At 46.3% G+C, this 69,056-nt stretch overlaps 7 protein-coding genes across 7 annotated transcripts; 2 read left to right on the top strand and 5 right to left on the bottom strand.

Moving 5' to 3' along the window:
- Positions 1–3,954: 3,954 nt before the first annotated feature.
- Positions 3,955–12,393, bottom strand: LOC142907414 (zona pellucida sperm-binding protein 3-like). The gene is made up of 7 exons (XM_076056906.1): positions 12,260–12,393; positions 11,420–11,597; positions 10,916–11,051; positions 10,723–10,817; positions 9,912–10,006; positions 4,962–5,084; positions 3,955–4,133 (listed from the first exon to the last, which is right to left on the bottom strand). The coding sequence occupies exons 1-7, from the start codon at positions 12,297–12,299 to the stop codon at positions 4,003–4,005; spliced, it is 798 nt and encodes a 265-aa protein (XP_075913021.1). The 5' UTR covers positions 12,300–12,393; the 3' UTR covers positions 3,955–4,002.
- Positions 12,394–12,794: 401 nt separating this feature from the next.
- Positions 12,795–14,313, bottom strand: LOC142907415 (zona pellucida sperm-binding protein 3-like). The gene is made up of 3 exons (XM_076056907.1): positions 14,181–14,313; positions 13,482–13,693; positions 12,795–13,061 (listed from the first exon to the last, which is right to left on the bottom strand). Exons 1-3 carry the CDS (start codon positions 14,233–14,235, stop codon positions 12,894–12,896), a joined length of 435 nt encoding a protein of 144 aa, XP_075913022.1. The 5' UTR covers positions 14,236–14,313; the 3' UTR covers positions 12,795–12,893.
- A 1,450-nt stretch (positions 14,314–15,763) lies between these two features.
- LOC142907413 (zona pellucida sperm-binding protein 4-like) lies at positions 15,764–25,725 on the top strand. Its single transcript, XM_076056905.1, has 12 exons — positions 15,764–15,870; positions 16,726–16,815; positions 17,657–17,778; positions 19,223–19,328; positions 19,905–20,039; positions 20,190–20,368; positions 22,435–22,532; positions 22,919–23,046; positions 24,059–24,248; positions 24,737–24,872; positions 25,014–25,107; positions 25,397–25,725. The coding sequence occupies exons 4-12, from the start codon at positions 19,250–19,252 to the stop codon at positions 25,654–25,656; spliced, it is 1,299 nt and encodes a 432-aa protein (XP_075913020.1). The 5' UTR covers positions 15,764–15,870; positions 16,726–16,815; positions 17,657–17,778; positions 19,223–19,249; the 3' UTR covers positions 25,657–25,725.
- An 18,384-nt stretch (positions 25,726–44,109) lies between these two features.
- Positions 44,110–47,796, bottom strand: LOC142907411 (zona pellucida sperm-binding protein 2-like). Its single transcript, XM_076056903.1, has 6 exons — positions 47,731–47,796; positions 47,232–47,359; positions 46,058–46,247; positions 45,421–45,556; positions 44,689–44,782; positions 44,110–44,396 (listed from the first exon to the last, which is right to left on the bottom strand). The coding sequence occupies exons 2-6, from the start codon at positions 47,356–47,358 to the stop codon at positions 44,137–44,139; spliced, it is 807 nt and encodes a 268-aa protein (XP_075913018.1). The 5' UTR covers position 47,359; positions 47,731–47,796; the 3' UTR covers positions 44,110–44,136.
- A 740-nt stretch (positions 47,797–48,536) lies between these two features.
- Positions 48,537–55,084, bottom strand: LOC116937004 (zona pellucida sperm-binding protein 3-like). Its single transcript, XM_032944133.2, has 7 exons — positions 54,954–55,084; positions 54,113–54,290; positions 53,606–53,741; positions 53,413–53,507; positions 52,598–52,692; positions 49,540–49,662; positions 48,537–48,715 (listed from the first exon to the last, which is right to left on the bottom strand). Exons 1-7 carry the CDS (start codon positions 54,991–54,993, stop codon positions 48,585–48,587), a joined length of 798 nt encoding a protein of 265 aa, XP_032800024.2. The 5' UTR covers positions 54,994–55,084; the 3' UTR covers positions 48,537–48,584.
- A 398-nt stretch (positions 55,085–55,482) lies between these two features.
- LOC142907412 (zona pellucida sperm-binding protein 3-like) lies at positions 55,483–57,007 on the bottom strand. Its single transcript, XM_076056904.1, has 3 exons — positions 56,875–57,007; positions 56,176–56,387; positions 55,483–55,754 (listed from the first exon to the last, which is right to left on the bottom strand). Exons 1-3 carry the CDS (start codon positions 56,927–56,929, stop codon positions 55,587–55,589), a joined length of 435 nt encoding a protein of 144 aa, XP_075913019.1. The 5' UTR covers positions 56,930–57,007; the 3' UTR covers positions 55,483–55,586.
- A 189-nt stretch (positions 57,008–57,196) lies between these two features.
- On the top strand, positions 57,197–68,548 carry LOC116958516 (zona pellucida sperm-binding protein 4-like). The gene is made up of 13 exons (XM_076056902.1): positions 57,197–57,322; positions 58,133–58,206; positions 59,062–59,151; positions 59,991–60,112; positions 61,557–61,662; positions 62,239–62,373; positions 62,524–62,702; positions 64,769–64,866; positions 65,231–65,358; positions 66,363–66,552; positions 67,057–67,192; positions 67,830–67,923; positions 68,211–68,548. Exons 1-13 carry the CDS (start codon positions 57,285–57,287, stop codon positions 68,468–68,470), a joined length of 1,650 nt encoding a protein of 549 aa, XP_075913017.1. The 5' UTR covers positions 57,197–57,284; the 3' UTR covers positions 68,471–68,548.
- Positions 68,549–69,056: the final 508 nt, after the last annotated feature.

Here is a 69,056-nt window from a genome sequence, read left to right as displayed (position 1 = left end):
TCACCCCTCGCACTTTCCTATTTTATCGCCAGCCAGCCCAGGCCTCCCAGAATTCTCGAGCTGGCTTCTCATTATTGCTGAGGACGTCGAATTTAATCCAGGCCCCGTTTTTCCCTTGTGGCGGCTGCGGCAAGTACGTCAATGCAAATTCTATCCAATGCAACGATTGTAAAGCTTCGTACCACAAACGCTGCACTACTTTAGCCCGCATCCCCAGTTCAAATTCCGGCTTGTTCTGCAAATATTGTATATCATCCACTTCAACAACTCCACCTTGCACAACCACACTAGCACCACCACCTGAACCACAACAAAACGTCCACAACAAAAACGACCTAAAAATCCATCAACTAAACATTAACGGCATCAACAACAAATCTCTTGAAATCAGCATCTTCCTACAACAAAATTCCATTAATATAAACCTCCATCCAAGAAACAAAATTAAAATCCACTTCTTGCCCGCCCAAATTTCAAAATTTCACTTTCCTCGGTCGAGACTGACCAACAGCTGGTGGCGGTCTAGCTTTCCTCATCCATAACTGCATTCAATTTGAAGAAATTGAAATCCCAATGCCTCCTTCTGATATCACCACAGGAGTCCTAATCATCCGTATCAAATCCCATCTGGCCCACTCACTATAATCAATATCTACATCCCACCGACCAGTTCCTGTCCTCGCAACTATCAGTTCAATATAAATCGACTTTTACCAAACAACGACTCAATTGTTATTGGGGATTTCAACGCCCACAACAAACTTTGGCACTCTTCCCTTTCAGATGCACGTGGCAACCTTATTGCCGATATCTTGAACGGCTCTCTCTATGTCTATGGGGTACTCAATGAAAAGAACCAAATTAGAGTTCCATCATTAAAAAAAAAAACAAATCAGCCCGTCAAAAATCCGTCAAATCAAGGAAATACCTCTAAACGACGCCCCCCCCCCCCCCCCTACAATTTAAATTTGAAGAGGTGAAACGAGCTATCAAAAAAGCCAAATATTATTCCACATTTGGCCCCGATGGCATACCTATGCCCCACCTCAAACACCTTGGCATAAGGTTTCTCGCCTCTACCATTAACGCCTCACTCCAGTGCAACCTCATTCCAGGCCATCTAGAAATAATCGACAATCATCCCACTTCCAAAACCCGGCAAAGACCAAAATCAAGCAACATCCTACAGGCCGATTTCCCTACTTTGCCCATCAATCAAGATTTTAGAGGCCCTCATCCTTCCAGTCATCACCACCAACTTGCCTCCATCTCATCAACATGGCTTTCTCCCTGCACACTCAACAACAGCTCTTCTCAACCTCACCACTCAAATTGCAAACGGTTTCAATGAGAAAAAGCCACCATTCTGCACTATCGTCGCTTCCTTTGACCTTCCAAAGGCTTTCGACACCGTTAACCACCTCACGCTCATCAACATCATCTAGGGTTCTCTGCTACCATTAGGCCTTGCTTGCTGGCTTGCCAATTACCTAAGGGGCCACCAATCACACACTCTTGCGTGATATTTAATTATCGTCACGAAACATCCATGCAGGAGTACCACAAGGTTCCATAATATCCCTAACGCTGTTCAACACCTACCTCCACGATCCACGAACTCCTCCAAAAGGAGTACAAGTAGGCAGATATTCCGACGACACAGTTTACACTTGTAATCAAAATATACCCAAAACGGTAAACTCCATCAACTCCTATTCTTGGTACTTTCGGCAAAGTCACGTAGAAGGGAAACAATAAAAAAAAATAAACCAATACAATTCTCACGACGTTTCGACTGCAACACAAGCAATCAAGTGTGAAAACCAAAAGAAAATTTTGAAAAAGTGGCGGTTTTTTTTTACGTTAGCACAACGGATAGCGATTTGACAATTTGTTCAGATGGACGAGTCCATATATCCATATATGTTCGGAAAAGAGGGGGGGGGGGGGGAGACGAAAGCTAATGGACGTGGTCTGAAAGCCACCTTAAGCGTGATCAATCAATTAAGACCCGAAATGGTGTATCAAATCCTTCCAATGATTGCTACGCCAGAATCCATATTCTCGGTTGAAATCGTCTGTGTTTGTATATGTGGATAGCCTCATGAAATAATCTCTCATGGTAGCCAGATGGCTTGGAAAGAACCTGTCTTGGAGAAACCAATGTCACTATTTTATTGTTTCCCTTCTACGTGACTTTACCGAAAGAACCAAGAATATGAATCCCTCCGGTCACGAAAGATTTAAATCAAAATCCATTAACTCCTAGCAAAACGGCTCGGCACTTTCCTAGCCAATTAATCGCTTCAACTTTCAACATCCAAATCAAGTCACCCTTTTCACACCTGATCCTCATCAAGCCAACTTACATCCCAACGTCATTATAAACCAACACCTCCCACTATCGAAACCTCCCAAAATTCTAGGTGTAACCTTTGACACCATGTTCAGCTTTGCTCAACACGGCAGAAACGTCCATGCAAAAGTTACCAAACGAAATGACATCTTACGAGCTATAGCCAGCACATCTTGGGGTCAACAAAATGAAACGTTACTCCTAACCTACACAGCCATTGGACGTCCCATCATCAATTTTGCCAGTTCCAGTTGGTGTCCAAAACCTCTCCTCTGCAGGTTACCAAAAGCTACAAACCGCCCAAAACCCCAGGCACTTCACCTAGCCACAGGATGCCACATCATGGCGGCCATTAATTTCCACCAAGAAACCAAAGTTCTGATTCAAAAGCACTGCAAGCTTCTCACCGATCAATATCTGGATTCATATCACTCTACAACGCATCCTTGCAACCTGCTAGGAAAACGAAACGCCTTGCATTCTTTCAGCTCTGCCAAAGTGCAATCTATTTTAAACGCTCCACCACCAAATCAAATTTGAACCACTTGCACACCGCTGCCACCATGCACTGCCTAAACACCTACAAGCCCCCAATTTTGTGTGAGGGGGTTGGCCCCCCACCCATAGGAGACCACGAAAAATCCCTGACCCGGGCAACTCGCACAAAACTGGCTCGACTATGTTCAGGTTACTGCTCCATGCGCTAGCCGATCACCAAAATGGAATCGACCCAAACTGCTGCCCTTTGTGCCAAGCAACGCCAGAAAACGTCTCCAATTTTCTCAGTTGCCCAAAACGCGGACCAAAAATGTAATGGATTGACCTGTGGCTAAACCCTTTCGAAGTGGCTACGCCACCTATAAACAGAAAGTGCGAAGAAAGAAACAGCACATGCAGTCCTTGAACATTTGAGTTCTAAGCGTAAGGAAAAGGAGAGGTTCTAGGCCAGGTGGTCCCCTCTTATACAGAGCCCGATACGAGCTGGCCGGATTGGGGGAGCCAGGGACCGAAGAGGGGTCTAGCCCCTCAGTGGTAAATCAGGAGCACAAACGGAATGGTGTACGGATAGTATAATATGCCCATCAGCTACATGCTTTGATTTTAGGGGCCTCATTTGCCCACCCCCCTTCCACTCTTCCTTCTCCGCCCTCAGTCTCCCACATTCGGTTCGCTACATTTCCCCTCACACCCTCCATTTGAAATGCCCATCTACCCCCATGCCCCCCTCCTATTTTTTTGCACGGTTGTTGTACCTTACACATTGCCCGTCTTTGTAATGTACCAACAATGCCCAATTACTGCAACCGTTGTAAACTTCAGGCGCCATTTTATAGCAGAGTAAAGTGGCATAAGAATGCATTTCTTACGTGAAATTGGTCAACTGCTCCATTGTACATGGCAAAGAATGACTGCCAGTTAGGACAATTGGGAAGGTTTAAAAAAAAATTGTCCATACTTAGGTACATCCCACTAGTCCTGGCACGCATGAATTGGAGACCACCTAATCGTTTCCATACTCACCCTCATGAACTGCGGTATGGCGTAGTTACACGAAGTGCTCGCAACACCAAGCAAAGACCCCACAAGACCAGAAGCAGTAATGCACCAGAGTTTTATTATCATATGTTAAGCAAAGCAACTGAAGATTAGAAGCTCGTTTCTAATCCCTTTGAAGGAGTCGCGTGACGCCTCTTCGAAACAAACAAAGCCACCGTGGCGCTTGCCGCGACAGCCATCACCAGCGCAGCCACTCCCAGACCAAGGATGGGAGCAGCACCTGTAAAACACCAATTGAGAGAAAGGGCTGGTGGCTAACTGCGGAGCTGTTAAGCTAGGGTTTCCACATGCCGGAGGTTGTGGGGGAATTTGACCTGTCCAAGTATTTGTCAAGGTGTGAAAGGCGTGCCGTTCAAATATGTCACTCACCAAGGGTTGGCCATTTAACACTGGTGGATGGGTTGAGTTCAGCATGGTCACACATCTTAGCTCATTTAAAAAACAGCTTGCTATCTTAAATATGTTTACAGCTGACGTCCAAAGGACATTTAAGGAGGATCATGGCAATATCTGTTAGGCACTGCCGTAATATCCGTGTTTTGTACCTCGAAAAACAAAATTGCTTCCTCCCCAAATTGCATAAAGTTCCGTATAGAGATTAAGTATTACAGACTGCTAATCCAAGAGGTCAACCAGAGAGTCATTGAATCATGGACGTCCTGGTATAGCCTTAATTGAATCAGCTGGTATGTAAAAAAGGTTTTATCCTTTCTGGCAATAAAACAGGTGGTCATATATTTACACCAAATAGATACCTTTTACAAGGAATTAAGTCTGGATTAACCACACGTACTTTTGGTGAACAGTCTTTTTACATAAAGGTATCATCTTTGAAACGAATTGGTCTACAGAGACAACCTTCATGGCCTAGTCCGAGTCAAACCAGAAAACCGCAAAAGGCGAACAGTACAAAGACAATCCATGCATCAGAGCATTTAGATCTCTGGGTGAGCAGATACATCACCTTCATGCCAGCATCAAAGTATGAAAACTAATCGCTTTTACCCTGAGACTAGAAAAGTGCCATGAAAAAATCTGGTAGCTTTACCTTTGGATGCAGAAACCCGTGGCTGCTGCTGTTTTGCAGGGCTGCTTGGCTCAGCATTATCTGAGAAGGGCTTGGCAATCACGATGGGGCCCAGCATCACATCTTCAACCGCATACGACGGTCCTGAGTAAGAGAACCACATTGGTCATGTGGCGAATGCCCAGGCTTTAGAGCTTGGTTTTTTGTAGTCCATATTACCAGTGATTTTGCCCATTTCTTTTTCTCATGCTTTAATCGGCTTGTAGCACTGGGGCACAAATGGTCAGTCACATGCCCCCCCCCCCCCAGACTAATTGCTGCTGAAAGTTGTGAAACTAGAATTACTTTGGGGCAATTTAAAGCATACGTTTCCACAGATGGCTGGAGGAAGGGGGGAAAGAGGTGCCAGGCCTTGATGCGATTTAGGAAATTACTTGAAAAATAAATTCGAAGGCACACCGAACAAACGGTCAGAAAGGCTGGCCGAAAAATCAAAGGAATTCCAGTCCATGAGAAGACGAGCCGAGGTGGGAGAAATTCGGATATAATTAAGCCAAATAAGAAAATCAGTCTTGCAACGGCAAGCTCCCGTGTATGGTCCGCGAAATCAACCATGGATGTGGAGTCTCGCAGAAGAGGGGCGACGTGTTGCCAAGTGCGGCTCTGACAGAGTATCGCTGAAAGTCTTATTTTACTTTCGTCGTGATGTTGAGTTGAGGACTGCCACCAGTTGTATTGCACCAAGTTCAAAGAGTTGCGAGAAGCTAAGATGGCGTGCAAATACATGTTTAGAAGTCTGCAAATTCAGCGAGGACCTGTGAATAGCAGCCGACAGCGGCAGGAACCCTCCTGAAGGAAGGGTAGTCGCGCTAGCCAGCTGCTACTTCGGAGGACCAGCAACGCAGCAGCTAATGATTAACCACGCGCGTGCGGACTCGCAAACCCGAGCAAACTCCAGCAAAGGTCGCGTCTACAAGGATCAACAGGGTCTGGTGCCAAGGAGGGGGGGGGGGTGAAGCTTTGCAGCCATTGGATGAGCTGCGAGTGCCGACGTCATCATCACGCACATTGACGCAGCCCGAGGCAGACCCCCATCATCCCTGCCAGCACGGGCACCGATGACAGCATGAGCATCGTGGCGACTCAACCACCGAGCGGTTGAGAGACTGACAAACAGCAGGCGAGGGCGCCGTGTGTGACACGCCGAACCGAGGCATTTTCGGTAGAAAGAACGCCACAACCTCGGAAGCCGCCAACTCAGTTGGCAAGACGCGCATAACGGGACGAAGATTTTGATTTAAAGCTTTCGTGACTGCAGTAATTTATATTCTTAGTTTTTTCGGTAAAATCACGTTGAAGAGAAACAAAAGAATAAAATATATACAACAATAAAAAATTCTCACGACGTTTCTACCATAACTCAAACGGTCATCTTTTTGCGTCCTTTCACTGGAAAGACCACCTGCGGTACAAAATTCTACTCACCTGGTATCGACAATCAAGGGTATTTCCCTGTCCCCAGACGACCTGCTTGTCAGTTTTGATGTAGTTTCCTTATTCACCAAGGTTCCTGTACCTGACACCATTGCAATCATTGAAGACTTGGTTCATCAAGGACTAAACACTGAGGTACCCCCCCTGGTGAGACACTGTTTAACCAATACATACTTCACTTGGAATGGAACTTTCTACAAACAAACTGTGGGCACCCCAATGGGCTCCCCCCTTTCTCCAGTTATAGCTAACATTTTCATGGAGAAATTTGAGACTGACGCCATCCAGACTGCAACTCTGCGCCCAACCTTATGGAAGAGGTACGTGGATGACACTTGTCATCTGGCCACATGGCCGGCCTGCTCTAGACCAATTCTTCGACCACATCAATTCCATACACCCAGCCATCAGATTTACCATGGAAGTCGAAATAGATGGCAATATACCTTTTTTGGATGTCCTAATTAAAAAGAGACCTGATGGTTCAATGAGCCAATCTGTCTACAGGAAAGCTACCCATACGGATGCTTATCTGAAACCGGATTCCCACCACCATCCATCACAGAATAATTCTTTCATCAAGACTCTGTATCATAGAGCCCAATGCATATCCGACCAGGAACACATAAGCAGTGAACTCAAGCACGTACACCAAGCTCTTAGGGCTAATGGTTACTCCGACTATACAATCCGCAAAGCTATCACTCAAACCATGAAGAAGAACCCTCTTGAGGAGCCTTTCAAAACCATCACTTTACCCTACATTGCTGGGATCACAAAAAAAGATCTCCAAAATCTTGAATAAACACAAGATCCAGGTCCGTTTCAACACATTACATAAAATCCGTGATCTGGTTCCGTCTGTAAAAGATGCGATTCCGGACATACAATACCTTGGTGTCTACAAACCAAGTTGCCTCTGTGGTAGTAGTTACATTGGAGAAACCAAATGCCATGTCTCGGACCGCATTCATGAACACAAAGCAGACCTTAAACACGGTAGGACCAACACCTCGGCCGTAGCAGATCATTGTTCTAATTCAGTAGGCTCACATGCCATTGACTTTTCCAAGACAGAGGTTATTTGTAAGCCATCTGGCTTCCATGAGAGATTCGTTCATGAGGCTATCCACATATACAAGCAGAGACAATTTCAACCGAGAAGATGGATTCTATCTTAGCAATCATTGGAAAGATTTGATAAACCATTTCAGTTCTTAATTGATTGTTCACGCTTAGTGGCTTTCAGACAGCATACATTATAAAAAAATTCTCCCCCCCTCCTCTTTTCAAAATATAGATGGACTAGTCCTGGGTAAACTGCCAAATCGCTGCGCGTGACGCTAACGTTTTTTTAAATAAATAAATGCGCCGTTTAAAAATAAATTTATGCAAACCACCACATCTGAAGATGACCGTTTGAGTTGTGGTCGAAACGTCGTGAGAATTTTTTTATTGTTATATATATTTTATTATTTTGTTGTTTCTCTTCAACGTGACTTTACCGAAAAAACTAAGAATATGGGACGAAGATTGTTACAAAAAGTTCTGCGTTTCAAAGAGGGTTGCCATGCCAAGGTGGCATGTTAAGGATTTTCCGATCGTGGAGAGCATTGTTCCGTCACTTGCGTTACACGAATACGGTCGTTTAAAAGTAATTTTAGTCATTCGTTTTGTTAATTGCATAACCTTACCAATTAATTGCTGACGCTAAATATATACAAGCATCTATGTTACGAATTTACCACTCATTGGAATACTATGGCGTTGAGATTCTTCTTTTTGATGCCCCATTAGCCAATTGCTAAGTATCTGATAGCCAAACAGGCACACATCCCCTTTACCGTTTCAGGGCATTTCGTTAAGTGCACAATCTTACCAATGAATTCATTGACGTTTACTTTTGCCCTTGGGCACATGTTCTTTAGCACGTTCCGTATGAATAATCATTGTTACAGACATCTATTATCGCGCTGCTCCGAGGAGTTGGTCAATTGTTCTGTTGCTCAGTATTAACAAACGTAACCATGATGGTTAATTGTACGGATAAGTAGGCCATTTTCAGGAGTACCGTGTTGACAATTCCGATAAGGGTGTTCGCATATTAAAGTGTTCTTAGATATTACGGTTGCTTAGCACAGAAGAGTGAGTGGTTCCTAAGTGCATGCATAGTAATCTTAATTAGACCGTGGTGAGATCTGAATTCTGGGACCTCACGGAATTACTCAAACACAATCAGTTAAAGCGAGAATCATTGTACTGGCAATATTTGGTAATACAGACCATGAATTGACATAATTTCATTAATTTAGACATTTTTTTCTCAAGAATATATGCAGCAGCGTCCATTTGGAGTGTAGGAGGGGGCATTAGCACATCCTAATGCGGCTCCACGGAGGAAATGTTAAGTACTTGCAGTTTAAATTGATTTAAAGCTTTCGTGACTGCAGTAATTCATATTCTTAGTTTTTTCGGTAAAGTCACGTTGAAGAGAAACAACAAAATAATATATATTTTGTTATTTTGTTGTTTCTCTTCAACGTGACTTTACCGAAAAAACTAAGAATACTTGCAGTTTGCAAAGAATCCTACGCAGCAAAGCTTAATGTTAAAGCCTTTGTATGCAAGCTATCAAATTCAGACGCAAGAAAATTACATTAATGTCCTTTCATAAAGCATCATCGTTTTGCAAAAATAAAGTCATCCTACTAGGGAAATCCCCACAAATCATATGCCACGCAATTTGCAGTACAGGCGACCCGTAAATGCCGTAGCTTTATATAGTTTGAGCAATCATGCACAATTGCTTTGTATACCAATTTAGCCATTACGGGGGCTTGCGTCAGCCTTCCATGGGTATATTTTTCCCACATTTCCTGCATCATCAGCCAATAGAAATGCAGAGCGGACGACAGATGCGAGGCAGGCAGCGACACTTCAACCTTTGCCGTGTAAGCATCTTGCCTATTACATTGTTGGGGCAAGTGCCGTTAGACATAATTGGACTTGGCCATGTTGGTTTCACTTGGGGCGACATTTTACACATTGCACCAAGTATTCATTTAACAAGGCTTAAATAGACCTTGGGGAGGCCCAAGACCAGTTCGGAGCAGTATTACCTGGTGTTGGGGCGGGGGGAGGGAGAAGCAGAAATTGAATTCTGGTTGGAGAGTTTTTAGCATTGTACTACTACTTCATCCGCGCATACAATTGCAAGGACAGTATTTACCTGCCATTTATTGTATGGGAATGTTTTTTACAATGTCAATTTAGTTTACTTGGCACATTATAGTACTTATTTCAATGGTGATGCCTCCATTTTTAATTGCCACATACCTAACACCATTATCTAGGTAAGGTTTACATAGTGAAAGTCAGTTTGGCTTTAAATGACACTTTCCAAGAACTACACTCCCTTGATATTCAAGGGTCTCCTGTACAAGACTAAAAATGGCCGATGATGACGGCTGTACTCACCAGTCACTGCTGCCGCATCCCTGCGCCTTCTTCCACTGGGGCACGTGGACTCGCAGCAGCTGCACACCGAGTCCAAGCCATCAGCAGAGACCCACCTGCATTGCACACAAACGGCGTCTGTAGTGGCACAGGCAATGCTCACGCGTATCCGTTCACATTTGAGGAAAGTGCCAATCGAGCACCTGTTTAGGGCAAGCAACGTACAGTTGTGTACCATTTGGCCAGCACCACGCTCGACCAGACTGATGGCGACAATACCACTCGATGGGAGCAGTGGCCAGGAATCCAACTCTGGGCGTAGTTTTGTTAAACTGTATGGACAGCACCCGACCTGTAAAGTCAGAGCCTTCAAGGAAAAGGATTGCAAGTATTTGTAGCATCAAGGGGCAGCATGTGGCCAGCCCAAGTGATTAGCATGAGAAAAATCTACGAAGGCAGATCTCAGTTGATGCTCCTGATATTAGCCACGAGTGAGATTTGAACTCTGGCTACCAGGCTCCGAGATTTTTAAAAAGGAGCTCAAACGAATTACGGACACCGCATGCAGGCTTCTGCACTTGTTGCTAAACTCAAGGCAAGTGCAGGCTATGACCAATAACCACCTGAATACATCTAAACAAGAGCAGACCCGCGGGACTACACAGGAATTATGATACCAGTTGCAGCTAGAAACCCAAGTCAGGTCTAGGGGATCCTAGTTAAGCACACATGCATGCAATATGGTAGTCCACATGCAAGGCATGGATTGAGCTATTGGATGGGAGACGCTAAAAAAAAAACATTTCTGGGCAATGCAAGGAAGCAGACCAACCTGTATGCAGCCGAGGGGCTGTAGGTGCAAGCTTTATTGACAGCTGTTGGAGATGTTGCAACATCTGCAACCTTCAGCTGGCAGAAGACAAAAACCTGGACCGAGAAGAGGAAGAGAGTTTCTCACTCAACCACACTGCCTACCACGTGGTTGAAAGGTAGTTTCTGTAGAAGCCTGCATGACGGTGGATCACCTGATCGCCATTGTTGGTCAACGTCGCAAGGAAGCGGAAGGAATCTATGAAGAAGCGAAGGACGTTGTCACTTTGCCGGAGCAGGAACCCAGAAGTAAGGTGAGCATCATACGAGACTTTGCCATCCACCAGACACCTGCACAGACACCGTAGACGTATGACACGTGGCTTTACATAGGGCAGGCTAGCAGAAAGCCAGCGCTAGGAGATGTCATACTCTTCCACTGTATAATGCTGCACCGAGCCCCACCGCTTCAGGGGCTCCTCCCACCCACAAACCAAAGCAGTCAATGACGCACAATACAACATCTCTGATCAGTAGTGTATTGACCGACACCACATGACAAAAAGCATTCACCATATACCTGGGCAGGCTTAACCATCAGCAAGATTCAGCAACATTCCAAGGTCAGGCTCTGTTGTATGCTCAAGCAGTGGAATGCCACCTTTACGACAAGGAACATAAACATTCAGACAGGATTAGGAGAGAGAGAGAAATCTCACCCAGAGTTAGAAATTATTTGGTAGCTGAGGGGAGAGTTCCTGTCTGGAACCGGGGTTGCAAAGCAGCTGACCACGAAGATCCTGAGTGGAACGTGGTTCACCGTCTGCACGCTCGCCTCGACATTCAGAGTCTGGCCCAGCTGGTATACGGTGGAAGGTCGCGCCACACTCCAGTCGTCTAAATAAAAACAAACAATTAGACACTATCAAAACACAATTACCAAGGCCGAGTGCAGACTCAAAGCGCAGCTAGGAAAGTGCTTGCTCACGCCACTGCTTGTGGAAGAATCCCAGATAAATCATGGGATCTTCTGTCAGTACCAAAATGAGAATAGGTTTACCTTTTTTTGGCAACAGGTGTTAAGATGTCAAAACACCAAACTAAAACCTTTAACGAGGAATGATGTCTGCATTAACCACAAAATGTGGTCATAATGGAAATAGAATACTCTTATAATATATGCATTAACTTATAAACCGATTGCTCGAAAAAAAGCTCTGGTTTGCACCGGAGTCTCTAGGCTCAAAAGAAAGCCGTCTGGTGTGGACCAGTTTTAAAGGCAATGCATTTATTATTTGAATTCTGACCACAAGCATTGTGTTTAAATGCAGACAAGATTCCTTGCAAAAGTTTCAGTTTGGCGTTTTAACATCTTAACACCTGTTTTGTTGGCAGAAAAGAGAAACCTATTCTTAAACCTCAAAGTTTTAGGGACCTCGGTCATATATCGGACCTATTCTTTAATACAAAGCAAACATCTTGAAGGGTTTATAATCTAAACTGCCATCCTTTGTAGCAGCCATGTGCAGAATAGGCAAAGTCCTAACATCACCACTGACCGGTCATGAGCCTCAGCGTGAAGCTCAGCTGCTGCTGCATAACCTTGGCGCTGCTGAAGGGGATCCATGTGGGTTTGATGGCATTGCTGGACACGTTTCCCTTCCTGCAGCGAGGAGAAGATCAGGCATACATTCTCTACAACGAGCAGAGGTGGGTGATTCTCAATAGCACTAATTGTGACCAGATTATTGTGGCAATGCCGTTAACATCTTGCAAAAAATAGACAAGCGAAGATATACATAACCATATTTTCAGAGTATATTTACCATCGCAAAGTGCAAGAAGTATAACCGATGAGGACCAAATAAGAGCAAGTACGAGACTTGGTGCAAAGAATGCTATGCAATGGAGTAGAATTAAGGGGACCGTGGTTCACACAGTATGCAATGCATGCACCACTTCAGGCGTGGATACGTGCAAGGCAGGATGTTTTAGGCAGGGCACGACACAGGCGATTGCTGTGTACGCATCAGTAAATTTTGCACCAAAAACCATGACAGACTGCACAGGGAGACTTTCCATGCGTGGATTAAATCGCTGTAATTTTGGCTTTATTGCAATTCAGGCCTTGCAAAGCTAAACAATAAGAAAAAGGCACGGAGTTTTAACGCCAGAGGTAGAATAGCAAGAAGTTTAGCTGGAGATCAAAATTAAGCAATTTTCAACAAGAGACTGTTGGTCAACTCGCCTGGGATAGCGGCAAACGACCGGCACGGCGACGTAGTTTGTGCGGATAATGCCCGTGTTAGACGTGGGGCGGTAGTAGAGGTAGTTCTCGTAAGACAGCAGCTCTGCACTCATCTAAGAAGAGAGGAAGACGTGGGATTTATTACCCAGTGAGATACTATTGGAATAAAATAAAAGTTCAAACAACTTGAAAGACCCAATGCAGCAGTTCCTTGGTTTAAATAATTTACCTAGCTCATGTTCACCATAAAAAACACATACACACAAACCATGGCAAATGCAGATTCCTGATGTAGAATGGGAGAATAAAAACGCTCTAATGAACGACTGATCATCCAGAACAGACCTTATAATAATACAATGACCGATCTACAAATACCAAGGGGACTTCAAAGCAATACACCCCGCTGTTATTGAAGAAGTCTGGCTCGACTCGAATGCGGAATTGTAGTTCTTATGCATCTACACTCGGCCAAAAAAATAAAGCAGTTGGATTGCGAAGATTATGTTACAGCAGCATTAGCAGCCAGTTACCTGGAGGCTGCTGCCACAGCTTTCCAGTGCGTAGAGGAACGTCACCGTCCCAGCAAGGGCGTCGCTCCCAGTGACGGGGCAGGCTGGCACCCCCAGGGACAGGTCACTCGCCTGGGCCAGGTGACCCGTGCCGAACAGGTCCCTGCTCACGGTCAGCGTGAGCGTCGCCTCGTCACACACCACACTCACCGTGGCGGAGGTGGCCACTGTAGCTGGCAGTGCCACACGGGACGAGGCGCGAGAGTTACCCAAACAGTGACACAGGTGGTCAGTGAAGCCGTAGAAAGTCTCAGAAACTCGCAGTCACAATCATCCACACGGAGCTGCGAATACTAGGGTTCGAATTCCCCAGTAGCACCTCAGTAACTTAATACACGCGTTAAGACAGGTTAAGAATACGTTTTGGCAATCCACTATTGGATCAAGTCTTGCACACTGCTGTCGTCAGTTTGACCATACAGATCAGTACGGGCTGAATTAGGGCAAAGCCCAGGTCTAGACACTTGTCGCCGATGTTAACATTACCGGGACGCAAATTGGTGTTCAGGTATATGGAACAGTGAATTAACCACCACGCCACATTAGCAAACCCATTGTTAGTACGGGTATATTATGGTGTTCTTATCAGGCAACACGGTAGTTGCATAGAACGACAAAAAACAAGTTCGTAAGTGCATATTTCGACCAAACTCCACTTACCAGAGGCAAGACATAACAACCCCAAGACCGCGAACAAAGCCCTCGTAGTCTCCATCGCAAGGACAACAAAAACCGAGACTTAGCACGGCACCAGCAGAGCCAACGCAGCCACTGTCCCGACTCGTGGCTTTTATCTGCGCGCGGGCTCATTCGGTTTCAGTAATGAGCCAATTAACTCCTGCGTACGTGCTGCGTGATTGCGGTGCAGCTCTCACCCATGCACTTGTGCCGACATCGAGCAAACATCTACCGATGTGACAATGAGTGAGTGGATCTGCTCTGATAAAATCTCGCTGATGAGACAATGCGTGGGTGGATATGTTCTGATAAAATTTCGCTGATGAGACAATGCGTGGGTGGCTCTGATCTAATCTGGATCGGGATCGCTGAGGGCTCTCAATATAAAAGGGGGTGCCGTGGGCGAAGGGAGGCGACGCAGCCGATTTGTTTAACGATGGCGAACCTGCGAGTTCTTCTACTGCTCCTGACCAGGTGAGGAGGCCTGAGGAGCGTGGTGGCGGGTTTTAGTGGTGGTGGGTTTTAGTGGTGGTGGGTTTTAGTGGTGGCGGGTTTTAGTGGTGGCGGGTTTTAGTGTTGGTGGGTTTTAGTGGTGGTGGGTTTTAGTGGTGGCGGCTTTTAGTGGTGGCGGCTTTTAGTGGTGGCGGCTTTTAGTGGTGGCGGCTTTTAGTGGTGGCGGCTTTTAGTGGTGGCGGCTTTTAGTGGTGGCGGCTTTTAGTGGTGGCGGCTTTTAGTGGTGGCGGCTTTTAGTGGTGGCGGGTTTTAGTGGTGGCGGGTTTTAGTGGTGGCGGGTTTTAGTGGTGGCGGGTTTTAGTGGTGGCGGGTTTTAGTGGTGGCGGGTTTTAGTGGTGGCGGGTTTTAGTGGTGGCGGGTTTTAGTGGTGGCGGGTTTTAGTGGTGGCGGGTTTTAGTGGTGGCGGGTTTTAGTGGTGGCGGGTTTTAGTGGTGGCGGGTTTTAGTGGTGGCGGGTTTTAGTGGTGGCGGGTTTTAGTGGTGGCGGGTTTTAGTGGTGGCGGGTTTTAGTGGTGGCGGGTTTTAGTGTCTCAACAGCTCTGGTTAATCAAGGCTTGTGTACGTTTTTATAAGAGGGCCAAGGGCGTAGTTGTAATGTATATTGGGGGGGACATATCTCCCCCAATATTCAAATATGCTGAAAATGTCCCCCCGCCCCCCCCCCCCCATATATTGCTGTAAAATATATTTATGTTTATATGATTGTGGTTATGGTTGCACTTTATTAATCCCTAATCTCTGCTATTACATACACTGAAACAACAAATGGTAAAACAAAGCAAAGAGCAATACATTATTATACATTATTGTAAATAAATACAAAGTCCATTCAATGCATTGAGATAAAAATGCGGTCCTGAAATGTCTCGCGTGCACCATTTGTGGGTGGCAGGGGTTCCAAAGGTGGCTTTGCGTGGCGCTGTTCACGCCAACTCCATCGTGCACCGTGGTGGCCTTGAATAGGTGCTCCCTAAAATCGCCACTGGCCACTTCATTTTTTGGGGGGCGGTGTTTGCCTCTCTCCTTCCCCTGCGTTCTCTCGTCTTGGCGGTCACGTTTCTCGTGCCCCCACCCCCCCCACCGCAGCTTCCTCTGCCTGGGCTCCGTCCTCGCGAGGCTTCGCCAGTCGCTGGGACCGCGGACGCTGGGGGAGCCGAGTGGTAAGGGGGCGCTGCTGCTGCTGCCATAGCCACGTGACAAACCACATCGCCCATTCTCTCAATACCACCTCGTGTGTACAGACACTGCCGTGTGCAAAACTAGAATGGCGGCGTCTCGGTGACTTGGAAGACGCGACCGGTGACATGAGTAGCCCACGAGAGCGCTGCCTGGACGAAGAGGGGGGGGTGACTTTGTTGTGCGCTGCAGCAGTCACGTGACCCGACGTCACTGCTGCTGGGCACGAGACCGCCATGGGGATGATTAATAGTCCCCCAGTGCATTGGAAAGGGGTTGTTCGGGGACATTAACGCTCCCATGCACGTTCCTTTTAACGATAATAACGCTTTCGAAAAATGTGGCTTGTGACTGATTGGCACGGCTCTTCCAACTTTACTTAAAACAGTCAATTGTACGCCGTTTGACCGCACACGACCTATACGTACCACTCACGTGGCAAAATCGTCATGGCCTAGTTCCTTTCTATTGTAGTAACGGCGAACTGTGCACGCGCGTTGATAATTTGCATATATTAGGATCTACCTTGGAAACTTTCCACTACAATTTCAAGAGTCTAATGCGGGGCGTCCACGAACAAAACATCATGAGCCATGTTTCAACCTGCGGCTTCGAAGCTGCAGGTTGACGATCTCTGGTGTGAGGTTCATACTGTCGGGTCGTGCACGTGACCTTTTGGAATTTGCGCCAAATTAGAACAACGCAGCACCTTACAGACTTGTGTGCACAGACAAGTGAAGGGACTGATGTGCGCCCAGCCAGCAACCGGCACGGGCTGTTTTTTCAATTTTTCCATAAGGTGTAGTTGACCTGTCCAACTTCTGAACTGCCTCCCCCAGGTCTGCTGAAGCAATGCCTCTCCTCCACTCTGGGTTTCTCTGTGGGATGGAGCAGCTCCTCTGACAACGATTACCGTGTCTTTGTACGGAGTGAGTCCACGAGCGTTCACTTCAATCGTGATGAAATAATTAAGCATCTTGATCCATTGTATGATGACTTTACATGGAGCTTCTCAAGGATACGATCAAATTGCTTCTGGACTGAAATTCTCTGGCCACTTGTTTGGTCCCAACTGCTTTGTTTTCGATGTGCTCTTACCTCTGCAGTTTCTCTTCTATGGTGTCGCTGTTTAGGTTTCTTGGTTCATTCTGCGTTGTGAAATGTAATTCACATGAACAATGGAACATTTAAGAATCTGGGATTCGAAGCATGGTAATGATTTGGCTTCGGGGTTCATTTCAAATAGTCTAATGCAGCAGATGACGAGAATCAAATGTTATCTTATTCTTCCATAGGATAATTGCGTGTTTTTACTAGATGGGTTATTCCCTTATTCATCAATGCCACATTGTGCGTGTCTGTGCAATGGGCTCTTCGTTTCATTGGAACATTTCATGCAAGGTGACGACTTTCGTTGTAAACTGAACCTGGTGACTCCTGTCAGATTCTGGTTCTCTACTCGCATCGTCTGCATTTCCCACCTGAGTCCTCAGTTGACTACTTGGGAGATCTTGTCGCGAAATCTGACACGCAGCCTTATTTGCTAGCAACTATTAGACAAGGTCGTTGTGCAGGTTTTGAGAGTACCGTGATTCCAGCAGCGTCTTGAGGATCCTGTGTCCTAAAGACGTTCCTGGTACTGTGGAGACTTCCTATTCGAGCTGACACTGACACCATCCATTGTTCTCCTTGCAGTCACACTGCCTACATTAACTTGTGGTGTACAAGCCATCCAAACGAAGGTTTTTCTAACTTTGTTCTTGTGTCCAGCGGTGCGGAATGAGGCCGTGGATGTGGAGTCTTTGCAGGGGGCGTGCGGCTTCTCCATCGCGAGGGACGGTGCTGGGCTCCACTTCACCGCTGCTGGTGATGCCTGCCACGTGCACGTGGAGGTGAACACGAGGAGACCGTTGTGACTTGCGTCGATACTAGTACCCGCTGGGGCTGATGTGATAGTAGCGAATTTGATGTTTTGCAATCCATAACCGTTCAGCTATCACGTGCCAACGATGTTGTCTGGCCTTAATCAAATTGGATTTTGTCTACCGTGTTATTTTCCCTCCACATTTGCTTGGCTCGTGCATTTTTAAAGTTTCCAAGATTTAATCTTTGTTTTAGCTCGTACCGTCCACTCTGGCATTTGTTTTCAGATGGGTTTTATTGCCTTTTCTATTTTTTCTTAAGATGTTATGAATTCGATCATTCCTCGGTGGTAGCTACTTTGTTTCTGGTTTATACAGCAGCTCTTGCTCTTGACTGGTATTCCCGTACAATCGATGCCATGCTCATTCCATCTGTCTTGTTATCAAGATCTTGCCATCGTCTTTTTACCAGTTTACCTTGGTTTGTCTTCTTGCTCACTGTTATGCCATGTTGCTACATTACTCTGCCAACCATTAGTAAGTATCTTTTATTGCTCATGTCCTAGTTTCATTGCATTGCTTTCTTGTCTTTAGTCTCCGTCCCATCATTATTATCTCTAGCATAAGTGGTCTCCACCTGTGCGTAACGGTAAAGATTTGCCATCCAGACGACCATGTCACCAAGTGGCCATCTTGATAGAGGCAATATGTGAACGGTTAACTGTTTATATCACAATACACGAAAACAATCTTTCAGTGTATTTCACGCCTGCCAATGGATGCAGCTTTCGCAATACTATTCGATGCAAAGATTGGAATCGGAGCAGTTTGATGCTAGGTGTAGAATAAACTGCACTATGTATTACTACAAAAGGTCACTATCCAAGCTGGCCTCTAAGAGACCAACGTAGATGTAAGAAAAATATTGCACACAGGGCGAACTTGGACATGTATGGTGTATAACAGCAAAATGTAAGTTGAAGACCTAACCAACATACGAGCTTTGTGCAGAAAGATGTGCACTAATTGAGGTTGCTTGCAGAAAACATGAAAGTTAAAATAAATAATAAATGTGTAGCTCATTAGGTGTCAACTATCTGCCCAAGGATCGTGATGCCCGTGTGAAGGGTGATAATTTGTGTGCTGTGGTTTGTGGGAAGAGCAATGGAGGTTTTGTGGAAAGGTAAATATGGAAAGTGTATTACACGCGTAGAGAGCAGGGCAGCGTCCGTTTGTACAATAACAACGGTTAACCTGGGAAAGTGATTACGGACCCAGGAATGCAACCCCCACGTGCGGTCTGCCTATCTTTGTCTGGCTGGCAGGTGGTGACGGGTTTCCTATCGACAGTCTTACTTGTCATTAACCTGGCCTCGCACAAACATTTATAATGCACTAACAAATCTACTGACTTGTTTGAGCCTTCCTGGAGCGCTGGCCCCGAGTCTGATTTGAGGGCTGCTGATTTCACCAGGACGGCAGGAGGAAGGTCCAGGTGGAGATGCGGCAGGAACTAAATGGACTCGTCTGGGCTTTCACCATCGACTGCCCTGAGAACCTAAGATCGGCGAGGGCTGGAGGTGAGTACCATTGACTTTGGTAATCTGACATACAGACTGCACTACCTATGACTTGGTGCTGTAGAATGGGTCTGCTGGGTCAACAGCTGCCTTTTTGTATCAACCTACATCTCTCCTGGTGCTTTTGCATTTCCTGCCACTGCGTTTCATGCCCTTGGCTTTTACTGGACAAATTGCTGTTTGAATCATTTTCCGATGCAATTTCCCCAAATGGCTGATTGCAATAGTTGCACCATATAAACGCGTTTTCCTAATGCACTGCTGGTTGGTGCTGCACCTAGGTCTTGGGTTAATTTTACCATGCTTCTCCTCGTTGGCCAAGGTTGAGTTTCACTGACATGCAATGCAACAAACTGTGCTTCACTGCCATAGCCTTTACAGCCAATGAGCACGGTCGTTGCCTATCTTTGCTGTACACCTAACCCTGCTCCACTTCCGCAATTGGGTGCATTGCCTGGGTGATTTGTTCATGTGCCAAGTAACACTCATTAACATACTTGACACGTGGCTCAAACGATGACTTATTTAAGTACGTGGGGGTTTTTGTACGATCACCTGTTGTGCTCCTGCTGTTAGAGATCGCCACGTGCTCTGGTCAGAGCAGGAACTTCCCATGCAACGCTGTGCAGAGTGTCCCGAGCGCGGACGTCTGTGCACAGAGTGGCTGCTGCTACGACACCACTCTACGCCGCTGCTTCTACAGTGAAGCTGGTATGCAGCTCTTGCTGTGAGCTTCTATGTTGGTGCACAGTAGCATCCTGCTGTGCTGTTTTTTGAACTTGTTGCATCACCACGGGCTACATGGGGTATCTTTCGTGATTCACCAAACTCTCCCATACCCTCCCACCATGCTCCACCCAGTGTGCACCACAGATGGGCGCTTTGTGGTGCCTGTGTCTCGGAACCTAACGTCTCCACCGCTGGACTTGAACACCGTGCACTTGACTGGCGGTAGCGGTGCGCAGTGCAGCCCCGTGCTGGTGTCTGCAGACCTTGCAGTCTTTGATGTACCCATGGCAGCGTGTGGTGCCACTGTGCAGGTACTGCGCTCCTGTACTCTGCTTTGCTCTGCCCCCATCCTGATGTAGTTAAATGGGTAACTTGTGGTGCAGTGACCATGATGAAACCCAGCGACTGGTTCGGCACACTCCTGAATCTTCATAGCATTGACGTACCTTCATACCAACTGGGAAATGGGATTGAATGCACCACATGGGAACGTGGCGTGTGCCAATTTGTGCAGTCATTAAGGTTGCCCTTTAATGCAATTTATTCATGACTATGGTATCCGGAATTCGATTCTAAAACCTTCAGTGAACAATCCCAACGCCTTCACTCCTGGTCGAGTGGACTTGTGCCTGATGCAGTAATGTACTCGCTGCCATATTTTCCTTCGTCGTGGCTTGCTCATTTTGCTAATTGCATAGGATTTGACTCTCGCAAATGAGAACAATCAATTCTTGCAGACATAATTTGGTGTTCTGGTTGATGGTCATGCTTCTGGTAGCCACAGGTAACCATCGCAATAGAGCATAAATTAATCGAATTAAACTTCACTTATTAACCGAAAGGGAGTACAGAACGGCAAGCACTGGAAGGATTTGGTTGGATTTTGCAGTACCATAATGACACATACCAAAGCGCTTCGTACATTTTTCAGCGTGATAATGTTTCTACCAGATGATCTGTAAGATGCAGAAGTGCAATAGAAGTGTAAGATGGAGAAGTGCAAATGCTTTGTCGATACAATGCTATATGCCACTTGGCTGTGACGACTCAATGATGATCTAGTATGTTGTAGAGCCTGATATGAAAAATATCAGGACCTAACTATATGTTGCATAAGGTGTTAATTGAACTTTTTGGGTTGTATGGTGCCCAAGGCTCTAAAAGAGTATCAAACAGTCTTGGAGTTGGCGTCTGCCACACCTGTTCATCCCACAAATGGTTTTCCAATGTGAACCTGCAGAACCTTTGATAGTTTTCTCTTCATCTGTTTCGTGCACTGCTAGTGTATCTACGATATTCCTGAGGCTCCATATCAAAAATATTGACTTCACTGCGGTGTATCGTCGGCATATTGATGGCACTTTGTCATGCGATAATGATATTGGCAAACAAAGACCTATGCTTTAAAATGGGAAGGGCCCGAGGATTAATTCTTGTAGTCCGCCAACTAAGTGATGGCCGTCATCCAGCTTTATGAATTGATCGACCATATAGTTGAGACGATCCACCCCAGTGCCGTACTGGATAAACCGAACCTTGGCTGCCCGATTTTAGTAGCCCTCGTTCAATGGTGTCAAAATATCGTGTGATCCAGTCATATACGATCTTGGAGACCTAACTGGGGCTCTTTAGTTAAGCTACCTCCGTTCTATAGAACTTCGGGTAGATCAATACTGCAATGGGTTGAATCTGCCTGTTGCAGCACCATTGCCAAGTAACTGCTTCACATGCACTCTGACCCTCGACTTATCACCTGTGGGATGGGGCACTAGTTGGTGGGATCACTATGGCTCAAGCCAACATTTTAAAGGGGTGTTGCATTCATTATTTTACACTGGTCTGGGAAACAGCCCTCGCCGAATGCAATATTTTCCAGGTGGACAATCCGTTGCACTAGTGCGTCCACTTTCGATTTGGGAATGGACGTGTCGAGATGTTTTTTGGCAAATTTACAAAAAATATCGAAACCTCTACCACCATAACGTTGGTCTGGTTTTGCGTTGTCCAGGTTCCTCAAACTCGGATGTCGGACCAGGAAAATGTGGTCCCTTCAAGTTAAATGCGGCCATCAATCATAGCTATTTTATTGTTAAAAACTCTCGCAAGTACTTTGCATAGGTCTTGGTGAAGTGCAGCATCAGACCCTTCGCGATGATCAACTCCTTGATGTGCAGAGCACAATCATGCACGAGTTTATAAAGAACAGCATGGTCACTTTATTATTGAGTGTCAAATGAATCGAGCGCCAAAGCAGAATTTAGGAGGATCATAATATCTAATTTTGAGCCATCTCGACTCTTGGCTAGCACCAGGTATTCTTCTGCTTGATCACTCGATGGCATTATCGTGTGTGTGACCTACTTGTTGGTGTGTCCAGTGGAGTGGGCAAGAGCTCGTGTACGAGTTACTGTTGGCCTCTGAGCGGGAGCTCTGCGTCGATGGAAACGTCGCAATCACCAAGTCGTCCACATACAAGTAAGCACTGCCACCACCCCTCGGCAAGTGCTCTGCTCATGAGGGTCAAGCACGAGTCTTGCAGAGGAGACCCACCCCAATCAATGGCCACTGTCCCTGCGACATTAAATATTTGCAGCATTCGCCTGCAGAACCATAACCAACCGGCTTCCATAATCAACGATTTAATTTTCAAATTGGGACATTCAACGCACAAGGGAGACTTATCTTCGTCTCACGTGATTTTTACATATCCTGAAGTAGTATAAATATGATTTATAGCTAATGTAAACACGGTGTTAACCAAGGTGGTCCCTTGACTGGTACGTCTGCAAAACACCCTGCAATCTCTTTCTGCCGTGAGGGCATGGTGCATACCTTTATGGCAGATGTTGTCTGTTTACCAGGATGGTTCTTCAATGCCGCTTCCTTGGAAGTGGCGACCTGCAGCTTGGAGTGCAGGTGAGCACTCTGCCACCGCCACCTCCAGCCACGGCCACTGGACCCCTCTCCCTGCTGCTCCAGGTCTTCACTGGTGAGTGCTGCCCTCTCCCACAACGTGCACATCTGAGTGGCCAAATGCCACCTTAGGGGAACACAGGTTGTGGTGTCGCTCTACCCAGGGAAGACTTGGGTCTGTATTCTCCATATTTCCTCTGGCTGGATGCCAGCTGTAATTCGTGCTTATTTTATCCAGTGCTGAGATGGAGCTCAACCCTGGTTTAATTTCCACTTGTTCAGGCTGCATGAGATTTTTGGATGCATCTGCAGAATTAACCGGCATGGCTGCTCGACTTGAACTGCAAACCACTGCAACAAACGGACAACGTGCTAGGCTGTGCTGCCAGAGTATTGTGAACCTGCAAACATAGTTCTTAGTTAGCCACAAGTTAACTAGAACGACATGCACATTCTCCATGGTACGACGTGTAACTTCAAATGCTAATTTCTGCTGAGGTTTTGAATCTAGCAGCTACCAGCTGAAACCATGTTAGTGTGGGGTCAACATTGAAAGGGATGACAAGACCCTTAATTCCCATGGCTCTACCAAATGCGTCTGTTTGCACAAACTATCAACCATAACGGTCTCCTTGAGGGCATTGTTTAAAGCAAAATTGGACTGCTTTCTTGGCCTCATTTGTCCAGGTCACATTTGCATGAACGAATGGTTGCCAATAGCTTCATTGGTTACTAATTGCCTAAATGGGACTAGAACTTGGCCAACTTTTAGCACCTGATTCCCACCCCTCCGTGTGAAACCGTGCCCCTTACAACATCTACAGTCATTTAGAGATGCCGTTGTATACACCGTATTTTGCCAACCATGCTAATCGGAGGTGAGGGTGACAATTTATTTTGAAAATACAAATGAAATATCAACCATGGTTTCTATGCCAGGAAAATGTTGATCTTGTGCCCTGGTTCAATTCAAAAGTAATGCACACGTTTTGGAGGATTTGTGCTTTGCCTTATCTAATGTGCTCTCTAAACAGGACTTTTACGCCTCTAATCCAAATTCCTTGTGAACCATGTCCGCACTCTGCCAGACAACTCCTACACCACGCCGTACCAGCCCTGGCAGTACCCGCTGGTAACGCTTCTGGGAACGCCGCTCTACGTTCAGGCATCACTGCTGCACCGCTCTGACCCCACACTGGTGCTCTTCCTGAAGGACTGCTGGGCCACGCCAACGGCAGTTGACACCGACCCCACGCAGTGGAAGCTTGTGACGGATGGGTGAGGCTGGGCAGGGTAGTTCGCGCTAAACCCTCTCACTGCCACAGCAGGGCCTGCAGAGGTAACCTGGTTCGAGGCATTGGTTGTCTTTTTTTTAATCCCCCACGTAAGCAGAGTTGTGCTAATTACGTCCTTTTTTAAATGACAACGGCTTGTGTACTGGCGTCGTTTAAACACGATTGCAGTGCCATCCAAAATGTCGATGGCCACAATGCTCCTTGGGTTGATGTTCTGAATGTTAACACAGCCACCCTCTGCCTCCCAGAGCTGGTGGTTTGTACAAGGCCGGCTACATGCAGTGATGGTTGCATCGCACAGATGCACTGCAAATTGGCATTTGGGCTGCCTGGCTCATCGGGAACATGTCTTGACTGTGTAAAGCTGACCTTAATCCTCGCGTGCAGATTTCAATAAAGATACGTGCATTCAATCCAATGCATGACACTTGCGTTGGCTTAAGGGTAAACGGCACTTTTTTGCATGTGCAGCTGCCCCGTGCAGTCTCCTTGTTGCAGTGTGTTCTTCCCTGGTGTCGCTGACCTGCCACTGCCTTCTCACTACAAGCGTCTGGCACTCCAGGCCTTCGCCTTCATGAACTCTGACCGCAGCACCACCCGTGACCTCGTGAGTGCCTGATTATTTCCACTTTAAAACCAGGTTCTCATGGAGGGATAACATGTACTTTATACAACTGAAGAGGGCAGAAGGACTACCTAATACATGTCAAACTTTACTTGCTGGCGCGATGCATTCTGTCTGCCACAGGTGTACCTACACTGCTCTATCCTGGTGTGCGACAGCTCCAGCCCCAACTTCATCACCGAGTGCAATCGGCAGTGTGGACAGACCAGGCGCTACAGTGAGCACCAATGCAACCTCTATTTAATATCTTGCGCTTCTTTTCCTAGAAAAGACTCGCAGAGTAACCCTTTGCCAAGATGACAAAGGGGTTTTCATTGTTGGTGGTAATGTTGCTATGTTTTTCTTATTTAGATCACGTTCACTGACTTTGCAGACTAGTTTTTGACAAGCCGTGGCATGCCATTAATAACCTACTCGTTTGATTTTTCTGAGGAACTTCACCTGAAGCAAATGGTGTCCTTTTGTATGGGCCAGTGGTCATCAACCGATTGTTCTTGTTTCTCCAGAGCGCAACGCTGTCTCTGACGCTTCCAGCGTGGTAGGAAAGCACGTGGTGTCGCTGCAGGGCCCCGTGCTCTTTGAAGAAGCTCCTGTTAACGACGCTGCTCTGCTGCTGCTGGAGGCTCCCTCCTCATCGTGGGCCTCGGCTGGGACTCTGTCCGTTCTCCTCGTCATTGGCACAGCAGTCGTTGCGCTCCTGTCTGCTGCCATTGCCGTCAGGAGGCGCAGGAGCCGGGCTGTGGTGCTCGACGGGAGTGGCTATTGATGACGGCTGTGATTGCTGGAACTTGCATAGCTTGCTGACCATTGTCAAATAAAATTCTGACATACGCTACTGCTGTTCTGACCATTTACTAGGATTGAATGCATGCAATATGTAGGAAGTATTAGTGCTGCATTTGGCCACATTTCCTAAAATGAAAGTCCCTCAATGGCAGCAACTTGTACTAACGTTTCGGCCATTGGCTTCTTTAAACAAGAGCACCTTGCGATGCATAAATAATCTGAATCTAGATTTATTGTATTTAATATGTAATAAAAAAAAAATGCCCTTAAAACATGCAAATGTGGACATTATGTTCCAGGGACCTTTCCCATCACACTAACAAACTATATCAAAGGTCAATCAATAATGTGGGGCAAGGGGGGAGAAACGAAGTCTTAACTTTAACTAGCATCAAGGTTAGGTTGTGACATTACAAAGCATGTCCACATTGTCAAAAGGGCTCGTCTCCTGGAAAAGACGACCACCCCACCACGCTATGGACGCTTGACTAGATATTCTTTGTGGCCGTGCGCAAGCGTGCCTTGGTGCTGATGCAGTGGCGACACGTCCGTCTCTAGCTGCATTAGGGTAATTGCTGGAGAAACTCTGCCTCAACGCGGTTCCTCATGGTCAATTCCTTGGGCATGGCCACCACAAATGCTAATAGCCAGGAGTCTCCCGTCTACACCTGCCTGAACTCTGGGACCTGTGTTAATCCATCTGCCTGGAAAGCTCGGCTGTTAGGAAGACCGTTTGCATCCAAACAGCCTGGAAATCGGACCCCCTCACAGAACATGGCCTCCCTTCCTGAAAAGTAAACCTGAATAGCGTTTCTACAAAACTCCTTCGCACTGTATGAAGAACGGACAACCTGTGAAGACCATTTCTCATGGACTCAATCCTGCATAATAACAGACGTATGATGACGCATGAACCAGTACTCTATTTTGTCGGGAAGATTTGAATATTCCATCTCGGTGCATTTTTCTAGTAACAGGCATGACTAACTACTTGACCTATTCTTGGTTCCTTCGGTAAAGTCACGTTGAAGGGAAATAATAATATATATAAAATGCTCACGACGTTTCGGCTAACACACAGTTTGCTACAGTCGAAACGTCGTGATAATTTTATTGTTTCATATATTTTATTTCCCTGCAACGTGACTTTACCGAAATAACCAAGAATATTAATTACTGCAGTCACGAAAGCTTTAAATCAAAATACTTGCCCTATAGCTTGAAATATCATGGTATTCAATTACTTTATCCTGAACTGATAATATTTGTAATATTAATGCCTGGCACACATATACGCACTCCTCTGCCTGTGAACGTCATTTTGTCTGCCTTGTAACGCTTTAAAATGAAACTGGGTTTACATTGCAATAAGGTACACTAAGCCAACAAATTAAGCCCCCGAATGAACACTCGCTGTTAGTTTGTATTGGACCAAGGATATAAACAAAGTAATTCAAAATACAATGTACGCTGATCTTGATGATAACTGAGCCACGACGCATCAGCACATGCGTGGTTTCCTCGAGCAATGCAAACGGTTGTTTAGTGTTGACGGGAGGTTCTGGCGCTAAAGACTCGGTGGTCATTTTGTTAACAAAAAATGCCAAGAAAAAAACCTCGACAAACGAGTGGAAGCATTGTGACGTGCAAAACGAGGAGGAGTTGCCGCGCTCAACAGCAACCAAACAATGAAGGCATTTCGACAGCACGCGCTTTGTAAACAGCAGAGCAGCCTGCATCAAGACAAGCCAGAGACTGCACCATTAATGTTGCAAGAGCACGCGCTGAGGATAATCCTGGACGGCGTGCATGGAGACAAGCCAGACTGCACAAAATCTTCTGCAGCACAGGCTAAGAAAACACTTTAGCTCGTTGGAAGGCTTTTTGGTGCTGTGTGCATCGCCTGTCGCCCCCACTGATGTCCTCTTCCCACCCCCACTCCCCCCGTTGAAATGTGTAGTTACTGCTATCGTCGGTAGAAACTACTATAGTTACTAGACCTCTCTCTTGGCTGTCCATCGAAAAAGACGACGATTGCTCCTCTTGTGGGTGGGTTGCACTTTCGGCGTTTGTGCCACGTCATGTGGCTGTGGATGCCGATGCGACAACCGCACACTATGCTGCAGATCGGACACGTGTGTTGGATCTCGGATGGCCTTATCCCAGTTGTGCGTTGGTGTCTGGGAGTGTCTCTGGGTGCATCTCTCGCATCTCCACAGTGACATGGCATCTTCCATGTGCTGAACCCCTTTGGCACAGGTGGACCACCAGGTGAACCTGTCCAGCGCCAGAGGTTCCAGGCTGGAGGGATTGATGTTACAGCGCTTCAGCAGGTCCTTGCTGTTGTCCTCGAAGCACTTATTCTGTCCTTTAGTTGAGCGTTTGGCTGAGGTGAGTTGTCGTTAGAGAATGCGACGGGGGAGCAGGTGATCAGGCATGCGGATCACATGGTCAAGCAAGTGGAGATGTCATGTAGCCATGCTTACCTCAATGCAGGAAGACTTGGTGCACGTAGGGGAGAGGACAGAACCGAGATAGGTGAAATGGGGTAACCAATTTGAGGTGAACACCACCGATATTGAAGATAGGCAGTGAGGTGCATGTGTATGAGAGTTGAGCAATTATTTCTGTCTTCTAAGTATTGATTTGGAGGTCGACAGAGTGGTCGGAGGAGACACGGTTGAGGTCGTGTTGCATGGATTCTGGGGTATGAACCATGGGTGCACAGTCATCTGCATATTGCAGTTCAAATAACTGTTGGCGTCTGGTTTCTGTTTGGGCTTGGAGGCGTTTTAGGTTGAAGAGATTTCCATCCAGATAGTACTGTAGCTGGATTCTGTCGATTGAGTTGAGGGAGTTGTGTGCAAGGTTTGTGATGGCAGCAAGGAGCATGTTGAATATTACCGGAGCCAGAACACAGCCTTGCCTGACCCCGACCTCCACGTTGAAGGGCTCTGATTGAAGTCCATTAAGCACCACTCTGGCAGGCATTCGTTCATTGAACTGTTTTAGAATGCTTTGGCACTTGCGAAGCACCCCAAGTTTGATTAGCTGCTGCCAGGGTATCTCGCTGTTTATGGTGTCGGATGCTTTGGTGAGGTCGATGAAAGGTTTTAAGAGGTTCTTTGTCTTGATCCCGGCATTTTTCCTGCAGTTGTTGTGGCACAAAGATCTGCCTTTCCTGAAGCCCCACTGGGATTCTGGGAAGATGTTTTCGGATATCTGCTCTGAAAGCCAGTAGTGCATTATCCTGGCAAGGACCTTCCCGTCGACGGAAATAAGTGAGATACCTCTGCTGTTACCGCAAGCCTCTTTGTCAACTTCTTCTTGTAGATAACTACAATATTCACGTCCTTCCATTCCTGTGGGATGGTTTTAGACAGCCAGATGAACTTGATGAGAAGTTGCAAGCAGTGATGGAGAAGGTATCCCTCGTGCTTCGGCATCTCAGCTTGGAGGCCGTTTGGTCCAGCACTTTCATTGTTTTCCAGGCCTTTGACTGCCTGGCCGACCTTATAAAATCGCGGTGGAGTGTCAATTTCATGAATGGGCGGGATATCAGGCAGTGACTCGAAGATGAGTGGGTCTGTGGGGTTTATGTTGTTGAGGTGATTATAAAAATCCTCTGCCCATCTGTCCAAGAACTTTTGGTGGTCCTTGAAAAGTGCGTTGCCATCGGCAGACCTGACCGGTGTAATTACTTGTTTTGGTGGCCATAGAGGGCTTTGACGGCATCATAAAACCCTTGGGTGTTGTTTCCATCTGCGAGGCGGCTTTGGATCTCATCTGCTGTTTGGACGGACCAGGTGTCCTCCATGGCATGGAGAGCACACTGGCACTCTGCGTTGACCTTAGAGAGGGAGGATTGGAGAGTGGCAGAGTCTCGGTCGGAAAGGACAGCTTTGTGGGCTTGGCATTTGGTCTGTAGTGGTGTGTGGATGTTGGCAGCATTCTCCTCAAATCAGTCTATGTGATGCTTTTGATGTTCCCGGTCTGATTCGGAGGCAACCTCTAGGATGAATGAATTCAACTCAGTCCATGTGTTGTTTGAGTCGAGGGCGTTTGGGGGGAGTTTTTTTTTTTCGTGACAACTGGATGTTTGAGAGCATTGCAAGTTCAGTCTATTATTTGGGGCCTTCCGTGGATGTCTTGGACAGATCTCAACGCGGAACTTGGCTCTGATCATACGGTGATCAGTCCAATATTCCACTCCACGCATGGCTCGGGTTACTAGCACCTCCTTGTTGTCGCATTGACGGTTGATGATGTCATCTAGCAGGTGTCAGTGTTTATAGCGGGAGTGTTGCCATGAGTTATTGTGTTTGTGCTTCAATTGGAACAGGCTGTTGTTCGGACCATGGGGAGAGTAGCCGCAGCCCGCTGCTGTTCTACTTACCCAGCCCATGTCGACCTAGTACACGGTCATAGGCCTGGTGTTCCGAGCACACCCTGGCATTAAAGTCTCCAATGAGGAGTAGCTTGTCGGTACGCAGTGTGTTTTTAAAGGCAGTGACGAGAGCTTTATTGAAAGCCTCCTTGGCATCATTGTCTGCGTCCAGTGTAGGCCCATACGCACTGATGAGTGTGGCAGAACGCCCCCCGGCCAATGGAATGCGCCCTCTCCCCAGCCGCTCACTAATACCAACAGTGAATTCAGCGACGCATTGGATGATTGAGGTTTGCACAGCAAAACCCACACCTTGGAGGTGGCGAGCATCTTCTGGATCACCGTTCCAGAAGAAGGAGTAGCCCTCACAAGCCTCTGTGAGAGAGTCTTCTCCATGTAAGAGGGTTTCATTAAGCGCTACAATGTTCATGTTGTATTTTCTGAGTTCATGGGCCACGAGGGCTGTCCTTCTATGCGGTCTCTCGTTTTTTTTACGTCAGAGTCCAGGTGGGTGCTGACGTTCCATGAAGCATCTTTAAGGGGTAAACAAGTATTGAATTAACTTGAGTTTCAGACACTGAATGGGATGCCCTGGTGGTAGCGGCTAACAACCCGGAGTGAGTGGAACAGATAAATTTAGATCACCTTTTTTAGGACCTTCCCCATCAGGGATGAGCAGTGCGGGGCTGTTCAGAAACGATGGAAGCTGCCAAGGAGACATGCTGGCCCTCCCCGTATCTGTGCAAAGTTTGGAAAGATATTCCAGTCACATCCTTGACCTGCACCTTCCGCTATTTGCTGTCAAGAAGCCTGCACTAGAAGTTGATTAAGGCGAGGGGAGGGGTGCGCAGTCCCTACGCCCACCATCTTCAGTCAAGCCAAACCGATTCAGGTGGCATGAGGAACTCACGACGACCTTCATCTGGCCAGAGCTATAGGGGACAATCGGAGATTAATTTGCTAAATACCGCCGTTGCAGGTCCCAACCACAGATTTGGAGTCAGAGTTTTTTTACACTAGCCAAAGCTTACCCATAAGGCAGTGGGGCAGTGGTTCACAAGTTGTAGATGCCTCTGGGGACCACTGCAGCTCCAAGATCCCCTACTGGTTTGGCCTGGTGTTGTGGGACACCAGTTTCCATGAGCTGCCAATGGGGAGGCACAGTAGGAGTCTTGGTGATGGAAAGGCTCTGTACTGCCAAGGAAAACGTATGCACTCGGTTTCCTGTTTCACGATGATGGCTATCCATTGGCAGCATTTGACAGCACTTGTAGAAAAACACAGCAAGCAAGCGAGCATGCAAGCAACACAGCAAGCAGGCAGGCAAGCAAGCAAGTGGTCATACACCTACGCTCATCATGATTACTGCACTAGGTGCATAACTTCACCCTGGTGTTTGAGACAACCACCAACGCATAGGCAGTAGAAACGACTGTAGAGTAATTAGATACTACTGTGGAATCAGTAGATACCACTATATTCATTAGATACTACTATAGTCAACAGATACTACTGTAGAGTCAGGAAATACGATTCGAGAGTCAGTAGATACTACTATAGAGTCGGTAAACACTGCTGATCATATTGCATGTACGGTGTGTAGGTATATATGCCTACAACATTAAATAAAATTGAGTGGCTGGGAGGTAAACTTTTTGGAGGGGGGTCGACAGTTTTTGGAAACCTGTTGAAAAAAAAGTTTTTACCCCCACTTTCTATAACTTTTTCATTCAGGCCTTGTGGAAGGCTCTCATAGTTTTGTTGATGGACAAATGTCCAGACAAACTGAACACTTTTATATTAGCTTAGTGTTTGCATGCATATGTTATGTTTTTTTGAGAGAAGACAAGTTTTCAAATATATTTCTATTTTCCCAAAGCAAAGAAGGGGTACTTCCTACTAGTATAAAATAAAGATGTTTGAAACCGGCTCCTGGAAGATGGCGCCTCGCTTGCGTTTTCAGGCGAGGTCGGGCTTCCATTTGGCGTCAGGCCGCAGCTCCCGCCATGCTGCAGCCAGCCCAGCGTCGCACTCCTCGAGTGCACTGCGGTACCAGCAGCACGTGACGAGGGTGGATTGAGGTGCCTGCCTTTTGAAATTAAATTTGTGACTACCACGCGGCCGTGCCACACTGCCAGAAAACCCATCTCTATTATTCCTGTAGTCTTGTTAGAACTGCAGAAAAAGTAATAAGCTTTTGTTTGCTTATGTGTTTGAGATAACTGACCAGGAATGGGCAAAATGTAAGCCCATCGTTTGACCCAAGCAAGTTGAGACCCCAGATTGAGTGTTTCTGATGTAACATTAAACGTAACAATAATATATTTTGGAATCATAGTTAAGAGACAAACTACATATATATGAATAAAAATAATTAAACAACATGTTTTCAAACGTAAAATGCTATCAATGGTCTTTAACAGCGGGCAATCAGGCTGCTTAAAATACCACGTGCAGTGAGGAAAAGTATCGCAATTTAAAAGTAGTACTTGAACTTAATCAAGCTGGAGGAGTACAGAATGTATTTTTTGACTCATGATAATTTAGAACACATTTTTTTATCGTGTTAAATCTTGTGTGTAAACAAGATGTTTACTTTGTCTTCGATCTGTTGAGATTTTATTTATTGTGCTCTTTAAGGTGCTTTGGTGGAGTGAAGTACCTGGCATCTGAGATGAAATGGAGGCAATAAAATGTAACAACAAGACTGCAAGGTCCTCACTGCGTTGCATTGATATAATTTATTGGCATAGTCAAAGATGGGGAGTATCACTGCCTTAAATCAATTATGCATCGCTGTACGTTTTATTGCCAACTTGTGATTATATCAAATACCCAGATACTGCCTTGACTTAAGATCAATGCGTTCAATGCGGCTTAAAATGTACCTTCTCATCAATCCACAGACCAAGGAATTTAAATGCATTAACGATGTAATTCTTAAGCAAAGTTTGAACACGTTTATATTATCATGCCAATTAGAAAAAAAAATGTATACTGCTTGTATAGCGTTCTATATCAGTTTGACAATTAAACCAATCGTTAAATGAAGAAAAAATGACTGAAGGCATGCTCTACACTCGGCTTTGCAATCTGCAATGATAGCCTGATTCACGAGCCTTGAAGTCCTCAAACAAATGTCATGCCTCTTGCCTGGATCACCAGTAAACTGCATAATGAGGTGCCTGATTTTAATCGGTTATCCACTGATAAAGGGCAGTCAATATCTACCTCTGCAAAAGCGGCATACAAGTTCTAATTTGGTTTGCAAAGTGATCACCTTCCTACACTTCTTGGCGATTGAAGCGGAAGCATAACTTTTTGGTCATTTAGCACTCGTTATGATGCAGTGAAAAAATACGTTTGCAAATTTAAACAAAGACAGCATACAAAGAACATGAGGGTATTCCCCGACATACACGATCATCACACGTATTGTATTGTGCCGCTCAGCCAAGCATCTCAATAAATCGAGGACTTACCATACATTATGCTTGCATACACTGCGAACGGAAGGAGCATTGCCTCCCAACGCTCCTGCTGGCAGTGACGTTATAGCGATACCTCGCGATGTTAAATGTATGGCGACTTTGTGCATGACACTGGCATTTGATGCCCGAGGACTCTGCAGAGGTGCGTTGAATATTTCAGTTTCCACCTGGCTGAGAAGAAAGTGCCTCTGTTTGGGTTCATGTGTCGTGCTGTAAATGGGCTGTGGGCACTTACCTGCAGTGGCATAAAGGGCCCATCAGGGGCAGTACCTTGCACCGGCAGCGTGGCGAGAGACGGACACACCTGGGAGGTGTAATAAAGCCGGACCTCTCAACGGGTCCTGGCCCATTCCAAGACAGAAGCCAGAAGACCAGCTAGCCAGGACCCTGGGACCCTTAGCCCCGCTGTCTATGTAAGGAACGGGACTCTGTGGGCCAGTGGTGAGACCCTGGGAACCCCCGGACCGACGTCCTTGGAAGGGCCGTGTCCGAGTGGGCCAGTGGTCGGGACCCATACCTTGGCTGGGTCGTGTCAGAATAGCCTCACCTAGGTGACTCATAGCCGGAGGACCTGAGAGCGGTAGCCCGATTTTAATATGCGCTAGTCCGGAGGCTGTACCTCCCCAGGTAATAAATAAAAAGGGCTGTTGCCTTAGTGAAGGCTGAGACTGTTGCTGTTAAGCGTTTATTGAATAAACGCGTTGCCTCTACAAGTCGTCTCCGAGAACTCACTACACATGTACCAGGTGAACAAACGAATTCATAAATAACGATAGAAAAAAAATTACGCAAATGTTTTTTTTGCAGATGAATTTAATTAAATAAATCCAATCAGTCTCCATACCCCAGGCCACAATCCCCCGATTTTGGATAACTTTCATTGGAGGGGTGGTCGAGAGGCCAAAATGTTACAAGCCATTTGGATCATGTAAATTCTTATATTCCAGCATATGCCACGACAAATAGGACTTTTGATTTAAAGCTTTCGTGACTGCAGGGATTCATATTCTTGTTTTTTGAATGCTCGTCCAGCAATTGACTTGTTTAAGTTGTGGGGTGGACAGCAAACATAGTGAAGCAGAGTGGAGAACCCGACGTGGGGAATAAACTAAAATGCGATGTGAAAGATTGTCAGGGGCCAGCACATTAAGATTATTTAAAAACAGTAAGTGCAATCTTAAAATGTATTCTGGACTGAATAGGTAGTCAGTGGCGGGATCGTAAGATGGGTGTAATATAATGACGCATACGGGTATGAGAAAGTACTCTTACAGCTGCATTCTGCACATATATGTGTAGTGAGTTCAACTGAGTCGCAGACGTCCTCTTGGAGGCAACACATTTATTTAACACCAACACATGGTCACCAAAAAAATTCCTTCATGGAACCCAGCTTTCATGTGTGCTCCGCCAGGCCTCAACTTGGTTCAGTGAAGGTCCGAGGTGGTATCTCGGGCGACACATCTTCATCCGGGATTGCTGTTGGACGTAGCTCCTGCATAGGCGAGGTGATGCAGCTTGTAGAAGCGGCCAGAAAGATCGGTCGATTCCCGCCTGATGTGGTGCGAGCGGGAGCGGTAGCTGCATCCCCGGTGCTCTAGCTGACTGTGTATCAAGTGGCGGCAGCGGCTGTTGCTCTGGTGTCTCTGTCCACTGCGTCCGATGGAAGACAGTGGCTGCATCCTCGGAGCTCCAGCTCGCCACATGGCGGGTGCAGATGGCGGCTCTGTCTCTACGAGCTCCACTTGACGTGTGCCAAGGAGAATCGACAGCTCCGTCTCCAGGCCAACGATGTCGACTCGGTACTCCACCTGAATTTGCTGTTCTGGCTTGTCGACCTCGGCTCCTAGAACTGCGGGGATCGGCAGCTGCTCAAGTTGCACAGTATCTACTCTTTCCCCTCTCTCTCCTCGACGATCGCCGTCAGAAACCAATCAATGGTGGAGGAATGGCGGTCCAGTCTCTTTACTATGTTCTGCCATTATTTTTGTCTTGGCGATACTGCTTCACTGGTCCGTGGCGGGGCCTCCACCTCTTTCGGGAATTTAGCTATGAGTGGGTTCCGGTTCCTGATGGATTCCAGTTGTCGGGGACCCGGGGCACTTAGGGATGACACCGCTTCCTCTAAGGGAGCTCACCTCCGGGTCTTCTTTTTGGATACCCTAGACTGAATCCCACCACTGCCACAAGTGTAAAGAAGCTCTTTGCAGACATCCATTTTTTTAAGTAGAACCTATATTTCTATTGAAACGTATTTAGTGCCGAGTGTAATAACCGCCACACTCTTAATTATTATGACTATCTTCAGCCCCGGTGGTTTCCAACAAATTGTTTCATGAACAGTCAGTCCCAATGATTTCCATTAAATTGTTTCTATAAGTCAGTCCCGACGGTTCGATTTAGTTGTTCTCGAACAGCCGGCCCCAATGTCGTCCACCTTGGCCATCGATTAGTCCCTGAACAAGTGCCCCGTCAGCAGGCCTCGCTCCTCCTCATATACTTGCTTAGCCCCGCCCCTATCGGACAATGGCCTCTCCACTCGACAAAGGTAACCGCCCACTATGGTTTGATCCTTTGATTACAAAGCTAATGAAAACTAGGGACAAGGCTTGGGCATGTGCTCAGAAAAGTAATTTGGTCAATGACTGGCTAGAATGCAGGATTTTAAGGAATAGATGCGTCAGAAAAATACGGCATGCAAAAAATGCCTACTTTTCCTCCACTCTCCTGGAATAACATCGAAATGCCAGGATTTTCTGGAAAACAATCAAATGTATCGAATAGGCATCTAAAACAGACAATCTGCCCGTTGAGCTTAACCAAAATGGGGAAATATTTTTCAGATCCCAAAAAAATATTTGCCAATTTTAACCTTCATTTTTCTGAAGCTGGTAATCTTTTTGATAATGCATTGGGAGTCACCCTTGCTCATGCAAATTCCGACACCCCTGTCCAAACATTAAACGAATTTAGTTTCCAGCCAATCCAAGAAAGTAATGTTCTGAAACAACTGTCCTATCTCAAAGGGTGGTCCTCTACTGGAGCAGATAGTATTCCCGTCTTTGCTCTACTAACTGTTGATCACCTAATATACAAAACTATAGCCCATATTCTCAACCTGCCCATCAAAGAAGCATCAGTTCCTCTAGAATGGAAACATTCCTATGTCCGTCCACTTCACAAAGGGGGCCCTAAAGATGATCCAAATAACTACCGACCTATCTCAATTTTGTCCCCATTGATGAAATTTTTGAAAAATTATTGAACTACCAAATTAGCAGTTTCCTGTTCACCAACAATATACTTCATCTATTACAATCTGAGTTCTGAAAATAATACAGCACCACATCTGCTGCATTATACTCTCTGAATCACATTTTCAGTAGCCTTGATAATAAGTAGTAAAGTGCCTGTCTTTTTCTTGACCTGTCCAAAGCTTTTGATACAGTAGACCACAACACCCTGCTTAGTATACTGAATTGCCTCGGTTTTTCCGAAAACGCAGTAAAATGGTTACAAAATTAATTCTTTTCTCGCACCCAAACTGTATTCACAGATGGTTGGAGGTCAAACAGTGTTAAGATAACAAAAGGGGTTCCACAGGGTTCCATCCTCGGCCCCCTTTTGTTCTCTCTTTATGTCAATGACTTGGGCACTGACCTGGATCATTCCAGGGTAAATCTTTTTGCAGATGACACGATACTGATTACTGCTGGCCGCTCTCCAGATGACGTCATTGCTATGCTACAGGGTGATTTCAACAAACTACAACATCAGCTAGTTGCTCTTACACTAGTCCTGAATACCTCCAAAACCAAGGTGCTATGCTTCTCACCAGGACTAAAGCAGGAAGTTATTTTTCCCCAATTACATTCCTTAAATAATAATCAAATAGGGCAAGTCAAGATCTATAAGTATCTTGGGGTCATCCTGGATTCCAAACTGAATTTTGACGATCACATTGATTATATTGGTAAAAAGATACAAAATAAAAATAGGATTTCTGTATCGACACAAGCACTGCTTCTCCCCTATGTTTCGTTTGGAATTTATAAAAGCTACCATACTGCCTCTACTTGACTACTGTGACATCGTGTATAAATGAGCCCCAAGTACTGTACTGAAGAAGCCTTAAGATTTACATTGAACTGCCCATATAGGACTCACCACTGTGATCTCTACATTGGGTCAATCTTTACATCTCTTAATGTTCGATGGCTTGTGCACCAGATCTTTTTTGTTCACGATGTACTTACAAAAAAATCCGCAAACCACCTACTGGATCTCCTCTCTGTTTCAAATAACTAATTTGACCTCAGGTCTTCACTCATTTACCAGCTCTACATTCCTTATTGCCGTACAAAAACTGGAGGAAGGGCCTTTGCTATTGATGCCCCCAGGGTCTGGAATGCTATTACCAATAAACTGCAACTTGAATCGCTACAAATGAGATCTTCTCTCAAAGCTGCTCTAGAGGAGGTGTACACCCCTAGATACCACTGCGATTCATTGGCGTAAAATAAATAAAATGTTTCGCTACGGATGACGCTGCAAAGTATTATCTGTATTTTGATTTAGCGTGCTGATCTTAGAGGTGCATTGAAAAAATTGGTACTCCGACTGATGCTTCATTTGTTGTGGAGTAACTCATGCAGCCAGCTATGGCTCTAGGGTTTGGTGTTAAATGTTACGTATGTAGTTTATTGTAAAAATTTCGGTCACAGTCCCTATGATCACTGTTACATTGCAATTATTGCTTTATTTTTTGGTGATTTCGAAAACGTTTTTTGGTTTGGACATGTTTGTTTTGTTGTAGTATGGAGTTAGACTGATGGCCTTAATCTAAGTTTTCTTGTGGTTGTTGTTGTTGTTGTTTGACTTGCTTCCCACTGGGATTTTTGCACACAGCGTTGGTGTACGGTGCTTTTTCAGGAATATGTTGCTGTTTTTTTCATGAATTTTCTGTTTGCACAGTCACATAGTCACTTTAAGATGTATTCTTGTTCGTGTTTTTTTGTTTGTTGTGGTTGCACTCGATTCAAGAGCCGAATGGCTCACAGGGCTACGCCAAATAAATAAACTGAAACTGAAACGATGTTTACACAGCACTTGAAGCCAAGTAGATCTAGGGGACGGCCAGGACCGGTTACACAACGAAAACTCAACAGGCAAAAAGTGACAGAATAAGAGCAGAGGTAATGCAACAGAGTTTTATTATAAGTTTAGCAATGCAAACTGTGCAGATCAGAAGTTCGTTTCCAATTCCCTTGAAGGAGTCGAGCAACGCCTCTTAAAAAAAATACCGTGGCACTTACTACAACAGCCATCACCAGTGCAGCAACTCCCAGAACAAGGACTGGAGCAGCACTTGGCACACAACCACAGGAGACGTGAAGAGAAAGGGAGCGAGTGACTGAATCCATTAAACTACGGCTTCCACGTACCGTGTAGGTCATGGGGGGCATTTTCCTTGCCTACTATTTCGTAAACGGGTGCAACAGGCTGTATTCAAAAAGGTTGCTCACCACCAAGGTTAGCCATTGCCAGGCATATACCTCTGGTGGCTGGGTTTGGAGCTCTGCATGGAAACCACTGCATTCCCAAATTTAATTTCCCAAAGCATGGGAATGCCGAGAGTTTGGAGAAAGAATCGGTTAAGCGTGCTCCTCTGCAGGGGTTCACTCTGGCTACACATAATAGACCACGAGGAATACAGCCACTGTGGACGGTCTCATCATTCGCGAGCTGTAAAGATGGCATAAACCCTCCTCCAAACTCCCCTACACAGAGGATCGACGCTATGGGGAAACAGGTCACTGAAATTGGGGGCTAAAGTCATATGATGGACTGCACTTGATCATCGATGATCTGGTGCGTGATTATCTGGCGGTCCTGGGCCTATCTGGCGAAACCAGCATGCAATTGGGAAATCACCAGAAAACATCTCCAAAGTCTGGCGATCGGCACCATTTGCGTGACAAAAAAAGTAGCTACGATTGATTTAAGTGTCAAATATTATCATACAGTACTTTATACACGACATACATAAAACTTAAACAATTAAAATCATTGCACATATAAATGTTTCATGACTAATAACTCAAGCAATACAAACAGGAAATATACATGGAGTGCGATCCGGAGAAAAGTGCGTGTATTCACTGGAGAACCAGTCTAAAAAGTTGCATCAGTCCAGCGATCACCAAATGCGATTGAAACAAATGCATAGTATGTATATCACCCTATTCAGTCTTCGAGATTGCAGTAGTATGATACAGTAAATAGAGTAACTGTTGACAGTCGGATATTTGTTTTTGTCTGCTTGCATGTTTATTGATGTCAATTTCATAGTATTATTTTTAAACACAAAAAAATCCACGCACCAAAAAACATGCCATACAAAAATTTGCCCCAAAAAATTATATTTTAAATAACTACGTGAAATCGGGCTCACCCTTCCCTGTGGGATGGAAAGGGTTAACGACCTCTTGCATGCAAACGGGAGGGTGATGTCTTTTAAAAGCTTGCGGACGCTATAATATCCCCACTCTCAATTTCAGAGACCTTCAGATTAGAGAAGCCATAAAGGAATCCATAGATAAGAATCTGGGGGCTTTAGTTTATCCAATCATTGACTGGTTTTAAGTACTAAAGGGTTAATTACAGACATTCCGAGACTTATTATCTCAAGGGAGGAGGGGTTTCTGTCATTAGGTTTGGGTCCAATAAACTGTGGGACAGGTTTGTGCCCTATGAGATTATACCGCAGAGATATGGACAGATCTGACGAGCCGGAAGAGTTGTTCCAATAGCTCTCACTTAAAGACTCATTCAGTTTAAAGTCACACACGAGCATACTTGACGAATGAGGAAAATAATTATTCATGGAGGACTCACCAGGCTTTCCAAGGTGCCCTGGTCACGGAAGACACATATCCAAAGGTCTTCTGGCTCTGCCTAGATTCTGCAAAACTTCACCATTAGTCCACAATATTTTTTTTAATGATCTATGTGGCACAAACATCTCGTCTGTAGGAGACCCTTTGGGGGTCTAAACGTGGCACGGTAACGAGACCTCAACATTCCCTGCTCCAGACTTTCACATCATAGCACGAAAGACTACATTGGGCAACTGAAAGGATCACCCCCCACCCCCCCACCCCCCCCACCCCCCCCCCGTTAATGACAAGTGGCAAAGAACACTCCAAGCACATGCAGTCTTTCCAGTGTTGCTGCTTGTTCGAAGTGGAGAGAACAAGTACTCGGAAAGCAATTCTAGATTTGAAGCTTTCGTGACTGCAATGATCCATACTCTTTGGTTCTATTCGGTAAAGTCACGTAGGTAAAAAATAAAACAACAAAAATCACTAAATCACTAAAAAATAAAACAACAAAAATCATAACTAAACATTAACGGCATCAACAACAAATCTCTTGAACTCAGCACCTTCCAACAACAAAATTCCATTCATATGAACCGCCATCCAAGAAACAAAATTAAAATCCACTTCTCCCCCACCCAACTTTCAAAATTTCACTTTCCTCGGTCGAGACTGACCAACAGCTGGTGGCGGTCTAGCGTTCCTCATCCATAACTGCATTCAATTTGAAGAAATTAAAATCCCAATGCCTCCTCCTGATATCACCACGGAAGTCTCAAGCGTCCGTATCAAATCCCATCTAAACCCATTCACTATAATCAATGTCAACATTCCACCGACCAGTTCTTGCCCTCGCAACTATCAGTTCAATATAAATCGATTTTTACCAAACAACGACTCAATTGTTATTGGAGATTTCAAAGCCCACAACAAACTTTGGCATTCTCCCCATTCAGATACACGTGGCGACCTCATTGCCGATATCTTGAACGGCTCCCTCTATGGGGTACTCAATGAAAAGAACCAAACCATAATTCCGTCATCTGGCCCTTCATCCTCACCAGATATCTCAATTGCGTTAGGAAACCTTCTTTTATCAATCGACTGGCAAGTCTTTACAGCCCTTGGATCCGACCACCTACCTATTGTGTTGATCCTCAACGCCACCAAGCATTTACAAACTATTTAAAACCGCTTGTATTACAACTTTAAAAAAAACAACTGGCCATTTATTACATCAGAAATCAGAAGCATTAATCGCTCAAAATATCAACCATATCTACACATCCGCACATAACTCTGAAAAATTCAGAAACATCATCGCAACTACCATCAAGCACACCATCCTGGCGGGTTGCTACAAGCAACACCTTCCCTGCCTCCCTAAAGAAGCCTCAACGCTAATAAGCCAACGAAACACTTTTTGCTAGGTGGTTGTTTTTGTATGGTGGGTGAAACAGCTTGGCGGATAGTATGGTCTGAGTATCCGTTCATCTTGATGGTCAGATGTACATGTTTTAATTCACTGGCCAGGTGGTGTTGGTCAGATATGCAATGAGTCCTATGGTATAGTGTTTTGATGAGATAATTATTTTGAGCCGGGTGGTGGTGGGAATCAGGTTTCAAGTAGGAATGTGTGGGTGACCTTCCTGTAAACAGAATGTCTCAAAGAGCCATCAGGCCTCCTCTCAAAAAGAACATCCAAGAATGGCAACTTGCCATCTTTCTCCACTTCCATGGTGAATTTGATGGATGGGTGTCTGGAATTGATGTGGTCTAGGAAATGGTTTAATGCTGGGAGGCCATGTGGCCAAATGACGAAAGTATCATCCACATCTTTTCCACAGGGAAGGACGAAGGGTGGATGTCTGGATGGCGTCCGATTCAAAATTCCCCATGAAAACATTGGCTATCACTGGTGATAAGGGGGGACCCATAGGGGTACCCTCATTTTGTTTGTAGAAGGTACCATTCCAGGTAAAGTAAGTGTTGGTGAGGCAGTGAATAACCAGCGCAGGTACATCAGGGTTCAGTCCATGTTGGAAAGTGTTTTCTTAGCCCGTGCTACAGAAGCAATTGTGCAGTCTGGCTTGTCTCCATGCATCCTGTCCAGGATTGTCGTAATCCTGTGCTCTTGCCACATTAACGGTGCAGTCTCCGGCTTGTCTTGATGCAGGCTGCTCTGCAGTTTACACTCAGCCCGTGCTGCCGAACTTCATTGTTTGGTTGCTGTTGAGAGCCGCAGCTCCTCTATTTGTTTTTCACGCCACAATGCCTGCCACTCTTTGTTTGGGAGGTTTTTTTTGACATTTTTTGTAAACAAAATGGCCACCGAGTCTTTAGCGCCACGGAACCTCCCGTCAACACCAAGCAACCGTTTGCATTGCTCGAGGCAACCACGCATGTGCAGATGCGTCATGTGGCTCAGTTCTCATCAAGATCAGCGTACATTGTAGTTTGATGCGTTTAGTTAATATTGGACCAAGGAAACAAACAAATAGCGAGTGTTCATTCGGGGGTTTTAGTTTGTTGGCTGTGTAAACCCAATAGTTTCAGTTTAAAGCGTCAAAAAGGAAGACCAATCACGTTCAGTAGGCAAAGAGGGAGTGCATATGGGTGCCATTAGGCATTTATTTTACAAATGTTATCAGTTCAGGACAACGTTATTTTGTACCATGATATTTCAGACTATAGGTTATGAAGTCGTGGTTCGTGTATTTTCTATTATTTACAGGTAGGACTTAGAAGGAAATCACCGATAAAAATAGAGTACTGGTTCATTCGTCATCATGTCAGTTATGCAGGATTGAGCAAGTCCAGGAGAAATGGTATTTTCAGGTTGTCCGTCCTTCATACAGTGCGAGGGCATTTAGGAGAAACGCTGTTCAGGTTTACTTTTCAGGAAGGGAGGCCATGTCCAGGGAGATGGGCAAATGATTTCCAGGCTGTGTTTGATGCAGCGGCCTTCATAACAGCCGAGTTTCAGGCAGATGGTTTAACACAGTTCAGGCAGTTGTAGACATGAGACTCCTGGCTATCAGCATTTGTGGTGGCCATGCTCAAAGCGTTAACCATTGAGGAACCGATTTGAAGCAGAGTTTCTCCAGCAATCACCCTAATGCAGCTAGAGACGACACGTCGCCACTGCATCAGCATATAGGTGTCCGATGCACCAAGCCGCTCTTGCACAAGGCCACAAAGAATGTCTAGTCAAGCCTCCATAGCGTGGTGGGGTGGTCGTCTTTTCCAGGGGAAAAGCACTTTTGACAATGTGGACAGATGCTTTGTAATGCCACAACCTAACCTTTGCTTAAAGCTAGTTAAAGCTAACAGTATACCTTTACCCCTTGCCCCACATTCTTCATGTACCTTTGATATAGTTCGTTAGGTGTGCGATGGAAATACCCCTGGAACATAATGTCCATATTTGCATGTTTTAGGGGAGAAAGAGTCATCAAGCAATAAAATACATCTGGATTCAGATTCATTAAGCATGGCAAGGTGCTGATGTTTGAAGAAGGCAATGGCCTAAACCTTGGTACAAGTTGCCGCTATTGAGGGACTTGGCCAAATGCTGCACTAATTCTGCACACATACAATCCTTGTGAAAGGTCAGAACAGCAGTAGCGAATTTAAGCATTTTATTTGACCACAATGGTCAGCAAGACATGCAAGTTCCAGCAAATCACAATTAGTCGTCATCAATAGCCACTCCCGTCGAGCGCCACAGCCCGACTCCTGCGCCTCCTGACGGCAATGGCAGCAGACAGGAGCGCAACGACGGCTGTGGCAATGACGAGGAGAAAGGACAGAGTCCCAGCCGAGGCCCACGATGAGGAGGGAGCCTCCAGCAACAGCAGAACAGCATCGTTAACAGGAGCTTCTTCAAAGAGCACGGGGCCCTGCAGCGACACCACGTGCTTTCCTACCACGCTGGAAGCGTCAGAGACGGTGTTGCGCTCTGGAACAAGAACAGAAATTGGTTGATGACCACTGGTCCATACAAAAGGACGCCAAATGGTTCAAGTCAAGTTCCTCAGAAACTCAAACGGGTAGGTCATTTTTGGCACGCCACGGCTTGTCAAAAACTAGTCTGCAAAGTCACAGCTAATGTGATCTAAATAGGAACGATAACATAGCAACATTATCCCCAACATGAAAACCCCTTTGTCCTCTTGACAAATCGTTACTCTGCGAGTCTTTGCTGGGTAAATAAGCACAAGATATTTAATAGAGGTCGCGGTGGTACTCACTGTAGCGCCTGGTCCGCCCACACTGACGATTGCACTCGGTGACAAAGTTGGGGCTGGAGCTGTCGCACACCACGATAGCGCAGTGTAGATAAACCTGTGGCAGACAGAATGCATCGCTCCAGTAATAAAAGGTTCCCATGTTTTAGGTAGTCCCTCTGGCTGTCTAATTGTACAAAGTACACGGCATATTCTGGGTTTGTTCAGTAAAGGCACGTAGAAGGGAAATAATAAAAGTAAAATAAAGTTACGTTTCGATTGCAACACAAGCAATTAGGTGTGAAATCAGTAAGAATTTTGAAAAAAGCGTCAGTTTTAACCAAATTTTCTTGCTGTTGTTTTCACACCTCGATTGCTTGTGTTGCAATCGAAACGTCGTGATAATTTGTTTTATTTTTATTATTTCCCTTGTACGCGAATTTACTGAAAGAACATAGAATGAATCCCTGCAGTTATGAAAAGCTTTAAAAAAAACGAAATTAAAAGTACACTTCATCCGGGGGCGGAGCCAGGGGTGACATTCTGCGTATAAGTGTACGACATTCGGTCTGGCGTACTCCGTGCAATTGCATTGTCAGAGTGTGTCACCAACCGATGGCGTCTAGTTCAGCCGACTGATCATTCTTGAAACTATAATGTTGAATGTCACCCCGGCCTGAAATCCTGGCTCCGCCCCTAACTTCATCCCTCCATGGGGACCTGGTTTCAAATGGATGGAAAGAATCGGGCACTCACGAGGTCACGGGTGGTGCTGCGGTCAGAGTTCATGAAGGCGAAGGCCTGGACCGCCAGGCGCTTGTAGTGAGAAGGCAGCGGCAGGTCGGCGACACCAGGGAAGGACACACTGCAACAAGGAGACTGCACGGGGCAGCTGCACAGGAAACAGGGCCGTTAAACCATCAAGTCCAAGTGAGTGTCATGCATCGGATTGAATGCACGCATCTTTATTTAAAATCTGCACGCGAGGATGAAGACCAGCTTTAAAGTCAGGACGTGCTCACTACCAGCAAGGCAGCCCAAATGCCAATATCAGTGCACCATGTCCGATGCAACCATCACTGCATGTGGTCGGCCTTGTACAAACCACCATCTTTGGGAGGCAGATGGTGGCTGTGTTAACATCCAGAACATCAACCCAAGGAGCATTGTGGCCATCGACATTTGGGGATGGCACTGTAATCTTTTTTTAAAACGACACCAGTACTTGGTCACCATTACACGAACCGTTGTCATTGAAAAAGGGACGTAATTAGCAAAACTCTGCTTACGTGGGGGAAAAACAACTAACCAATGCCTTGAACGAGTTTGCCTCTGCATGCCCTGCTGTGGCAGTGAGAGGGTTTAGAGAGCACTACCCCACCCCCAGCCTTACCCATCCGCCACAAGCTTCCACTGCGTGGGGTCGGCGTCATCTGCCGTGGGCGTGGCCCAGCAGTCCTTCAGGAAGAGTGCCAGCGTGGGGTCAGAGCGGTGCAGCAGTGACGCCTGCACGTAGAGCGGCGTGCCCAGAAGCGTCACCAGCGGGTACTGCCAGGGCTGGTACGGCGTGGTGTAGGAGTTGTCTGGCAGCGTGCGGAGACGGTTCACAAGGCATGTGGATTAGTGGTGTAAAAGGTCTTGTTTACAGCACATGGACAAGGCAAAAGCACAAAGCCCTCTAAAACGTGTGCATAACTTTGAATTGTTACTCGGGCACACATTATCGCAACATTTTCCTGGTATAGAAAGTGGTTAACATTTCATTTGTATTTTCAGAATAAATTCTGTCACCCTCACCTCCGATTAGCATGGTTGGCTACATGCTGTGTATACAACATCATCTCTCAATGCCTGTAGATGTTTTAAACGGGCACGTGGTTTCACACGGAGGTGGTGGGAATCGGGTGGCAACAGTTGGCCAAGCGCCAAGTCCCATTTTTAGCCAATTGGTAACTAATTAAGCTATTGAAAAGCATTCGTACAAGCAAAGGTGACCTGGACAAATGAGGCCAAGAAAGCAGTCCAATTTTCCTTCAAAGTTCCCTCAAGGAGACCGTTTTGGTTGATGGGTTGTGCAAAAGACGCATTTGGTAGCGCCATGGCAATTAAGGGAATCGTCATCCCTTTCAATGTCGGCTGCACACTAACAAAATGGTTTCAGCTGGTAGCTGCTAGATTCAAAACCTCAGCAGAAAATAGCATTTGAAGTTGCACGTCGTACCATGGAGAATGTGCAAGTCGTTCTAGTTCAATTGTGGCTAACTATGAACCATATTGGCAGGTTCACAATACTCTGGCAGCACAGCCTAGCATGTCATCCGTTTGTTGCAGTGGTTTGCCGATTAATACTGCAGATGGATCCAAAAATCTCATGCAGCCTGCAATCGGTGGACATTAAATCAGGGTTGAGCTCCATCTCAGCACTGGATAAAATAAGCTCGAGCCAGAGCTAATACGGAAAATACGGACCCAAGTCTTCCCTGGGTAGAGCGACATCACAACCCGTGTTCCCTAAAGTGCAATTTGTTTGCTCCGATGTGCATGGTGTGGGAGAGGGCAGCACTCACCAGTGAAGACCTGGAGCAGCAGGGAGAGGGGTCCAGTGGCAGTGGCTGGAGGTGGCGGTGGGAGAGTGCTCACCTGCACTCCAAGCTGCAGGTCTCCACTTCCAAGGAAGCGGCATTGAAGAACCATCCTGGTAAACAGACACCACCCGCCAAAGGCATGCACCACGCCCTCACGGCAGAAAGATTGCAGGGCGTTTTGCAGACGTACCAGTGAAGGGACCCACCTTGGTTAACCCCGTGTTTACATTAGCCATAAACCGCATTTCTACTATTTCGGGAGACGTTAAAGATCCTGTGACAAAGACAAGATGACCTTGCGCGTTGAATGTCCCAATTTGAAAATTAAATTGTGCAATATGGAAGCTCAGATTGGTCATGGTTCTGCAAATATTTAATGTCGCAGGGACAGTGGCCAGTGACGGGGGTGGGTCTCCTCTGCAAGACTCATGCTTGACCTTCATGAGCAGAGCACTTGCTGAGGGGTGGTGGCAGTGCTTACTTGTACGTGGACGATTGATTGGTGGCTAAACCCTTTCGAAGTGGCTACAACGCCACCTATGAACAGAAAGTGCGAAGAAAGAAACAGCACATGCAGTCCTTGAACATTTGAGTTCTAAGCGTAAGAAAAAGGAGAGGTTCTAGGCCAGGTGGTCCCCTCTTATACAGAGCCCGATACGAGCTGGCCGGATTGGGGGAGCCAGGGACCGAAGAGGGGTCTAGCCCCTCAGTGGTAAAGCAGGAGCACAAACGGAATGGTGTATGGATAGTATAATATGCCCATTAGCTACATGCTTTGATTTTAGGGGCCTCTTTTGCCCACCCCCTTCCACGCTTCCGTCTCCGCCCTCAGTCTCCCACATTCGGTTCACTATATTTCCCCTAACACCCTCCATTTAAAATGCCCATCTACCCCCATGCCCCCCCCCCTCCTATTTTTTTGCACGGTTGTTGTACCTTACACATTGCCCGTCTTTGTAATGTACCAACAATGCCCAATTACTGCAACCGTTGTAAACTTCAGGCGCCATTTTACAGCAGAGTAAAGTGGCATAAGAATGCATTTCTTCCGTGAAATTGGTCAACTGCTCCATTGTACATGACAAAGAATGACTGCCAGTTAGGACAATTGGGAAGGTTTAAAAAAAAAAAACATTTGTCCATATTTAGGTACATCCCACTAGTCCTGGCACGCATGAATTGGAGACCACCTAATCGTTTCCATACTCACCCTCATGAACTGGGGTATGGCGTAGTTACACGAAGTGCTCGCAACACCAAGCAAAGACCCCACAAGACCAGAAGCAGTAATGCACCAGAGTTTTATTATCATAGGTTAAGCAAAGCAACTGAAGATTAGAAGTTCGTTTCCAATCCCTTTGAAGGAGTCGCGTGACGCCTCTTCGAAGCAAACAAAGCCACCGTGGCGCTTGCCGCGACAGCCATCACCAGCGCAGCCACTCCCAGACCAAGGATTGGAGCAGCACCTGTAAAACACCAATTGAGAGAAAGGGCTGGTGGCTAACTGCGGAGCTGTTAAGCTAGGGTTTCCACATGCCGGAGATTGTGGGGGCATTTGACCTGTCCAAGTATTTTGGTCAAGGAGTGAAAGGCGTGCCGTTCAAATATGTCACTCAAAGGTTGGCCATTTAACACTGGTGGATGGGTTGAGTTCAGCATGTTCACACATCTTATCTCATTTAAAAAACAGCTTGCTATCTTAAACATGGTTACAGCTGATGTCCAAAGGACATTTAAGGAGGATCATGGCAATATCAGTTAGGCACTGCTGCAATATCCGTGTTTTGTACCTCGAAAAACAAAAATTGCTTCCTCCCCAAATTGCATAAAGTTCCGTATAGAGATTAAGTATTACAGACTGCTAATCCAAGAGGTCAACCAGAGTCATTGCCTAATGGACGTCCTGGTTTAGCCTTAATTGAATCAGCTGGTATGAAAAGGTTTTATACCTTCTGACAATACGACAGGTGTTCATATATTTACACCAAATAGATACCTTTTACAAGGAATTAAGTCTGGTCACCAAAAGTACGTGTGGTTAATGCAGTCTTTTTACATAAAGGTATCATCTTTGAAACGAATTGGTCTACAGAGACAACCTTCATGGCCTAGTCCGAGTCAAACCAGAAAACCGCAAAAGGCGAACAGTACAAAGACAATCCATGCATCAGAGCATTTAGATCTCTGGGTGAGCAGATACATCACCTTCATGCCAGCATCAAAGTATGAAAACTAATTGCTTTTACCCCGAGACTGGAAAAGTGCCATGAAAAAAATCTGGTAGCTTTACCTTTGGATGCAGAAACCCGTGGCTGCTGCTGTTTTGCAGGGCTGCTTGGCTCAGCATTATCTGAGAAGGGCTTGGCAATCACGATGGGGCCCAGCATCACATCTTCAACCGCATACGACGGTCCTGAGTAAGAGAACCACATTGGTCATGTGGCGAATGCCCAGGCTTTAGAGCTTGGTTTTTTTGTAGTCCATATTACTAGTGATTTTGCCCATTTCTTTTTCTCATGATTTAATCGGCTTATAGCACTGGGGCACATAAATGGTCAGTCACAACTGCTGCTGAAAGTTGTGAAACTAGAATTACTTTGGGGCAATTTAAAGCATACGTTTCCACAGATGGCTGGAGGAAGGGGGGAAAGAGGTGCCAGGCCTTGATGCGATTTAGGAAATTACTTGAAAAATAAATTCGAAGGCACACCGAACAAACGGTCAGAACGGCTGGCCGAAAAATCAAAGGAATTCCAGTCCATGAGAAGACGAGCCGAGGTGGGAGAAATTCGGATATAATTAAGAAGCCAAATAAGAAAATCAGTCTTGCAACGGCAAGCTCTCGTGTATGGTCCGCGAAATCAACCATGGATGTGGAGTCTCGCAGAAGAGGGGCGACGTGTTGCCAAGTGCGGCTCTGACAGAGTATTGCTGAATGTTTTATTTTACTTTCATCGTGATGTTGAGTTGCAGGCTGCCACCAGTTGTATTGGCACCAAGTTCAAAGAGTTGCGAGAAGCTAAGATGGCGTGCAAATACATGTTTAGAAGTCTGAAAATTCAGCGAGGAGCTGTGAATAGCAGCCGACAGCGGCAGGAACCCTCCTGAAGGAAGGGTAGTCGCGCTAGCCAGCTGCTACTTCGGAGGACCAGCAACGCAGCAGCTAATGATTAACCACGCGCGTGCGGACTCGCAAACCCGAGCAAACTCCAGCAAAGGTCGCGTCTACAAGGATCAACAGGGTCTGGTGCCAAGGAGGGGGGGGGGGGGGTGAAGCTTTGCAGCCATTGGATGAGCTGCGAGTGCCGACGTCATCATCACGCACATTGACGCAGCCCGAGGCAGACCCCAATCATCCCTGCCAGCACGGGCACCGATGACAGCATGAGCATCGTGGCGACTCAACCACCAGGCGGTTGAGAGACTGACAAACAGCAGGCGAGGGCGCCGTGTGTGACACGCCGAACAGAGGCATTTTCGGTAGAAAGAATGCCACAACCTCGGAAGCCGCCAACTCAGTTGGCAAGACGCGCATAATGGGACGAAGATTGTTACAAAAAGTTCTGCGTTTCAAAGAGGGTTGCCATGCCAAGGTGGCATGTTAAGGATTTTCCGATCGTGGAGAGCATTGTTCCGTCGCTTGCGTTACACGAATACGGTCGTTTAAAAGTAATTTTAGTCATTCGTTTTGTTAATTGCATAACCTTACCAATTAATTAATTGCTGACGCTAAATATATACAAGCATCTATGTTACGAATTTACCACTCATTGGAATACTATGGCGTTGAGATTCTTCTTTTTGATGCCCCATTATCCAATTGCTAAGTATCTGATAGCCAAACAGGCACACATATCCGCACTACTGTTTCAGGGCATTTCGTTAAGTGCACAATCTTACCAATGAATTCATTGACGTTTACTTTTGCCCTTGGGCACATGTTCTTTAGCACGTTCCGTATGAATAGTCATTGTTACAGACATCTATTATCGCGCTGCTCCGAGGAGTTGTTCAATTGTTCTGTTGCTCAGTATTAACAAACGTAACCATGATGGTTAATTGTACGGATGAGTAGGCCATTTTCAGGAGTACCGTGTTGACAATTCCGATAAGGGTGTTCGCATATTAAAGTGTTCTTAGATATTACGGTTGCTTAGCACAGAAGAGTGAGTGGTTCCTAAGTGCATGCATAGTAATCTTAATTAGACCGTGGTGAGATCTGAATTCTGGGACCTCACAGAATTACTCAAACACAATCAGTTAAAGCGAGAATCATTGTACTGGCAATATTTGGTAATACAGACCATGAATTGACATAATTTCATTACTTTAAAAAAAAAATTTCTCAAGAATATATACAGCAGCGTTCATTTGGAGTGTAGGAGGGGCATTGGCACATCCTAATGCGGCTCCAGAGGAAGTGGTAAGTACTTGCAGTTTGCAAAGAATCCTACGCGGGAAAGCTTAATGTTAAAAGCCTTTGTATGCAAGCTCTCAAATTCAGACGCAAGAAAATTACATTAATGTCCTTTCATAAAGCATCATCGTTTTGCAAAAATAAAGTCATCCTACTAGGGAAATCCCCACAAATCATATGCCACGCAATTTGCAGTACAGGCGACCCGTAAATGCCGTAGCTTTATATAGTTTGAGCAATCATGCACAATTGCTTTGTATACCAATTTAGCCACTACCGGGGATTGCGTCAGCCTTCCATGGGTATATTTTTTCCCACATTTCCTGCATCATCAGCCAATAGAAATGCAGAGCGGACGACAGATGCGAGGCAGGCAGTGACACTTCAACCTTTGCCGTGTAAGCATCTTGCCTATTACATTGTTGGGGCAAGTGCCGTTAGACAGAATTGGACTTGGCCATGTTGGTTTCACTTGGGGCGACATTTTACACATTGCACCAAGTATTCATTTAACAAGGCTTAAATAGACCTTGGGGAGGCCCAAGACCAGTTCGGAGCAGCATTACCTGGTGTTGGGGCGGGGGGAGGGAGAAGCAGAAATTGATTTCTGGTTGGAGAGTTTTTAGCATTGTACTACTACTTCATCCGCGCATGCAATTGCTTTATATTGCAAGGACAGTATTTACCTGCCATTTATTGTATGGGAATGTTTTTACAATGTCAATTTAGTTTACTTGGCACATTATAGTACTTATTTCAATGGTGATGCCTCCATTTTTAATGGCCACATACCTAACACCATTATTTAGGCAAGGCTTACATAGTGAAAGTCAGTTTGGCTTTAAATGACACTTTCCATGAACTAAACTCCCTTGATATTCAAGGGTCTTCTGTACAAGACTAAATGGCCGATTACAACGGTTGCACTCACCAGTCACTGCTGCCACATCCCTGCGCCTTCTTCCACTGGGGCACGTGGACTCGCAGCAGCTGCACACCGAGTCCGAGCCATCAGCAGAGACCCACCTGCATTGCACACAAACGGCGTCTGTAGTTGCACAGGCAATGCTCACGCGTATCTGTTCACATTTGAGGAAAGTGCCAATCGAGCATCTGTTTAGGGCAAGCAACGTACAGTGGTGTACCATTTGGCCAGCACCACGTTCGACCAGACCGATGGCGACAATACCATACTCGATGGGAGCAGTGGCCAGGAATCCAACTGTGGGCGGAGTTTTGTTAAACTGTATGGACAGCACCCGACCTGTAAAGTCAGAGCCTTCAAGGAAAAGTATTGCAAGTATCTGTAGCATCAAGGGGCAGCCTGTGGCCAGCCCAAGTGATTAGCATGAGAAAAATCTACGAAGGCAGATCTCAGATGATGCTCCTGACATTAGCCACGAGTGAGATTTGAACTCTGTCTACCAGGCTCCGAGATTTTTAAAAACGAGCTCAAACAAATTACGGACATCGCATGCAGGCTTCTGCACTTGTTGCTGAACTCAAGACAAGTGCAGGCTATGACCAATAGCCACCTGAATACATCTAAACAAGAGCAGACCCGCGGGACTACACAGGAATTGTTGTGATACCAGTTGCAGCTAGAAACCCAAGTCAGGTCTAGGGGATCCTAGTTAAGCACACATGCATGCAATATGGTAGTCTACATGCAAGGCATGGATTGAGCTATTGTATGGGAGACGCTAAAAAAACAGATTTCTGGGCAATGCAAGGAAGCAGACCAACCTGTATGCAGCCGAGGGGCTGTAGGTGCAAGCTTTATTGACAGCCGTTGGAGATGTTGCAACATCTGCAACCTTCAGCTGGCAGAAGACAAAAACCTGGACCGAGAAGAGGAAGATGGGTTCTCACTCAACCACACTGCCTACCACGTGGTTGAAACGTGGTTTCTGTAGAAGCCTGCATGACGGTGGATCACCTGATCGCCATTGTTGGTCAACGTCGCAAGGAAGCGGAAGGAATCTATGAAGAAGCGAAGGACGTTGTCACTTTGCCGGAGCAGGAACCCAGAAGTAAGGCGAGCATCATACGAGACTTTGCCATCCACCAGACACCTGCACAGACACCGTAGACGTATGACACGTGGCTTTACATAGGGCAGGCTAGCAGAAAGCCAGCGCTAGGAGATGTTATACTCCTCTTCCACTGTATAATGCTGCACCGAGCCCCACCGCTTCAGGGGCTCCTCCCACCCACAAACCAAAGCAGTCAATGACGCACAATACAACATCTCTGATCAGTAGTGTATTGACCGACACCATGACAAAAAGCATTCACCATATACCTGGGCAGGCTTAACCATCAGCAAGATTCAGCAAAATTCCAAGGTCAGGCTCTGTTGTATGCTCAAGCAGTGGAATGCCACCTTTACGACAAGGAGCATAAACATTCAGACAGGATTAGGAGAGAGAGAGAGAAATCTCACCCAGAGTTAGAAATTATTTGGTAGCTGAGGGGAGAGTTCCTGTCTGGAACCGGGGTTGCAAAGCAGCTGACCACGAAGATCCTGAGTGGAACGTGGTTCACCGTCTGCACGCTCGCCTCGACATTCAGAGTCTGGCCCAGCTGGTATACGGTGGAAGGTCGCGCCACACTCCAGTCGTCTAAATAAAAACAAACAATTAGACACTATCAAAACACAATTACCAAGGCCGAGTGCAGACTCAAAGCGCAGCTAGGAAAGTGCTTGCTCACGCCACTGCTTGTGGAAGAATCCCAGATAAATCATGGGATCTTCTGTCAGTACCAAAATGAGAATAGGTTTACCTTTTTTTGGCAACAGGTGTTAAGATGTCAAAACACCAAACTGAAACCTTTAACGAGGAATGATGTCTGCATTAACCACAAAATGTGGTCATAATGGAAATAGAATACTCTTATAATATATGCATTAACTTATAAACCGATTGCTCGAAAAAAAGCTCTGGTTTGCACCGGAGTCTCTAGGCTCAAAAGAAAGCCGTCTGGTGTGGACCAGTTTTAAAGGCAATGCATTTATTATTTGAATTCTGACCACAAGCATTGTGTTTAAATGCAGACAAGATTCCTTGCAAAACGTTTCAGTTTGGCGTTTTAACATCTTAACACCTGTTTTGTTGGCAGAAAAGAGAAACCTATTCTTAAACCTCAAAGTTTTAGGGACCTCGGTCATATATCGGACCTATTCTTTAATACAAAGCAAACATCTTGAAGGGTTTATAATCTAAACTGCCATCCTTTGTAGCAGCCATGTGCAGAATAGGCAAAGTCCTAACATCACCACTGACCGGTCATGAGCCTCAGCGTGAAGCTCAGCTGCTGCTGCATAACCTTGGCGCTGCTGAAGGGGATCCATGTGGGTTTGATGGCATTGCTGGACACGTTTCCCTTCCTGCAGCGAGGAGAAGATCAGGCATACATTCTCTACAACGAGCAGAGGTGGGTGATTCTCAATAGCACTAATTGTGACCAGATTATTGTGGCAATGCCGTTAACATCTTGCAAAAAATAGACAAGCGAAGATATACATAACCATATTTTCAGAGTATATTTACCATCGCAAAGTGCAAGAAGTATAACCGATGAGGACCAAATAAGAGCAAGTATGAAACTTGGTGCAAAGAATGCTATGCAATGGAGTAGAATTAAGGGGACCGTGGTTCACACAGTGTGCAATGCATGCACCACTTCAGGCGTGGATACGTGCAAGGCAGGATGTTTTAGGCAGGGCACGACAAAGGCGATTGCTGTGTACGCATAGTAAATTTTGCACCAAAAACCATGACAGACTGCACAGGGAGACTTTACATGCGTGGATTAATTCGCTGTCATTTTGGCTTTATTGCAATTCAGGCCTTGCAAAGCTAAACAATAAGAAAAAGGCACGGAGTTTTAACGCCAGAGGTAGAATAGCAAGAAGTTTAGCTGGAGATCAAAATTAAGCAATTTTCAACAAGAGACTGTTGGTCAACTCGCCTGGGATAGCGGCAAACGACCGGCACGGCGACGTAGTTTGTGCGGATAATGCCCGTGTTGGACGTGGGGCGGTAGTAGAGGTAGTTCTCGTAAGACAGCAGCTCTGCACTCATCTAAGAAGAGAGGAAGACGTGGGATTTATTACCCAGTGAGATACTATTGGAATAAAATAAAAGTTCAAACAACTTGAAAGACCCAATGCAGCAGTTCCTTGGTTTAAATAATTTACCTAGCTCATGTCCACCATAAAAAAACACATCCACACAAACCATGGCAAATGCAGATTCCTGATGTATTATGGGAGAATAAAAACGCTCTAATGAACGACTGATCATCCAGAACAGACCTTATAATAATACAATGACCGATCTACAAATACCAAGGGGACTTCAAAGCAATACACCCCGCTGTTATTGAAGAAGTCTGGCTCGACTCGAATGCGGAATTGTAGTTCTTATGCATCTACACTCGGCCAAAAAAATAAAGCAGTTGGATTGCGAAGATTATGTTACAGCAGCATTAGCAGCCAGTTACCTGGAGGCTGCTGCCACAGCTTTCCAGTGCGTAGAGGAACGTCACCGTCCCAGCAAGCGCGTCGCTCCCAGTGACGGGGCAGGCTGGCACCCCCAGGGATAGGTCACTCGCCTGGGCCAGGTGACCCGTGCCGAACAGGTCCCTGCTCACGGTCAGCGTGAGCGTCGCCTCGTCACACACCACACTCACCGTGGCGGAGGTGGCCACTGTAGCTGGCAGTGCCACACGGGACGAGGCGCGAGAGTTACCCAAACAGTGACACAGGTGGTCAATGAAGCCGTAGAAAGTCTCAGAAACTCGCAGTCACAATCATCCACACGGAGCTGCGAATACTAGGGTTCGAATTCCCCAGTAGCACCTCAGTAACTTAATACACGCGTTAAGACAGGTTAAGAATACGTTTTGGCAATCCACTATTGGATCAAGTCTTGCACACTGCTGTCGTCAGTTTGACCATACAGATCAGTACGGGCTGAATTAGGGCAAAGCCCAGGTCTAGACACTTGTCGCCGATGTTAACATTACCGGGACGCAAATTGGTGTTCAGGTATATGGAACAGTGAATTAACCACCACGCCACATTAGCAAACCCATTGTTAGTACGGGTATATTATGGTGTTCTTATCAGGCAACACGGTAGTTGCATAGAACGACAAAAAACAAGTTCGTAAGTGCATATTTCGACCAAACTCCACTTACCAGAGGCAAGACATAACAACCCCAAGACCGCGAACAAAGCCCTCGTAGTCTCCATCGCAAGGACAACAAAAACCGAGACTTAGCACGGCACCAGCAGAGCCAACGCAGCCACTGTCCCGACTCGTGGCTTTTATCTGCGCGCGGGCTCATTCGGTTTCAGTAATGAGCCAATTAACTCCTGCGTACGTGCTGCGTGATTGCGGTGCAGCTCTCACCCATGCACTTGTGCCGACATCGAGCAAACATCTACCGATGTGACAATGAGTGAGTGGATCCGCTCTGATAAAATCTCGCTGATGAGACAATGCGTGGGTGGCTCTGATCTAATCTGGATCGGGATCGCTGAGGGCTCTCAATATAAAAGGGGGTGCCGTGGGCGAAGGGAGGCGACGCAGCCGATTTGTTTAACGATGGCGAACCTGCGAGTTCTTCTACTGCTCCTGACCAGGTGAGGAGGCCTGAGGAGCGTGGTGGCGGGTTTTAGTGGTGGCGGGTTTTAGTGGTGGCGGGTTTTAGTGGTGGCGGGTTTTAGTGGTGGCGGGTTTTAGTGGTGGCGGGTTTTAGTGGTGGCGGGTTTTAGTGGTGGCGGGTTTTAGTGGTGGCGGGTTTTAGTGGTGGCGGGTTTTAGTGGTGGCGGGTTTTAGTGGTGGCGGGTTTTAGTGGTGGCGGGTTTTAGTGGTGGCGGGTTTTAGTGTCTCAACAGCTCTGGTTAATCAAGGCTTGTCTACGTTTTCATAAGAGGGCCAAGGGCGTAGTTGTAATGTATATTGGGGGGGACATATCTCCCCCAATATTCAAATATGCTGAAAATGTCCCCCCGCCCCCCCCCCCCATATATTGCTGTAAAATATATTTATGTTTATATGATTGTGGTTATGGTTGCACTTTATTAATCCCTAATCTCTGCTATTACATACACTGAAACAACAAATGGTAAAACAAAGCAAAGAGCAATACACTATTATACATTATTGTAAATAAATACAAAGTCCATTCAATGCATTGAGATAAAAATGCGGTCCTGAAATGTCTCGCGTGCACCATTTGTGGGTGGCAGGGGTTCCAAAGGTGGCTTTGCGTGGCGCTGTTCACGCCAACTCCATCGTGCACCGTGGTGGCCTTGAATAGGTGCTCCCTAAAATCGCCACTGGCCACTTCATTTTTTGGGGGGCGGTGTTTGCCTCCCTCCTTCCCCTGCGTTCTCTCGTCTTGGCGGTCACGTTTCTCGTGCCCCCACCCCCCCCCCCCCCCACCGCAGCTTCCTCTGCCTGGGCTCCGTCCTCGCGAGGCTTCGCCAGTCGCTGGGACCGCGGACGCTGGGGGAGCCGAGTGGTAAGGGGGCGCTGCTGCTGCTGCCATAGCCACGTGACAAACCACATCGCCCATTCTCTCAATACCACCTCGTGTGTACAGACACTGCCGTGTGCAAAACTAGAATGGCGGCGTCTCGGTGACTTGGAAGACGCGACCGGTGACATGAGTAGCCCACGAGAGCGCTGCCTGGACGAAGAGGGGGGGGTGACTTTGTTGTGCGCTGCAGCAGTCACGTGACCCGACGTCACTGCTGCTGGGCACGAGGCCGCCATGGGGATGATTAATAGTCCCCCAGTGCATTGGAAAGGGGTTGTTCGGGGACATTAAGGCTCCCATGCACGTTCCTTTTAACGATAATAACGCTTTCGAAAAATGTGGCTTGTGACTGATTGGCACGGCTCTTCCAACTTTACTTAAAACAGTCAATTGTACGCCGTTTGACCGCACACGACCTATACGTACCACTCACGTGGCAAAATCGTCATGGCCTAGTTCCTTTCTATTGTAGTAACGGCGAACTGTGCACGCGCGTTGATAATTTGCATATATTAGGATCTACCTTGGAAACTTTCCACTACAATTTCAAGAGTCTAATGCGGGGCGTCCACGAACAAAACATCATGAGCCATGTTTCAACCTGCGGCTTCGAAGCTGCAGGTTGACGATCTCTGGTGTGAGGTTCATACTGTCGGGTCGTGCACGTGACCTTTTGGAATTTGCGCCAAATTAGAACAACGCAGCACCTTACAGACTTGTGTGCACAGACAAGTGAAGGGACTGATGTGCGCCCAGCCAGCAACCGGCACGGGCTGTTTTTTCAATTTTTCCATAAGGTGTAGTTGACCTGTCCAACTTCTGAACTGCCTCCCCCAGGTCTGCTGAAGCAATGCCTCTCCTCCACTCTGGGTTTCTCTGTGGGATGGAGCAGCTCCTCTGACAACGATTACCGTGTCTTTGTACGGAGTGAGTCCACGAGCGTTCACTTCAATCGTGATGAAATAATTAAGCATCTTGATCCATTGTATGATGACTTTACATGGAGCTTCTCAAGGATACGATCAAATTGCTTCTGGACTGAAATTCTCTGGCCACTTGTTTGGTCCCAACTGCTTTGTTTTCGATGTGCTCTTACCTCTGCAGTTTCTCTTCTATGGTGTCGCTGTTTAGGTTTCTTGGTTCATTCTGCGTTGTGAAATGTAATTCACATGAACAATGGAACATTTAAGAATCTGGGATTCGAAGCATGGTAATGATTTGGCTTCGGGGTTCATTTCAAATAGTCTAATGCAGCAGATGACGAGAATCAAATGTTATCTTATTCTTCCATAGGATAATTGCGTGTTTTTACTAGATGGGTTATTCCCTTATTCATCAATGCCACATTGTGCGTGTCTGTGCAATGGGCTCTTCGTTTCATTGGAACATTTCATGCAAGGTGACGACTTTCGTTGTAAACTGAACCTGGTGACTCCTGTCAGATTCTGGTTCTCTACTCGCATCGTCTGCATTTCCCACCTGAGTCCTCAGTTGACTACTTGGGAGATCTTGTCGCGAAATCTGACACGCAGCCTTATTTGCTAGCAACTATTAGACGAGGTCGTTGTGCAGGTTTTGGGAGTACCGTGATTCCAGCAGCGTCTTGAGGATCCTGTGTCCTAAAGACGTTCCTGGTACTGTGGAGACTTCCTATTCGAGCTGACACTGAAAATGCTTTGTTCTCCTTGCAGTCACACTGCCAACATTAACTTGTGGTGTACAAGCCATCCAAACGAAGGTTTTTCTAACTTTGTTCTTGTGTCCAGCGGTGCGGAATGAGGCCGTGGATGTGGAGTCTTTGCAGGGGGCGTGCGGCTTCTCCATCGCGAGGGACGGTGCTGGGCTCCACTTCACCGCTGCTGGTGATGCCTGCCACGTGCACGTGGAGGTGAACACGAGGAGACCGTTGTGACTTGCGTCGATACTAGTACCCGCTGGGGCTGATGTGATAGTAGCGAATTTGATGTTTTGCAATCCATAACCGTTCAGCTATCACGTGCCAACGATGTTGTCTGGCCTTAATCAAATTGGATTTTGTCTACCGTGTTATTTTCCCTCCACATTTGCTTGGCTCGTGCATTTTTAAAGTTTCCAAGATTTAATCTTTGTTTTAGCTCGTACCGTCCACTCTGGCATTTGTTTTCAGATGGGTTTTATTGCCTTTTCTATTTTTTCTTAAGATGTTATGAATTCGATCATTCCTCGGTGGTAGCTACTTTGTTTCTGGTTTATACAGCAGCTCTTTCTCTTGACTGGTATTCCCGTACAATCGATGCCATGCTCATTCCATCTGTCTTGTTATCAAGATCTTGCCATCGTCTTTTTACCAGTTTACCTTGGTTTGTCTTCTTGCTCACTGTTATGCCATGTTGCTACATTACTCTGCCAACCATTAGTAAGTATCTTTTATTGCTCATGTCCTAGTTTCATTGCATTGCTTTCTTGTCTTTAGTCTCCGTCCCATCATTATTATCTCTAGCATAAGTGGTCTCCACCTGTGCGTAACGGTAAAGATTTGCCATCCAGACGACCATGTCACCAAGTGGCCATCTTGATAGAGGCAATATGTGAACGGTTAACTGTTTATATCACAATACACGAAAACAATCTTTCAGTGTATTTCACGCCTGCCAATGGATGCAGCTTTCGCAATACTATTCGATGCAAAGATTGGAATCGGAGCAGTTTGATGCTAGGTGTAGAATAAACTGCACTATGTATTACTACAAAAGGTCACTATCCAAGCTGGCCTCTAAGAGACCAACGTAGATGTAAGAAAAATATTGCACACAGGGCGAACTTGGACATGTATGGTGTATAACAGCAAAATGTAAGTTGAAGACCTAACCAACATACGAGCTTTGTGCAGAAAGATGTGCACTAATTGAGGTTGCTTGCAGAAAACATGAAAGTTAAAATAAATAATAAATGTGTCGTTGACACCTAATGAGCTATCTGCCCAAGGATCGTGATGCCCGTGTGAAGGGTGATAATTTGTGTGCTGTGGTTTGTGGGAAGAGCAATGGAGGTTTTGTGGAAAGGTAAATATGGAAAGTGTATTACACGCGTAGAGAGCAGGGCAGCGTCCGTTTGTACAATAACAACGGTTAACCTGGGAAAGTGATTACGGACCCAGGAATGCAACCCCCACGTGCGGTCTGCCTATCTTTGTCTGGCTGGCAGGTGGTGACGGGTTTCCTATCGACAGTCTTACTTGTCATTAACCTGGCCTCGCACAAACATTTATAATGCACTAACAAATCTACTGACTTGTTTGAGCCTTCCTGGAGCGCTGGCCCCGAGTCTGATTTGAGGGCTGCTGATTTCACCAGGACGGCAGGAGGAAGGTCCAGGTGGAGATGCGGCAGGAACTAAATGGACTCGTCTGGGCTTTCACCATCGACTGCCCTGAGAACCTAAGATCGGCGAGGGCTGGAGGTGAGTACCATTGACTCTGGTAATCTGACATACAGACTGCACTACCTATGACTTGGTGCTGTAGAATGGGTCTGCTGGGTCAACGGCTGCCTTTTTGTATCAACCTACATCTCTCCTGGTGCTTTTGCATTTCCTGCCACTGCGTTTCATGCCCTTGGCTTTTACTGGACAAATTGCTGTTTGAATCATTTTCCGATGCAATTTCCCCAAATGGATGATTGCAATAGTTGCACCATATAAACGCGTTTTCCTAATGCACTGCTGGTTGGTGCTGCACCTAGGTCTTGGGTTAATTTGACCATGCTTCTCCTCGTTGGCCAAGGTTGAGTTTCACTGACATGCAATGCAACAAACTGTGCTTCACTGCCATAGCCTTTACAGCCAATGAGCACGGTCGTTGCCTATCTTTGCTGTACACCTAACCCTGCTCCACTTCCGCAATTGGGTGCATTGCCTGGGTGATTTGTTCATGTGCCAAGTAACACTCATTAACATACTTGACACGTGGCTCAAACGAGGACTTATTTAAGTACGTGGGGGTTTTTGTACGATCACCTGTTGTGCTCCTGCTGTTAGAGATCGCCACGTGCTCTGGTCAGAGCAGGAACTTCCCATGCAACGCTGTGCAGAGTGTCCCGAGCGCGGACGTCTGTGCACAGAGTGGCTGCTGCTACGACACCACTCTACGCCGCTGCTTCTACAGTGAAGCTGGTATGCAGCTCTTGCTGTGAGGTTCTATGTTGGTGCACAGTAGCATCCTGCTGTGCTGTTTTTTGAACTTGTTGCATCACCACGGGCTACATGGGGTATCTTTCGTGATTCACCAAACTCTCCCATACCCTCCCACCATGCTCCACCCAGTGTGCACCACAGATGGGCGCTTTGTGGTGCCTGTGTCTCGGAACCTAACGTCTCCACCGCTGGACTTGAACACCGTGCACTTGACTGGCGGTAGCGGTGCGCAGTGCAGCCCTGTGCTGGTGTCTGCAGACCTTGCAGTCTTTGACGTACCCATGGCAGCGTGTGGTGCCACTGTGCAGGTACTGCGCTCCTGTACTCTGCTTTGCCCTGCCCCCATCCTGATGTAGTTAAATGGGTAACTTGTGGTGCAGTGACCATGATGAAACCCAGCGACTGGTTCGGCACACTCCTGAATCTTCATAGCATTGACGTACCTTCATACCAACTGGGAAATGGGATTGAATGCACCACATGGGAACGTGGCGTGTGCCAATTTGTGCAGTCATTAAGGTTGCCCTTTAATGCAATTTATTCATGACTATGGTCTCCGGAATTCGATTCTAAAACCTTCAGAGAACAATCCCAACGCCTTCACTCCTGGTCGAGTGGACTTGTGCCTGATGCAGTAATGTACTCGCTGCCATATTTTCCTTCGTCGTGGCTTGCTCATTTTGCTAATTGCATAGGATTTGACTCTCGCAAATGAGAACAATCAATTCTTGCAGACATAATTTGGTGTTCTGGTTGATGGTCATGCTTCTGGTAGCCACAGGTAACCATCGCAATAGAGCATAAATTAATCGACTTAAACTTCACTTATTAACCGAAAGGGAGTACAGAACGGCAAGCACTGGAAGGATTTGGTTGGATTTTGCAGTACCATAATGACACATACCAAAGCGCTTCGTACATTTTTCAGCGTGATAATGTTTCTACCAGATGATCTGTAAGATGCAGAAGTGCAATAGAAGTGTAAGATGGAGAAGTGCAAATGCTTTGTCGATACAATGCTATATGCCACTTGGCTGTGACGACTCAATGATGATCTAGTATGTTGTAGAGCCTGATATGAAAAATGTCAGGACCTAACTATATGTTGCATAAGGTGTTAATTGAACTTTTTGGGTTGTATGGTGCCCAAGGCTCTAAAAGAGTATCAAACAGTCTTGGAGTTGGCGTCTGCCACACCTGTTCATCCCACAAATGGTTTTCCAATGTGAACCTGCAGAACCTTTGATAGTTTTCTCTTCATCTGTTTCGTGCACTGCTAGTGTATCTACGATATTCCTGAGGCTCCATATCAAAAATATTGACTTCACTGCGGTGTATCGTCGGCATATTGATGGCACTTTGTCATGCGATAATGATATTGGCAAACAAAGACCTATGCTTTAAAATGGGAAGGGCCCGAGGATTAATTCTTGTAGTCCGCCAACTAAGTGATGGCCGTCATCCAGCTTGATGAATTGATCGACCATATACTTGAGACGATCCACCCCAGTGCCGTACTGGATAAACCGAACCTTGGCTGCCCGATTTTAGTAGCCCTCGTTCAATGGTGTCAAAATATCGTGTGATCCAGTCATATACGATCTTGGAGACCTAACTGGGGCTCTTTAGTTAAGCTACCTCCGTTCTATAGAACTTCGGGTAGATCAATACTGCAATGGGTTGAATCTGCCTGTTGCAGCACCATTGCCAAGTAACTGCTTCACATGCACTCTGACCCTCGACTTATCACCTGTGGGATGGGGCACTAGTTGGTGGGATCACTATGGCTCAAGCCAACATTTTAAAGGGGTGTTGCATTCATTATTTTACACTGGTCTGGGAAACAGCCCTCGCCGAATGCAATATTTTCCAGGTGGACAATCCGTTGCACTAGTGCGTCCACTTTCGATTTGGGAATGGACGTGTCGAGATGTTTTTTGGCAAATTTACAAAAAATATCGAAACCTCTACCACCATAACGTTGGTCTGGTTTTGCGTTGTCCAGGTTCCTCAAACTCGGATGTCGGACCAGGAAAATGTGGTCCCTTCAAGTTAAATGCGGCCATCAATCATAGCTATTTTATTGTTAAAAACTCTCGCAAGTACTTTGCATAGGTCTTGGTGAAGTGCAGCATCAGACCCTTCGCGATGATCAACTCCTTGATGTGCAGAGCACAATCATGCACGAGTTTATAAAGAACAGCATGGTCACTTTATTATTGAGTGTCAAATGAATCGAGCGCCAAAGCAGAATTTAGGAGGATCATAATATCTAATTTTGAGCCATCTCGACTCTTGGCTAGCACCAGGTATTCTTCTGCTTGATCACTCGATGGCATTATCGTGTGTGTGACCTACTTGTTGGTGTGTCCAGTGGAGTGGGCAAGAGCTCGTGTACGAGTTACTGTTGGCCTCTGAGCGGGAGCTCTGCGTCGATGGAAACGTCGCAATCACCAAGTCGTCCACATACAAGTAAGCACTGCCACCACCCCTCTGCAAGTGCTCTGCTCATGAGGGTCAAGCATGAGTCTTGCAGAGGAGACCCACCCCCGCCACTGTCCCTGCGACATTAAATATTTGCAGAACCATGACCAATCTGAGCTTCCATATTGAACGATTTAATTTTCAAATTGGGACATTCAACGCACAAGGGCATCTTGTCTTTGTCACAGGATCTTTAACGTCTCCCGAAGAAGTAGAAATGTGGTTTATGGCTAATGTAAACACGGTGTTAACCAAGGTGGGTCCCTTCACTGGTACGTCTGCAAAACGCCCTGCAATCTTTCTGCCGTGAGGGCGTGGTGCATGCCTTTGGCGGGTGGTGTCTGTTTACCAGGATGGTTCTTCAATGCCGCTTCCTTGGAAGTGGCGACCTGCAGCTTGGAGTGCAGGTGAGCACTCTCCCACCACCACCTCCAGCCACTGCCACTGGACCCCTCTCCCTGCTGCTCCAGGTCTTCACTGGTGAGTGCTACCCTCTCCCACACCATGCACCTCGGAGCAAACAAATGCCACCTTGGGGAACACGGGTTGTGATGTCGCTCTACCCAGGAAAGACTTGGGTCGTTTTCTCCGTATTAGCTCTAGCTCGAGCTTATTTTATCCAGTGCTGAGATGGAGCTCAACGCTGGTTTAATGTCCACCGATTGCAGGCTGCATGAGGTTTTTGGATGCATCTGCAGCATTAATCGGCATGGCTGCTCGACTTGAATTGCAAACCACTGCAACAAACGGATGACATGCTAGGCCGTGCTGCCAGAGTATTGTGAACCTGCCAACATAGTTCACAGCCACAAGTGAACTAGAACGCCTTGCACATTCTCCATGGTACGACGTGCAACTTTAAATGCTAATTTCTGCTGAGGTTTTGAATCTAGCAGCTACCAGCTGAAACCGTTTTTGTTAGTGTTGGGCCGACCTTGAAAGGGATGACAATTCCCTTAATTGCCATGGTGCTACCAAATGCGTCTTTTGCACAACCCACAAACCAAAACGGTCTCCTTGAGGGCATTGTTTGAAGGAAAATTGGACTGCTTTCTTGGCCTCATTTGTGCAGGTCACCTTTGCTTGAACAAATACTTTTCAATAGCTTAATTAGTTACCAATTGGCTAAAAATGGGACTTGGAGCTTGGCCAACTGTTGCCACCCGATTCCCACCACTTCCGTGTGAAACCACGTGCCCCTTTAAAACATCTACAGACATTGAGAGATGCTGTTGTATACACGTCATGTAGCCAACCATGCTAATCGGAGGTGAGGGTGACAGAATTTATTCTGAAAATACAAGTTAAATGTTAACCACTTTCTATACCAGGAAAATGTTGCGATAATGTGTGCCCGAGTTACAATTCAAAGTTATGCGCACGTTTTAGAGGGCTTTGTGCTTTTGCCTTGTCCATGTGCTGTAAACAGGACCTTTTACACCACTAATCCACATGCCTTGTGAACCGTCTCCACACGCTGCCAGACAACTCCTACACCACGCCGTACCAGCCATGGCAGTACCCACTGGTGAAGCTTCTGGGCACGCCGCTCTACGTGCAGGCGTCACTGCTGCACCGCTCTGACCCCACGCTGGCGCTCTTCCTGAAGGACTGCTGGGCCACGCCCACGGCAGATGACGCCGACCCCACGCAGTGGAAGCTTGTGGCGGATGGGTAAGGCTGGGGGCGGGGTAGTGCTCTCTAAACCCTCTCTCACTGCCACAGCAGGGCCTGCAGAGGCAACCTCGTTCAAGGCATTGGTTAGCTGTTTTTTCCCCCACGTAAGCAGAGTTGTGCTAATTACGGCCCTTTTTCAATGACAACGGTTCGTGTAATGGTGACCAAGTACTGGTGTCGTTTTAAACAAGATTACAGTGCCATCCCCAAATGTCGATGACCACAATGCTCCTTGGGTTGATGTTCTGGATGTTAACACGGCCACCATCTGCATCCCAGAGATGGTGGTTTGTACAAGGCCGACTACATGCAGTGATGGTTGCATCGGACATGGTGCAATGCATATTGACAATTGGGCTGCCTTGCTGGTCGTGAGCACGTCCTGACTTTAAAGCTGGCCTTCATCCTCGCGTGCAGATTTTAAATAAAGATGCGTGCATTCAATCCGATACATGACACTTGCTTAGAATTGAGGGTTTAACGGCACTGTTTCCTGTGCAGCTGCCCCGTGCAGTCTCCTTGTTGCAGTGTCTCCTTCCCTGGTGTCGCTGACCTGCCGCTGCCTTCTCACTACAAGCGCCTGGCGCTCCAGGCCTTCGTCTTCATGAACTCTGACCGCAGCACCACCCGTGACCTCGTGAGTGCCCGATTCTTTCCATCCATTAGAAACCAGGTCCCCATGGAGGGATGAAGTCAGGGGCGGAGCCAGGATTTCAGGCCGGGCTGAGATTCAACATTATAGTCTCAAGAATCATCAGAGTCGGCTGAACTAGACGCCATCGGTTGGTGACACACTCTGACAATGCAGTTGCACGGAGTACGCCAGACCGAGTGTCGTACACTTATACGTAGAATGTCACCCCTGGCTCCACCCCTGGATGAAGTGTACTTTTAATTTCGTTTTTTTTAAAGCTTTTCATAACTGCAGGGATTCATTCTACGTTCTTTCAGTAAATTCGCGTAGAAGGGAAATAATAAAAATAAAACAAATTCTCACGGCGTTTCGATTGCAACAAGCAATCGGTGTGTGAAAACAACAGCAAGAAAATTTGTCTAAAACTGACGCTTTTTTCAAAATTGTTACTGATTTCACACCTAATTGCTTGTGTTGCAATCGAAACGTAACTTTATTTTCTTTTATTATTTCCCTTCTACGTGACTTTACTGAACAAACCCAGAATATGACGTGTACTTTGTACAATTGGACAGCCAGAAGGACTACCTAAAACATGGGAACCTTTACTTACTGGAGCGATGCATTCTGTCTGCCACAGGTTTATCTACACTGCTCTATCGTGGTGTGCGACAGCTCCAGCCCCAACTTTGTCACCGAGTGCAATCGGCAGTGTGGGCAGACCAGGCGCTACAGTGAGTACCACCGCGACCTCTATTAAATATCTTGCGCTTATTTACCCAGCAAAGACTCGCAGAGTAACCCTTTGTCAAGATGACAAAGGGGTTTTCATTGCTTGTGGTAATGTTGCTATGTTCTTATTTAGATCACATTAGCTGTGACTTTGCAGACTCGTTTTCGACAAGCCGTGGCATGCCATTAATGACCTACTCGTTTGAGTTTCTGAGGAACTTGACCTGAAGCATATAGCGTCCTTTTGTATGGGCCAGTGGTCATCAACCAATTTCTGTTTTTGTTCCAGAGCGCAACACCGTCTCTGACGCTTCAAGCGTGGTAGGAAAGCACGTGGTGTCACTGCAGGGCCCCGTGCTCTTTGAAGAAGCTCATGTTAACGATGCAGCTCTGCTGTTGCTGGAGACTCCCTCCTCATCATGGGCCTCGGCTGGGACTCTGTCCTTTCTCCTCGTCATTGCCACAGCCGTCGTTGCTCTCCTGTCTGCTGCCATTGCCGTCAGGAGGCACAGGAGCCGGGCTGTGGCGCTTGACGGGAGTGGCTATTGATCACGACTATTTGTGATTTGCTGGAACTTGCATGTCTTGCTGACCATTGTGGTCTAATAAAATAAAATGCTGAAATTCGCTACTGCTGTTCTGTCCTTTCACAAGGATTGTATGTGTGCAGAATTAGTGCCGCATTTGGCCAAGTCCCTCAATAGTGGCAACTTGTACCAAGGTTTATGCCATTGCCTTCAAACATAAGCACCTTGCCATGCTTAATGAATCTGAATCCAGATGTATTTTATTACTTAATGAATCTTTTTCCCCTAAAACATGCAAATGTGGACCTTATGTTCCAGGGATATTTCCATCGCACACCTAACGAACTATATCAAAGGTCCATGAAGAATGTAGGGCAAGGGGTAAAGGTATGCTGTCAAGTTTAACTAGCTTTAAGTAAAGGTTAGGTTGTGGCATTACAAAGCATCTGTCCACATTGTCAAAAGTGCTTTTCCTCTGGAAAAGACAAGCACCCCACCACGCTATGGAGGCTTGACTAGACATTCTTTGTGGCCTTGTGCAAGAGCGGCTTGGTGCTTCAGACACCTATATGCTGATACAGTGGCGACGTGTCGTCTCTAGCTGCATT

This window comes from Petromyzon marinus, chromosome 79, assembly GCF_048934315.1.
Source record: "Petromyzon marinus isolate PM22_M1 ecotype Great Lakes invasive population chromosome 79, UKy_Petmar_22M1.pri1.0, whole genome shotgun sequence".
In the NCBI taxonomy this organism is placed as follows: domain Eukaryota; kingdom Metazoa; phylum Chordata; class Hyperoartia; order Petromyzontiformes; family Petromyzontidae; genus Petromyzon; species Petromyzon marinus.
Note: the sequence above shows the minus strand (reverse complement) of the source record. Positions and strands in the feature narration are given on the sequence as shown.

Excerpts from the sequence above, each read along its gene's own strand:
- LOC142907414 (XM_076056906.1), bottom strand. The coding sequence starts at position 12,299 with ATGCAGCAGCAGCTGAGCTTCACGCTGAGGCTCATGACCG. Across the intron at positions 10,007-10,722 it reads AGCCCCTCGGCTGCATACAG|GTGGGTCTCTGCTGATGGCT; the intron begins GTTGGTCTGCTT and ends TGTGCAATGCAG. Across the intron at positions 5,085-9,911 it reads GGATGCGGCAGCAGTGACTG|GACCGTCGTATGCGGTTGAA; the intron begins GTGAGTACAGCC and ends TCTCTTACTCAG.
- LOC142907412 (XM_076056904.1), bottom strand. The coding sequence starts at position 56,929 with ATGGAGACTACGAGGGCTTTGTTCGCGGTCTTGGGGTTGTTATGTCTT. Across the intron at positions 56,388-56,874 it reads GTTGTTATGTCTTGCCTCTG|CTACAGTGGCCACCTCCGCC; the intron begins GTAAGTGGAGTT and ends TGGCACTGCCAG. Across the intron at positions 55,755-56,175 it reads GCTGTGGCAGCAGCCTCCAG|ATGAGTGCAGAGCTGCTGTC; the intron begins GTAACTGGCTGC and ends CTCTCTTCTTAG.
- LOC142907415 (XM_076056907.1), bottom strand. The coding sequence starts at position 14,235 with ATGGAGACTACGAGGGCTTTGTTCGCGGTCTTGGGGTTGTTATGTCTT. Across the intron at positions 13,694-14,180 it reads GTTGTTATGTCTTGCCTCTG|CTACAGTGGCCACCTCCGCC; the intron begins GTAAGTGGAGTT and ends TGGCACTGCCAG. Across the intron at positions 13,062-13,481 it reads GCTGTGGCAGCAGCCTCCAG|ATGAGTGCAGAGCTGCTGTC; the intron begins GTAACTGGCTGC and ends CTCTCTTCTTAG.
- LOC116958516 (XM_076056902.1), top strand. The coding sequence starts at position 57,285 with ATGGCGAACCTGCGAGTTCTTCTACTGCTCCTGACCAG. Across the intron at positions 62,703-64,768 it reads CGTGTGGTGCCACTGTGCAG|TGGAGTGGGCAAGAGCTCGT; the intron begins GTACTGCGCTCC and ends TGGTGTGTCCAG. Across the intron at positions 64,867-65,230 it reads ACCAAGTCGTCCACATACAA|GATGGTTCTTCAATGCCGCT; the intron begins GTAAGCACTGCC and ends TCTGTTTACCAG.
- LOC142907411 (XM_076056903.1), bottom strand. The coding sequence starts at position 47,358 with ATGGTTCTTCAATGCCGCTTCCTTGGAAGTGGAGACCTGCAGCTTGGA. Across the intron at positions 46,248-47,231 it reads GCTGCTCCAGGTCTTCACTG|ACAACTCCTACACCACGCCG; the intron begins GTGAGTGCTGCC and ends GCACGCTGCCAG. Across the intron at positions 45,557-46,057 it reads TGGAAGCTTGTGGCGGATGG|CTGCCCCGTGCAGTCTCCTT; the intron begins GTAAGGCTGGGG and ends TTTCCTGTGCAG.
- LOC142907413 (XM_076056905.1), top strand. The coding sequence starts at position 19,250 with ATGCGGCAGGAACTAAATGGACTCGTCTGGGCTTTCACCATCGACTGC. Across the intron at positions 20,040-20,189 it reads CTGCTTCTACAGTGAAGCTG|TGTGCACCACAGATGGGCGC; the intron begins GTATGCAGCTCT and ends TGCTCCACCCAG. Across the intron at positions 20,369-22,434 it reads CGTGTGGTGCCACTGTGCAG|TGGAGTGGGCAAGAGCTCGT; the intron begins GTACTGCGCTCC and ends TGGTGTGTCCAG.
- LOC116937004 (XM_032944133.2), bottom strand. The coding sequence starts at position 54,993 with ATGCAGCAGCAGCTGAGCTTCACGCTGAGGCTCATGACCG. Across the intron at positions 53,742-54,112 it reads CAAATAATTTCTAACTCTGG|GTGTCTGGTGGATGGCAAAG; the intron begins GTGAGATTTCTC and ends GTGTCTGTGCAG. Across the intron at positions 52,693-53,412 it reads AGCCCCTCGGCTGCATACAG|GTGGGTCTCTGCTGATGGCT; the intron begins GTTGGTCTGCTT and ends TGTGCAATGCAG.